Source organism: Strix uralensis, chromosome 18, assembly GCF_047716275.1.
Source record: "Strix uralensis isolate ZFMK-TIS-50842 chromosome 18, bStrUra1, whole genome shotgun sequence".
Taxonomy (NCBI): domain Eukaryota; kingdom Metazoa; phylum Chordata; class Aves; order Strigiformes; family Strigidae; genus Strix; species Strix uralensis.
Window position 1 is genome coordinate 6,697,238 of NC_133989.1, and position 72,089 is coordinate 6,769,326.

A 72,089-nucleotide genomic window follows, 5' to 3' on the forward strand; every position below is an offset into this window, starting at 1 on the left:
GTACCTCAAAACCAGGTTTTATTAGGTTTTTTGAGTGAAATTTGGCATCCCTGTTGTTTCTAAACAACAAATTAAGAGATTTATCTTAAGTAATTGATGCAATTGGTAACTTAACATACAGTCTAGTACAGAATGATTTACTCGTTTTCTCTGGCCATTTCCACATTACAAGAGCCTGGTCTCTATTTTACCTTTTTCTAGAGATATTCATTATTTTCTGATCTACATTAGATCTTCCTGAAAGTTCAAAATATTAGATCTAAAATAATGAGCCTCCCAAAGATTTTCTGTATTCAATTCAGTCCTGCCTGTGGTCACAGCAGAGGACTGGGAGCCAGGAATTCTTAAAATCTTAATCAGAGCTCTGCCAGTAATTTGCTGAATTACAATTAGTTCAAATCTTTCAAGTTGTGCTTAATTTTGAGTCCTAACAGTACTGAGCAGCCTTATGGAAGACACTAGGACTGAAACCGAGCCCCATAGGAACAAGCACAGATTTTGCCAGTGACCTGACTGGGATCAGGATTTCACCCACAGGTCTAGTTTGGAGGATGCTCTCCACCAGTTCCTGAAATGACTTCAGCAGCACTGAGATGTCCAGGATGCTGAGCAAAAAATTGTTGATCTTTTCACCATTTTTTAAAATAAAAATTAAATACAAAAGGAGAAGGTTTCACAGACTAATAGTCCTTTTGGTCCCAGGTTTCCACTTTAAATTAATCAATCTGCCGTTCAGTCTCACAGGGCACATCTTGATTCCTCTCCCTTTTAAAACTCCCACTAATTTCCTTCCCATTGCTGTTTCCCTATTTTTTCCCCCCTGCAAATACTCCTGACAGCCAATGGGCTGTTTCTGGGCTCGGACCACATGAAGAAACATCAGCTCCACGGAATATTTTCAGACAGAGGAATTGTGTTCCTCTCTCCAAAGACAGATCTGCGAGGACACGTTCACAAACCAGATACCGTGCCCACAGAGCACAGAGGAGACGCACCCTCCCTTCCCCAGCCCAGAGAACATACACAGCATCTAAATCTCACACCTTGAACTCAGGTTTAGGATTCATTTGGTGCCTCCAAGTAAGATGTTGATTTCAGATTGTCAACAAATCTAAAACCAGGGTCCCCTACAGACCTGTGCGTAACATCAAAACAGCGGACAAACACTTGAGAAGGATTATGCATAAATACACTGACAACTCCCCAGCTTTGCATTGTACAATTCCCTCTATTCCCAGTGTCTGAGGACGGGTGGCAAAGAGAATGCATTTAACAAGAAGAAAAAGACATTAAACATCAAACGTCCCTTTGCTTCTGACAATTAATTGAGAAGAAAACCTCATAATCAGTTGCAGATTTGTCTCTGTGTAGCTAGCGTGACTCCACTCAATTATCACACTGTAGTCCAGAGCAAGGAGTTTGGTTCTCATCTTTGTGTTACTTGAGGATGGGGAGGCAGCAGACAGAGCTGAAAGGTTAAAGGTGACAGGAGGAGGTCGCCAAGGGTGTCACCATCTCTGTGTTAGCCATAAATAATAGAAACCAGTGTGGTCTTTGGTGTATAGTCCAGCTTTAAACCCACCCTGTATCAGGGGCTGTCAGTGAGGTGCTGGGAATATGCGTACAGAAAGCTGCCCCACACCAAGGCAGGTCTGCACCCACACCGAACAGCACAGGGGCTGTTGGTAGGAGAAGGCATCTCAAGAACATTCCAGTAGGATGAAGATGTCCCCACCTTCCAGTTCCTAAGCGGTCTCAGTGCCAGTCAGTGTCTTTTGGTCTCTAATGGAGGAAAAAAGCCCTGTGTGAAAAATCACAGCCATTTATTGATGGTCTTTCAATTGCAGTGTCCTCTTCCATGTCAGGAAGTAACTGCCCCAGAACCCTGCCAGCCACACATTGCTCCTTCCCTACACAGCTGAGTTTGCAAAGACTTATTTCCAAGGTAACCTGGATGATTTTGGGTGGCATGGTTGGGGCAGTCATAACATCTTCAGAAAGATGTGCTCTCTGACAGGGACACAGGCTGGGGGACACTCTTCTCCCTCGAGCATAGCCGCAGTCACTCTCATGGGGCGTTTCACCATTACCCTCAGTTCAGTTGTGCCTTACACAGCACCACAGCGACACTAAGAAAACTATGAAATGTTGCTGAAGTTAAAGCTTGTTGATTCCCCCATGTTAACAGCAAAACTAATTCCTGCAGCTGCAGTCTCAGCCACTCCCCTGAGGATTTCACAGCACAGACTGACCAAGCACAGCCCTGCATCAGTCAGCCCTTATTGCTTTAACACCATGATACAAAATGGATAAAACAAATCAGCTGATCAGAAATACTTAGACCTAACCTACACTTGCCCCTAGAGGGAAATAAAAGTGTCAGTTCTCCTGACCTTCCTCCCACATGAATTTGTTCCTTTACGTTCCAGAATTAACTGTGCTGAAAAAGGGGTCCCTGGTGCACACAGAAATTAATGGCATTGGAAACGATTCAGGAGAGCTCTGGACCTGGGCCGAGGAGCAGTGGGAACCAGTGGCACTGAGCACTTCCAGTGCAGATTCTGAAAAGACTTGGCTGGATCCCAAGTGACAGAAGAAAGGCAGATGTACCCTACCCTCCCTGACACCTTGGCAGTTCCCTCAGTCTATAGGTTATGTTTGCTAGCACCTGAAAGCAAAAAAGCCTTAAAAGTAAGCATGCAAATGTGCTAATCTCTCAGGACACCACATACACAAAAGCAAGTGTTTATATGAATGATGCCACTCACTTCAGGCTGAATGTAATCATCAAAGGAGAAAAAGCACATTTTGTTTGGTCTTTTACTAGTCAAAAATGGCTGGTATTTAATAAGCCCTGGAGCCAGATCTCAGTAGGACAGGCTTTTTATGGGCCAGAGGCACCTACCATACCGTCCCTTTCCACATACAGCCACTGACCTATGTCCAGCTGATTTGAATTTACTTCCTAAATCTGATGCTTCACCCAGTTAGATCAAAAAAAAAGAGAGAAACATGGCATTTCTAGACCACAGTTCTTGGTGTCACTACACATTACTGATAATTTAGGAATGCTACAGAACATCTCAAGTTTAAAGTACTTTCATGGTTCCAATGGAGAGCTAAAACAGATGGAGTTTCAATGTGACCTTTCAACCTACCAGACACTGTTGACCCAGATTATAGTTCAACAAAGCTGCTCCTGGATTCATATTACATTTTAGGAGAAACAACAGGGTAACAGCGAGAATGGATATGCTGCTCAGAGGCAGCTCGGATGGCTCGCTCAGAGAGCCATGGGATGGGAACGGCACGTCAGTCCTACGCCCTGTGCAGATGTCTTTATTCCAGCGTAGGTGCTCAGTGCTTGAAGAGAGCATCTGCTATCTGCCATAAAATGCTGGAAAAGGAATTCAGGAATGGGAGAAGTAACAGCTGAGAGATTTCACTGGGAAATCAAGGAGAGGGTGAAAAATCAATAAAAAAGGAGAAGCGCTGCAGCTGAAAGCCCACTTTTTCCAAGTTCAGGCTTCACACTAGAAAGCTGGAGCTGAAGACTTTCTGGTGGTGTTCAAAAGAGGCCAGGTTTTACCACAGAGGTGGCTGCATTTCAGCAGCGCATGAAGAGATTGCTACAGCCTGCCTGGTTCAGCAGCAGCAGGGGCTGGTCAGCCCAAACAATGTGCCCACCCAGGCTCCATCGCAGTGATCTGGGCTCGTCTGTCTGAGCTGAGCCAGTTGGGAACTGGAGGGGGACCGTAAACCACCAAGCACTGTGGCATCCTATTGAAATTGCTGAAGTTCCTGTCAATGTGCTATTATTTTAGACATTACAGCACTAAAAATAGTGCTTGTATTTTTTTTAGCAAGCTTGTTGTTTTCAGGAGCTCTGAAAATATAAAGGGTTCCATAAGTGCTAAGAACAAGCTTGTGAAATAGTCTCACTGGAATACAAAACCACTTGAAAATACTGTTTGTTACATTTCCCTATGAACTCAACAATAGACTATGCAGACCATTTTGTTAAAACACTGGACTTATTTTACTTAAAATTTATTTTGCTATAAGAAACTGTAGGAAAACACCCCCATGATACCTAGCTAGCTTTTCTCTCTTCCAGACAGCAGCAAGAAAGCTGGATTCTCACAAAGTGTTTCCAAAATGCTATCACCATGCCATAATCTTCTTCAATCTCTTTGCCCCCCCCCCCCCAATAAAATGTGCATGATCCAAACCTTAATTATCTCTGCTTGTAACAACAAAACCAGAAAAACAACCCTTATGTCCTTCAAGTGGAGATCAGCTGCATGAGAAGGACCAGGCTCGTCTTAATCCTCAAAAGACTGACATCTGTCCTAATTGTGAAATCTGTACAGTGTTTTTCAAAGCAGCTTTCTGTAACTGCTGCCCACATCTATTGCTGTTTGTTGGAGCAGCGCTGCAGCCTTTGCCCCACGAGCCAACAGCAGCCAGAGTCACCCGTAGGGGCAGCTCCTCATCCCTCTGGTCCGGCACAAAGCCGTGGGGGCAGAAGTAAAACCTTAGGTGCCCAGTGGGGAATTTCCCAATACATCATCCCAGGAGTGCTTGATGCTGAACAAGTAGGAGCTTATCACCAGGTCACTGTTCTGTAACTGAAATAGCATGATGATGTGCTGGTAACTTGCCAACATTTTGTGTTGCAACATTTTACAGATTATACTGTATGATAAAGGCGCTGCATTTAATGAGCTTTGTCAACTCAGTTATCATTCTCACATCGCACAAAGCAAGTTTTGGGCTAGACTTAGCAGTTATGCAGCCCCTTTCATCCAAAAATTTCAAAGTGACTTGTCCACATTAATCAAGTTTCAAAGCTGCTTTGTGAATTATCTGTTTAGGATCCTTCAGAGCATTAGGAATGGCTGTAGCGATCCTGACTGCAGGTCTGGCTGAAGCAGTCCCTGGCAGCGGGCAGTAGTGGCTGCCCTGCCCGGTGGGGAGCGCGGGGGTGCAGCCAGCGCGGTGCAGTGCTTCCCCACAAGACACTCAGCCACCCGTGGCGTGTGCTGCAGGGACACTCACACCTACTAGTACTGCATGCAGTAGGTCTGGGGGGATTTTTCTTCACTGAATTTTGAACCCACCTAAACTTGCAGTGTTCACAATGTCTCCTAGCAAAGAGTTTTATAGATTAGAGTGCGTTAAGAAGAATCTCCTTTTCCTTAATCTGAATCTGCCATCAGCTCATTTCATTTTGATACCCCGCTGCTGCTTTCTTGGGAGAAACATTCCCTGCTCGCCTTCTCTATGCCACCCAGGCTTTGGAGACATCTATCCTTTTCTCATCCTTTCTTCTCAAAACAGAAAGAACAGACACACGCTGGTGTTTAAACACCTGATTGCTGTATAGGTGCCAAACTGCCACTGAGACCAAAGTTAAGAACCTAAAAAAATTTGCAGAACTGACTCAAAAGGGTCTGCCATCCAACACCCACAATGCTGCAATGCCCTTGTCCCAGCTCCCCCTTCCTGCATCGACCAACAGATACCTGCATAGAAATAAGATATTATATGTCAAAGTAATCAGCTATTCAGGTTGTGTGACATGAATTAATGAGCTTGACACAAACTGCTAGATGTGTTGCTTCTCCAGGTTTACACTGCTGTGTTGGTAGGGGACATGGAAGGATGAGGAAAGACAGAGATTAGCATTCAAAAATAAAAGAGGTTTATATTTAGATGACTATGAATATACACAGGTGCTCTTTGCTCATCTTCTCACACCACTTATTTTCTGGTTTTAATTACTTTAAAACCTCTAATTGTAAAAGATCATTATTTCTTTAATCAATCTTTTTCTTGCACCCCAAATGCAGGTTTAATGTTGTAGCAATGACTGCAAGTCCAAAGGAGACAGATTTTCTGTCCCCACCCATGAAGAACAGTTGATTCACTTAAAACTGTGCCAAGGCCATATGCAAATTACCCTAATAGGAGCAGCTGCTGGCCTGACAGCCCAGGGGATAAACACAAGTTACGTTCATGCTGCTGCCCCAACTCACATCCCCAGAATCGCATTCAAGTGAATGAAAATCACAGTCTCTATGAGCTTGCTGCAGCCATGGCAGGTAATTGTAAAGGAGCTGTATGCTCTGGGTGCAGCTCAGGCAGCAGGAGCAGAGCCTGCATAGGAAAGTGTGTAGGAAAATGGATCTGGGCTCTCCCACAGCAAACTGGCATTGTCCTCGGGCAGCTGTGCCAGTCTGCAGCACATTAGGGTTTGGCCCATATTTTCTGTTGAGAAAACAACCTTCCATCTGGATTTCATCCTCTTAAACCCCAGGAGTGTATGTTATTTGTATATATTCTGTAACTGACAGGATGTTTTATACAGTTTTAGGATAAGGACAAAGATGATACCTGCTAAAACAGTTCTGTATTAAACTGAAACGACAGACTTTCTGCTTTGCTCTTTTAAAGCTCATCTGACATAAATATCTGTATGCAGCTAAATCAGGGGAAGACTAAACCAGGGCTGGTGAAGAGTCGGAGAGCCTGGAGGGAGCTTAAGATCCACTTCACATTGTCCCCTCCAGCAGCCCAACCTCCCTGCTGCTGCCCCACAAAACGCCAGCACATGAGTCCAGCTTCTTGCTTTTAAACAGTGACTGAAACCCTCTTAATACTTCTGAGCTCCTTTGGTGGAAATCAAATATCCCTGCTTTGGTGGCAGGATGTCAGACAGGAAAGACTGGCTCCACTTTGTCCTTTAGAAAGTGTATAGTATCAAGATGGCCTTTATCATCCAAGGGATATCACTGCTCTGCCTCCTGCTCCTCTCCCATCCCCAGTCTTGAACTAGTTATCCATGCTTTTCATTACTTAAAGTCTGGGTTTCTGTAACGTGTTTTGCTGTGGTTTGTTTATCCTTCAATTTATTTATTTATTTTAAACAGAAACTGGAGCCAGATCAGCCTCCTGTGCCCTCTAATCTCTTGTTTGTTTAAATAGCCCATGAAGCAAGGACAGCCCAACAGAAGAACAGGTTTGAAAGCATCATGTTGTACCTGTTTCACATTCCCACAACACATCACACTGCTTCTCAAGGGAGCCTACACCTCAAGGAGACAGGATTGCCAATCGCCCCCGTGGTCTGCAGCTTCCCAGTTCAGGTCAACATTGTATGAAAACCACAGTGACCCAGTCTGCATCAAGCCTGGGGGAGCTCTGGAAAGAGTCTTCCCCTCTAGTAATTAAAAAATCCAAGTGAAAAGGAGATCTCCCTGTGATTTATAACACTTCAGTGCTATTTCAAGGAACAGTACTTCAAACCAGTGACTATGTGGCATACAGTTAAAGTGTAAGGGTAAAGTTGAATTTCTTGGAAAAGAAACAAACTCCTTTTCAGCTCTGGAGAACCCAAAACCAAAAGAGAAGCATTCTTCCTCCTCCTTTCTCCCTGGATCATGTAAATATTGGGGAAGAGTATTATCAGTGAGACACAGTGTGTAAAGTCATGATACGTACACCATTCAGAATGGACAATTTATTTTGGGTTAATCTGTCCTGTCCAAAACCCATCACTGTCTGACAGATGGATCCTGTTGCCTGTGTAATGGTTTGTGACCATACATCCAGCAGATCAAATATCCCCCTTTTGGAGCATGTGTCCAACTCTCTCGTGTCTTAAAGAGGTTAAGACTGCAGAAGGTTAACAACCCAAAAAGCTCCATTAAGAAATCTGAATATATCAGATGAAAATATGGTTTTCAAATAATTGTATTAATGATTCAGGGAGTGCCACTTGTCTGAAATCAGTAAATATGTTAGAGAGGAGTAGACTGATTGTCTGTAGACTACTTTTCACAGAAAGATAATTGACAGAGGAAAGAAAAATTGTTTTGAAGCTGTTCTACATCTGATCAGTGTTTAATCTGGAAAAAATGGTGAGAAAGAGGAGGGAGCATGGAGAAAGTAATTCTTACTCCCTGATATTCAGAGCTAGTTGCAGCCAGGACAACTGCTCAGATTTTCCGCTCCAGTGCTGCTGTCAGCCACCCTGTGTTTTGCAGCAGTGGAGCTGCACACAAACCTACGCCAGTGGGTGATCTGCTCCCGCAAGGGCCAGCTGCAGCGCTTCTCCGCATCCTTTCCATCACTGAAATACTACAAAGGGATTACAAATTCTGGCCCAAAGTCTCCATAGTTGAGGTTGAATTTAACATTCCACTTCGGATGCAATTTTTAATCCCCTCAAATGCTTGAGAGGAGAACAAACATTCGCATATGGCTTTTTTCTCCTTAAAGCTCCTGCCTTTGGCTGATTTCAGGACTCTTCTGACCACCACTACAGACTTCATCTGAGCCTCAGGGCTCCAAAGAGTTTTGCCCAATTTCAGACTTTGCAATAAATGTTTTGCCAGATTTACATTCAACTTCAGAAGATGCAAACCATTTCTACTCCCAATTTAATGAACAACCATCAGTCAAAAGACATTCTCCTCCCACCTCAAGAAATTACATTGTTTAAATGGAAGAAAACTGTTTTTAAGTACTAATGGAGTATGAAACATATATAATTTACAACAAGGGCACTGGGGAAAAACACTGCTGCTGTAAATTGTTTCAGCAAGACGATCAATGTCATCAAAATACCAGTCACAGCAACTTGAGTTGTTCTAGACAGTAATCAGGAAAAATAAAATGGCTCCACCTCCTAACCAGCAAAAAAATATATCTCCTGAAAGAAGTCCTTCAACTTTCAGTCCTTCTGGACTTTATGCAATATTTTGTGGCTTTTCCTAGCACTGTTTTTATGATGTTGACGATCAGATCTCCAAGTGACATCAATACTGGTGGGACAAAAAAAGAAACAAAATGAAATGGTTAGAGCATAGACGTTCTGGAAAATCAAAGCAAATTATAAATACAAAATGCACTGGAAAAAAACATAGTGGATCTTAATTAAGAGCCTGCCTTTATTATAGCAAAGACAAATCATTAACAGCTTGTGTTCAAACTTCTATCAATATTTCCTTTTCAAACAGTCAAGGAATGTAGCTAACAAAATACGCTGTGTGGCCACGCACAAGATAATCGCCAGCTTAACCGGGCTGAAGTGCGTAAATGTCTTCTAGCTCAATACTAACAAAAGTCCACCAAAAAATAGCCACATAATTCACCATCTTAACGTCAGCTCTTCCCTTAGCATGAATCAGAGGATCCTATAATTGCTCCCAAGTGGCAAAACCACAAGCATGGAAGTAAATGAACCATGATAAGAGTCTCTCATATTAAAAGCATCATAAAAGCCTGAACACAAAGCCTAGCAAGAAATGCCCTTCTCCACATGGCACAGCTTTGAGCAGGCTGCATTCACCCCCCGGGTGCTGCCTGTGCTCTTCTTCGCGTTGGAATTCAGCCGCTTCGTGACAATATTCCAGACATGGAATTAACACTTCTGAAAGCTTTTAGGGATCAAAGGTTGCCCCCTTCGCAAGTTTTTTCATACCGAGGACATGATGAAGTAGTCTGGCTCTCATTGGAAAAATAGTTCAGATGACACTCAAAGGGGTTGTGGTAAGAGGCAGCTGGGGAACTGGGACCAAGGTTGGCATCAGCCTTGCAGATCGATCTCCTCTGCCCTGCCCCTGGCAGGCTTTGCTCTTGCATCCATGCAGCCACTGCAGAATATGCCTCTGCCTTTCATCCCCAGGGTACAGGATCTGCTGCTAACACGTCTTGGGGATCTTGTAGATGGAGCCCAAAATGCAGGAAAAAATATTATTTGTTCTGGAGTTAACTCGGACTGCAAACATTACGTGGAGTAATGAGAAACTTGTAAACTAGCACATAGTCCTTCACCAGAAGTGAGCCAGAGAGTCCCAGCTCAGGGGCAACCAGCCTTCCCTGGGTGAACCGAAGGGCAGCATCCTCCCTGGGAGTGACAGAAAGTCAGCCTTTGAGCTGTGCAGACAGACAAGGATTTTTTTATAGGTGACACATCCAGAACTAGCAGTAGTTTCTCAGTTCCTGCGACAAAATGGGATTGTTGCTGTTCTGTCTCTACTAGTGATGGTGAAGATAGTTGTGCTACCACTAGCTCCAGCTGTCGGGAGTGTTGCATTTCCATTCTCTCTGCAGTGGGAATTACGTATTAAGCACAGTATCTGCAAGACCCTAAATGACATAGCCATCAAAGATGTGTTTTCAGTGATTTTTCAGGTGTTTCAAAGACCCTTTTGACAACATGTGTCTAATTTCTTTAGGCGCTATCAAAAATGCTGTCTTCCCTGGGGATGGCTGTCTAAACAGAAGTCTCAACATTCATGTCATAAATATCTCGAGACAAGCCTGTTGATTCAGTGAAATGTGTGGTTGGCTCCTATTGTAAATGCATTCACAGAAAACCTCACAGTGCGCTGCCACTTGGGATTACTTGTGAGCAAAATAAATGACAAACATTTTGGGTTTTTTTTAAATAACATTTTGATACATTACAAAGTGGCTTTTCTTTTAATTTTACACCACATCGTTTAAGATGACATGAAGCAACATAATTTGTTAAGACAAGATATATAAAAATAAATAAATAAAAAGGGATTAAAAGAAAAGTCAGTTCTGAAAGTTTGTTAGCTGGAAGAGGCTGTAATTTAAATCAGAAATGTCTGGATTAGATTATTCTGACAAGCTAAAAGGAGGCAAAATTTTGCTACACATTTACGAAGCTGAAAAGAAATGGAGGGAAAACAATGTCTTCAAACTGAGAACGTAGCTCTCAAAACCATCTACTTCTGGATTTGAATCCAGATCTGATAATGGCTTGGTAGCTCTGAGCAAGCCATGGACCTTTACAATTTCAGATTCACTGATGAGCCAGGCCGTGAACCAGCAGGACAACCATATCCCTCGGCAGGAGGTTCAAATCATTAACCATCAGAGGGCAGGGGACATGATGTTCATATTTAAGATGAACTTTCCACTGAATAAAATCTTAGACATTGGAAGGCAAACCTAGTTATTTGCCACTTCTAGGAAATGTGAAAATCTTCCAACTCCACTAATCTCTCCACCGTAACATGCAAAGCCACAGCAGCGATGGGGCAGATACACTTCATAGAAAGTACAAACCAGCATCTCTGAAGCCAACCAGCCAACCAGAAATCAAACTAACTCAAACAGAACTTTCAATTCTAGCAAAGAACAAAGTCAAACAATTCCAACCAGAGAAGGGGAGATCCAGTTTATCTGATAGCTCAGGGGGCAACTTATTTAACAGAGTGCCAAGTGCCATTTCCTCAGCTGAAGACTGCAGAGCAGAGGTTGCACCAGAGACCTCCACCCCTCAGCTCTACTGGCTGAGATCTGTTTGGCAGAGTTGTAGACTGGTATCTCAACCTTTTTTTCTGAAATTTTCCTGAATTTTACCATGATGGGTGGAAGTATCACTGGAACAGATATTTTACAAGCAAAACTATACCTTTCTAAGGGTCAGCATTTCCCATTGGAAACCTTTTTTAAAATAAAATTAATTATAATATGGAGTTTGTGGAGTACTTTGAAGAAAAACAGTATTTTTAAAACAATAGTCATCCAATAGAAATAATTACTATAATAAAACTTGAAGGATTATATGATTATATTTACATTATTGTATTACTTTATGTCTCAAAGGATCCTACAGAAATTATAAAAAGAAAGTACGAGAGAACTGCAATCATTTCTGGATCTTAGCAGCTCTGCTAACCCCTTCGGGCTAGGTGTCAGAGAGAAAAAAAAAAAAAAATTAACTTTCCAGAGCCCTAAAAGTTTAAAGACCCAGTCTGTCAGAATGACACCCTCCTTATATTTGTATAATCTGTGCTTACGGATAAATGGCAGCAGAATCCTGGCACTGGCATTTTAACTAGGTGAGCATCAATACAATCATGCCAAAAACCAGCCCTGTGCTGTGAACAATCACAAATCTAACCTCTTGGGCAGCACCTTCAGAAAATTCTATCCTAACTGTTCTCCTACTCAGAAGATAAAGTCCCTGGTTGCTTATTCTCAGACAAAAAGAAGTCTCACTTGTTGCGATTTTAATGTCATGTTCTTCAAAGTCTAGATATGTTGAACATGAGATTCAGCCTACTGCTTCATGCCCTTCAGCTCATGTAATGCCTCACTTTACAGCTTGCTTACAGATATATTTCAATTGGCAATATTCAAAATTTCGAAATGGAAAATAGCTTCTGGTATGTGAATATGGCCAAATTGCAGGACAATTTTATTCCCACCAGTTGTTGCCACGCAGTGTGAAATTACAGCTTGTATTACTCCATACCATGGCTTGCAGAAATTTGGACCAAAACTTTAAAAATATTAATGTGTATGCAAATTCAGTCTTGCACATAAATCAAGGATACACACTTAATAACCTGGTGCTTTGGCTTTATGAAATGATAGATCAAAGCAGAACAAATGAGAAGATGGAACCCAAATTAACACATTAACTGAAACAGAGCACTCTCAAATCCTGGAAACCACTCTCTGTCTGGGTGTCACATATCCAATTACATTCCTCGTAACTCAAATGACAGAACAGACTGAGAGAAGCTAGGATGCCTATTCCTACTCATCACCAGCTACTCATAGTAATTTTTTTCAGAGTACTAGTAATTATCCTTAAAGGAGGACAATTAAAATCCAGTGTAATTGGAAGTCTGGTTATGATTACGGATGAGTCAAACTGCTTTGGAAAATGAACACAGAACTGTTTGGAGCTCCATTGGTATTTTATTAATCATGTCATTAAAATGAATACATAAAGTGGGTGCAGCTATACAGTGGGATTTTCAAAAGCTCTCAGCACTAGCCACACTCTGCTCCTGGTGTAGGAATTTTATTCCTTGAATTTAATGGGAGCAGAGTTATGCCAGAACTGAGGATTTTTACAGCATCCAAACCTTATTGTTCGTAAGCAGCCAATTCTCTTGACGTTTCTTTAATTCTTTCTGATGATCCCATAATCCCGACACTATTTTCCTGTCCCAGTGGCAGCCCCAGGACTGGAGGTGCTGCAAGGCCTCGAGTCCAGGGGATACAGGGCAGGAGAGCTCTTCCTGTCTTCCTCCCTGCAGGGATGAGACCCGATAGCAGCTGAGGCTCTGCATCACAGGGGGAGGACTTGGCCTGAGCCTGGATGCTGAGTTTGCTGCTGGGGGTAGAGCACACGAGACTTGGCCTTACAGAATTCAAGAGTAATGTAGCAATTTGGAGCAGATGGTTAGCATCAGAGAGCTGTTTAAAGAAACAGTGTTGAGAGTAGAGAGCTGAAAAATAACATAACAGGAGATTTATTTGTGGTCTCTGGTTCAGGGCTGTCTAAGAAACATAAGCAGTGGTTGGTACTTGCAGTTCGTAACAAAGTGGAAACTTGAACCAAACAGATTTTGACTTTTTGCTTTGCAAAACCAAAGCCTAATCTGATAAGAGTAGGTCTAAACAAAGCATGAACACCTTACACCATTCCTCTGATGTGGCTCCATCAGGCACCAAAACTCCAAATCAGGTTCTTAAGAAAAAAGGGGAATGTACCTCAAAATGCAAAACTTCAGAGATAGACGCTTTCCAGTATTTTGCTTCTGAGTCAATTTTCTAACATTGGAAGCTTGGACTGAACCATACTGGAAAGATGGGCAATTACTCATCTAAATCCAAGGTAAAGAACAAGCAGTAGGAATACAGGCTTAGCTGTCTACTCTGACCACTGCTTTGACCAGCCTGGTAGAAACCTCTCTGGATGCATGAACAATCTGCTGTAGCTAAGCAAGCAATGCCAGTAGGCTAGGAAAGATACACTATTACCAAGACCTCCTAACAACATAGATAATTTGAAAACTATGACTTTAAAGTAAATTCCGTCACTTGTTTTTAAGCAGCAAAGTCTTCATTCTAAAACCCCACCTACTCAGATGTGAATTACACCAGTCAGACAAATGCTCTTAAAAAGCTATCAGAAGTTCTCAAACTCCAAAGAATACACTGAAAAGCTGAAAAGATAAGCTAAAATTTGAAAGGATTCCCTGAATAAGATGCTAAGATCTTAATTTTCATTTAAAAAAAAAAAAACAATTTATAATCCTCTTGAAAAGTGATCCCCTTGGAATGAATTGTCTTAATGCTTTACATCTGAAGGAAGCAAGGTAAGACAGTACTATACCACATTTTCTTCTATCTGAGGGAAGCTGGAAATAATCTGGAGAAAAGATTATTTCCAACTTTCCAGCTCTTTTTCTATAATTAACAGGATGTAAGACATAACAAACAGAGGCTGAAGAAAACCACAAACTCTCCATATGGGGTTCAGTTCCTGTTTACTAGTATCCTGTTTACAGCATAGGCTTTGATGGTCAGATAATCAGGCCTCTCATGTTCCCAGAATGACCACACTTATTCTGTACTTATTTAGGGCTGGGAAGACTTTTTAATAAAAAAATATGTCGAGGAAACAAAGCAGAGAGAGATTATAACAATATGCATCACTACGGAAATACCAGACTCATTGTTATAGAATACAAAATTACCAAATACCCTTTTGTGTGAAAATAGAAGGACGATGCGAATTGCCAGTTCAAAGAGAGGCGAGGAACAAAGCCCTTTCCCTCCTGCCGCTGCCCTCGTCCATGTCTGGGTCATGTAAGTCCTCAGGTGGAGGAAGGAGAAATACCCATTTCCCAGGGCATCCCTGCCTGCTGCCTGCAATTTTGTTGTTGGCCAAGGGCTTCCCTCGGGGCAGGAGGCAGGTGCTGCTTTTCAACCTGCCCTACTTGGCTCCAGGCTGGGATGGGGAAGGAGGACACGGGGGTTTAGCTGCTGCTTTGCTCATGCCTTTCCTTTTTAACCCAGAGGGCCAGTTCAGATCAAGTCCTGGTCTAGCACAGACTAGAGATAAACCTGAATAGCACTAGAATAAACAAACTCAAACCATTTTTATACTTGGCAGAACCAATTCCTGCCTTGTGCCCAATTCTGTTTTGGCTGAAATCTGCCCGAAGTGCATACAGGACACCCTGCTTCTGCTATTCCTGCATGTAGTGCTGCTTTCTGGGCAGCAATATCTTCCTAATTGTCAAGAATTTGATAGCAGTTTGTGGTGACAGTGCTGAGAAGTCTGAACTACACATTGCCAGGGACAAAACTGTGCTGTGCTGTCTGAGGAGGATGCAGTCCTGCCAGGCTGGAGCAGGAGCATGTGCAGCTCTAGTCTGGGAAGGGGGACTGCATCCTATGGCATGGGACATGTCACCCCCAGCCCCGTTTCCCTTCCCCATGAGGTCTGTGCCTGGCATGAGCACATACTTATGTCCAAATGAGACTTCTGAAATGACTTCCAAACTACCTTGGTGCATCCATCTGATGCACTGACTCTACAACATGATTCATATCATCTTCTTAGCTGAGCCTGGGAGACAAAAAAAGGATTCAAAATGGCAGTCTCTGGGGATAAGGAGCAATAACGTAATTCAGGGAGTTGGAGAATAGGTGAAGTATTCATTAAAAAATATTTTAATGACTAAAAGGTTGCTGCCTGTATCTCTGAGACAGTGAGGGCTTTCTACCTTGAGGCTACATCAAAATACCACCAGTGGAGTTTGCAGCAGGAATGTCAAAATCCCATGAGCTGCTTTTGGGGTTTTTTGTAGTCCCAAATAAAAAAAATTTGCAATACTCTTGTGATATTCTGTGCCCTCAGGCACAAAGTTTGTCTTTGGAGACAGTTCCTTTCCAGTTTTGACCTGAACTGGAACCACAGCTGTATGGAGAGTTCTGAACTTGGGAGAACCACAGAAACTTGGAGTCGGTACAGCAGTTTTGATATCTCTTGCTACGATGTCATCTTCTATTGCCTTCTTCACAAAAGACTATACACACTTTACAAACAGCATCTTCTCTTTTGCTTGTAATAGACAACTTCTAGAAACTTAATTCTATTTGGCACGGACCAATTTTTCATCATTGTGTTTTTGTTACGAATTTAACACCGCTGATTTCATTGTTAACTTTTTGCAACAAAGCGGGTCATGTACAAAGTGTACAGAATGTACAAAAGTGGAAATCCATTATATTTTTTTTGTTGAGGGGAGAGTTTAGGAATGGAGAGGCCTACTGTAGGAGAGCTTCCTATTTTCATTTCTTCTTTAGAACTCCTGTCATGAGAGCAGTGATTCAGAAAAATTACACCTAGCAATCAAGATTTTCTCATCACTTTGTATGTGCTAAGAAAAGTTGCAAGCGTTAAGTAAATAAAATTAGGAATGATTGCTAGATAGTCACTGAGATAACATATTGTATAACAGCTTTTATCTCTAAAAGAAATGAGGTTTTGTTATAAATAAACCTGCTGAAATTATGCATTGCAAATAAATAAGGTTTTGTTTATTTAGATTTTTTTCTGGTAATTTTTTCATAAATAGCTTTTCATTTTGCTTTTGAATCTGTTCAGTGTTTGAAATGGTCTACATCCAAAGCCATGTTGCTATACCAGATTTACTGATGTCATATATTTGCTTTATACATTGAATGTGTAAGGACAGCTCATCAGCAATTCAGTGGAGCTAAGCTATTTACATCATCTGACGGTCTAGCCCTTATATGGTTCTGTCTGTATCAGCTAAAATCAGGTGAATTTATGAATGCTTCCTGCCCATTAGTAACACTGTTCAGTTTTGGGTTTTTTTTCCCCAAAGATCATCACTCATATCTTATGAAAGAAGAGGAAAGTCCCCATGACTCACATAGAAACACCTTAATTAGTGTAGTTTGAAAGGCATGCTGGTCAGGATATGCTTCCTTGGGGACATGGTCTCCTGGGAAAAAGGCCAATGTCTAAAAATTTCTTGGAAAAGATGGAAAACAGATGGAAACTTTTTCAACACTATTGTTTTGGTATGTAAATTATTTCAGTACTCCTGAAGAGAATGAGATTAAAAACTTCAGAACACAGTTAATTAATAGCAATAATCTTAATATGGTTTGTACCATAAATATACCTGGCCTTTAACAGAAGAACAAAAGAGATATTTGGAGGGGTATCATGGGTGTGGAAGATTTCAATCTTGCTTAGCCTGAGGTTTATCTGAAGAACTCTCTGGCCAAGATCTCTTCTCACAGTCTCCTGATTCATACCAGTATAAATGAGGAGAGAATCCGGCCCAAAAATGTTATCAGGTTTAATATAATCATAATTACAAACAGCCCATTTCACACAGTAATTATACCATGGAGACGGAAGTTTAACTCCATCCTTGCTCCAAGGTGTTCTGCTTCTAGGTGATGCCTGTGGCAGGTTCATATTCATTCTTGGTTCTTTGTGGCAGCACCCAATATTCCTTACAACAAAGATGACTTTAAGTCATGTTATGGACTTCCCATTTGGAACAGAGTCCCTTCAGTAGGGACAAGGTATAATTTTTCAATAAGAGTTAATAAGGCTGGATTTGAACCCATAACTGGGAGGCATCAAGCTCCATAATCAAATAACACTCCCAAGAGCCTTTCAGCCTGCAGGAAAATCATTTAATTCCACGCAATTCCTTCCTAACCACGAGAAAATCTTAATGATGTGTTGGTCAAACACTGTCATCAGTTCAGCACAAGGTTTGTCTGATAGGTCAAATGCTCATGGATATAATTTCATAAACTTCTTGGCTCAAGGGTACTTGCTACCTTGCAGAAGCAGCTCAGTGCCATATTCATTAGTCAGTTGCTGCTCACAGCACCTTAATGAGGTCACTATTGTTCATCAAGGTAAAATGACTCACTTGTCACTTCTGCAAGACAACAAGAGATCTAACAATAGAGCTGAGTCCTGACTCCCTTGTCACAAGCAGATAAAGATACTTTCTGCACCACAAACACCCCACAGCTGAGAAACCTGTTATCAGTCATTAGGACAATGCTATGAGCTGTTGTGAAAATACAATTCATTTCGAGTATTTTATTCTGGAGGACTGGAAGTATGCTAAAGATCTCTCTTATTATTGTTAAAGGACAAACATTTTGACTTTGTTGAGCTGAAGTCTGTAGAATTCATCTTACAGGCTTAGTCATCTGCCCGCCACAGGCCATGAGCTGCTGCCTTTCAGCAGAAAGTGAGGATTCATCATTGTTTTATTATTACTGAACATCCTTTATGTTGATAATAAATCAGTTTAACAACATCTGTCACTGGAAGGCTCCAACAATCATGCTATTGCACAAATACATATACCACCCTCTCAGCAGCCTATTGCAATCCAAGTGTTTTGGGGAAACAACTGCCTCCCTTTCAGCTTAGCGTGCTATCTACAGCCTTGAACAATAAAATCCCCTTACCATGAGCTTTCAGGAAGTGCAAAAAGTCCTCGATGTTCATTCACTGAGAGGCCAAAAGGCCAGGTCTTCAGCTGAGAAAGTCATAATGGAGCCATGATTTTCTCAGTAAGACTGCTCTCCAAGAAAATCCTTCTCATGGCGCCTTGCTGAGAAGATTTTCCTATTCTTCAGTTATCAAAGAGCAATAAATATTAACTAGACTTGGTCAATACTTTTTAATGTGGTTTCTTTTTATTGCTGGAATATGCTGCTTTGCCCAAACAGATATAGTTAGGAAGGGTGGGACAGCTTCAGTAGATTTTTTTCATTTCAATTATTCTTCTAAAAACAATGGTTTTGAAATGGTCAAAGAAGCTTTCTTTGGCATTTTCAGAACTGAAAAAAATGTTCTTTATTTGCAGCAGCTTTTCATTTTCAAATATAAGTTGACTTATCACAACAAAAACATCTAAACACAAATACAAAGATGAGCGGCTTTCTGATGTGGTATGGGAAAAATATTTGAAATCTTTAAAGTTCTCAAGGTACAATTAACCCATTTTCTGGTGAATTCTAAGACTAGCTGTATGCTGTGTATACTTACAGATTAGTTGACAGGACTATGTTTTATAGAGTGTACCACCAGAATAAAATCTAATCTAGTAACTACGAGATATCTTGAAAGCAATTGCATAAAAGTGAAATTCCCTTGATTGAAGTCAGTGCCAAAACGTCCATTGAGTTGGAAAGAGTAGGTCTGGACATATCACACCTAGCATTTGCTCAGGAGCAGATCTTGCAGAAAGATCCATTGTGATGAATCTAATCTGATTCTACTCTTACTGTCATTTATGGCTCCTCCACTACAGCTGAGACAACTTGTCCCAGTCTTTGCCTCTGAAAAGCCCAAAGAGAAAAGCTCTAATTGGGCTAGGATGATTTCCAGAACATTGGAGTTAGAACTGGAAAATGGGCCCTTTTTGATTGAGAATGTGGCCAGGAATGGAAACTAGGAAAAAGCAAAAAAAAAGGCCCACATCTCTCTCCAAAGTGAGTGGTATTTATATCTAATATCCCAGTCTCTGTTCATCACTGGTGTATAAATGGCTCATTCAAAGAGTGCAAATATGTCTAGTAAAGTATTAACCCTAGTAGAAAGAGACATGGTCAATCTTAAACTCTCTTTGCTCAAATAACAGGTCTCTAACACATGCAATCCTGCTCCACTGGTAGAAGCTCTTAAACAATACATAATATCTCCTAGGTAACTGTAGTACTACATGAGAGCTGTTTTATTAGTTTCCTAATTAAATTTCACAAACTTCATAGCAGTGACAGATTCTTGGTTATCTCTGCTGAAGAAATTCAGATGGGATGCCAGAGGGAAAGGATGGGGCTGTTCGTCTTATTGCATGCCAAGATTTTGCGCTACCGGTTACACTCGTCAATCTCTATCTGAAGCAGTTAAGAGCTATAAAGAATTCATTAAAAGGGCTGAGATATATTAGAGGCACCTCAAGCTCATTAAGGATGCTGATGAAATGTGAAGCCCTTGAATCCACACGCCACCTAACAAGCGCTCAAGCAGAGCCTATTAAGTTTTGGAAGAGAGAGGAGACAATTTTTTTTAAAAAAGTGTTACAAAAGAAAAATCAACATAATATTTTTAATTTCTGTTATTGTTCCTAAAAATTATAATTTTCAGTTGTGTGTCTCCTTTTTACCCCCTTCTCCTTTCATGAATAGCAAAATGACATCAGGACTTGGTGTTTTATAGAGAGAGAAAGATAAGAAATATTAGAATCTGGTTTAAACTGTGGGAAAAGCAATAAAAAGAGAAAGAGGGAATGAGAGGACTCAAATAGCAACTGCTGTGGAAAAACCAACTTCAACAAACCCAACTTCCCCCTTGAGGTGAAATACTGGAATTACTAGAAATAGTGAAAACACTTTTATTTTTTCCCTCCATCCTCTGCAGGGAATTTCAACTGTCCAAGCATTTTCAGTTACACTGAAAGCTCAGAGGCTTTTGGACTGAATCTTACTTTTATTTTCAACTGAATTGTTTGAATTTTCCCTTTTCCCATGAAAAGCAATGCTTTCTGAAAAAAAAGCAGGCACTTTCTGCAAAATTATTTTTGTTGCTGAAAAAACATTTACCTCTCAAAATGTCAGATATAATTACCTGTCTGAAAGGAAAAGAAGGAGAGGAAGAGAGAGAAAAAAGGAAGGAAGGACTAAAAAAATACAAGAAATGTGGAAAATTTTCACTCCATTTGAGCTGTAAAGTATGATGCAGAGGAGATACCAGGTGTAGACTTGCCTTTAGTCCATCTCCAAACCTGAGCAGACTCAGCTCATCCCTCCTGCACATTAGTCAGCTCAGTCAATAAAGGCAGATCAAGCCTCAAATGGCTTTTTGAAGGAGGGGGGAAAAAAAAAAAAAAAGGAGCTTTATTCTACAAGTACTGGCTGAGTTTAACTCAATAATGACCTCCAATTCAGCTTGGTGCAAGATATTTTCTACTGGGTCTTATAAATGAAGTAGAGAAAACAACATCTAAGGCAAAGCTATGTATAGAGACTTATATGCCAAAGGCACAGGGAGTTTCTGTGGCCAAATAAAATTAATTTTGTGCAGAAGGCATGCCCCCCAGAGAGGGATTATAGCACAGGTAATAAGAGAAATTCCATAACGAGTATGCCTGTCAGAAAAGGCAAGAGTGACTCCACAGGACATTTGCTTTGGGAGCACTGTCACCCCAACAATGTGGGCAGCCGAGCCCGTGTGTGCACACCGGCAGATGGTACGTGCAGTCGCTGGAGATGAGAATGCAAATGACATATACTTCTCTGAGTACCAAATGTTTGTGTTTTCCGTATATCTCAGGGTACAAATATAGTTGAGAAAATTAAACTTCACATCTAGATGGAGCTTGAAATATGAAGTTCCCACAGATTAGAGGTGTTCTTGTTCAGACCGTTCTAGAGGTATACCCAAGGCCATACTGACATACACCATAAATTTATGCTGTAACAGGAGAAATTTCAACAGAAACCTTACCAAATGGGCCAAGAGAACATGAGAGTACATGATCTTCTTTTCTCAGCCCCCCCTCTTTTATGTTGAAATAAATGCCTATTCCTCTAGTTTTACATAAATTCTGCTTCTTTTCTCATAAAGATTTCATAGTGAATAGCAAACACAACTAAAATATCCAAACCAGTGTCAGCAGAACAAATCACCTCCCTGACCAAAACGTAGTACGTCAAGACCTAATTTAGGTGGTATTTCTTCAGACTATCAACAACAAACAGTGGAGTTGTTTGTGTGTTGCACACACAGATGCTGCTTCACTGTTTGAGAGAAGCCCCACACACGTAACCTACAGAGCAAAAGCAGGACTGACCCAGTGAAGATCAGCATCAAAAATGAACCCAGAAAACTTTCATAGACAAAGATAAATTCATACCATGAAGCAGAAAGTGTTCATGTCGGAGATGTCCCTCAGCAAGGCAAACACATGCCACTGCAATCACATGGCACAAGTAGACAGTACATGTACAGAAACACATGAAGAGGCAGCGCCAAATAAAACCATTACAAGTCTTTGCAATGCTAGTGAATAAGACTTACCTGAGTTAGATAAGGCAGCAAAGCCTTATTTTGAACTTAAAACCCACCTAAGAAAGGGATGGATTTGTACTGAGTGTTTTGATTATTGCTTTCAGGTGCAGAGATTTATGTCCTGTCCCCCTCCATGCTTTGAGGAGAACTCAGGTGACTTGCCCTGTTTCCCAGCCAGTGCAGAAACTCTCTTGCACCCAACACTTAAATGTTGTTTAAGGGGGAGATTGAGCTGGAGCCAATCAATACCCAACAGAGTAAATGGTGTGAATCACTCGAGAGCTGGTACACACAACCTGCTGTCCAACTGGTATCAGAAACAATACACGGCCCTATGGACACATACACACACAGGTGCAGATGCAGACAGGTCACCTGAAATTATGTTGCTGCTTTATATTGGCCTGACTCACAGGATCCAGCAGTCTGTGAAGTGCAGATGCTAATAAATTCCTGAAAGAAACTGTTCCTGGAGCAAGGATTTATGTAAGAATTCACTGCAAAGATACGTCCCTTTCTAAGCATCATGCAGAAAGTCAGTGACAAAAGTCAGCCCCAAGAATACTAATTTTCTAATTCTGTGCTTAAACTGCAGAAGAACCTTGAGTCCTCACACTGCAGAGTGGGTAGTTCAGACACATAGAAGTTTATCATTTTCTTATGCCTTTTTAAGTGTGTATGCCTTTCTTAGAAAGAGTGTGATAGAAAAGGCACTGGTTCATCTCTTCACGTCTCACTGCTGAAGAAAAACAGTGGCAGTACATTAAAGACTTAGCTGAGTTACACTGGGGACCCAGAAGCCCTTGAGCAATCGGGAAAACTGTTTGTGGTTTTGTGCCTTCAAGTAATATTAGCACCCAAAGTCTTATACAATTCTCTAAAAAGAAGTGGAACTTCTAACCTTCATACTCACTTATCTTTGAGGTTCAGACATTTATCCTCTAGGACCACCTGGGAAAAATTGCCTTTGAGTTACAGCTGTGCTTTACTCACAAAAATAGACATCTGCCTTTGTCCTGCATTTATGTTTAGCAATATTAGTAATCTAGGTGAAGACGTTGTTATGCCAGCATGGATTAGTTACACAATCACCTCTTGCGGAGGGTGTGGGAAGCTCATTACATCCCTACAAGAGAGAGCAAAAGATAAAGAGTAACTTTTTTAATACAGAAGACTCCCAAACAGTAATGAATGCAGTCAACTATGGAGCCCACCAAGCAAGCAGGTGAAAATATATTAATGAGAACATTTACTGTAACAAGTCTCTTTTTTCCCCTCGAGACATTTCTGCTCATTCAAAATGTGCAGCAATAAATCAAATTAGATCAAATACAACTGTCTGAAAGGAAGCCACACAATTATCAGTTTTGAATTTTCCCACCCCTCTCCCATAAAAAGCCAGTACAGTATTACAGAAGGTTAATATGTGCATCTAACCCATTATATCTGTCTTGAAACTGTATAAAATGACATCTGATAGCAGCTTGTATGGACAAGCTCTTATTAAACATAATTACCCAACAAGGTCTATCCTAAATCAGTTAATGATTGGCAACAGACAGAAATTTACTCGTATTCCCTGACTTTGCATATTATGGGAATAGTTTTTAATATTAAAAAGTTCATATCATTCCTACTTATGCTTTGATTTACTACTCATGAAGTGAATGCAAAATCTTATTACATTAATTGAGCATGTTGTCAGATTGTCACTTTTCTTCTTCTGAATTGCCTCCCGTCTCTTTCATTATCCCTGACAAGCCACATTTTCAGCCCAACATCCAGTTTTGCATGCCTGGTTTTCCCATATGCAGTGCTACAGAACTGGTTACTCTCCCCCGTTTCCACAAACTGCATGATCTTGTTGGGGTAGCTGGGACGCCGAATGAAGACATGTGCTCACTGTGAGCATATACAATTGTTTGTATTTCCTTCTACAGTGAGACAAAAATGCAAAATTAGAAAATTGTTAGAAGACATAAAGGGCAGCATTTCTGAGCCTGTGCATGATTATGCTATTACAGGCATTATAGATATCTACTGTATTGACTGTTTGGAGGAATTAGTAATTCTTCATATGTGGATTTCTCCTGTAGTGCCTCAGCTGTTCTTATTCAAAACAGTATAAAAATCTGTCTCAAAACTCTGTACAGCGATTCAATGGGTGGTTTTACATTCTCAGCGGATGCTTAGAACTACTCTTTCCAAACTGCAGAGCAGCCTTTCCCTATTCTAAGGAACATTGTGTGCATTTTACTATGAGCTTGCTCCTGCAACGTGGGAATCTGTGCAGAGCTGAGCAGCAACAGGCACTAGAAGACCCAATGAAGCATTTCACTTCATGGTCTCTTTGTCCCTTCCTCCTTAACACAGAAAGAATTCTCCAAGTAACTGAATTCCACTCTAATTTACCCAACAACATCTTAAGTTTCTTGAGCCCTCCTTGATTTCTACAAAACACCGTAAACTGCCTGGGAGTTAATGAAGGGGTTAATTAGTTAGGTAGTCCCCTTATACCCCCACTGTATTCATTTGTTTTAGCTGAAGTTACACCTAGTTTTAAACTGCCACTGTAGGAGAGTCCCAACTTGTTTTGCTATCAGTTGGCTTTGATAATTTGCCAAGGAGCTAATCCTGCCTGACATGCAACTCTCAAGATACACCTCACCTGTGCTTTATCAAAGCAGTTAACCTCCGCTTTAAAAGCCGTAAGTGTAATCCTGCCAATGGTTGTTGCAGCCGGCTGGAAAACACATTTTGTAAATGATTCTGCATGTGGTTTTTTTTCCTTCAGGAGTTTTGTCTCTCACATTACAGCTATGTTGTGTTTATGGAGTCACCTTCAGTCCTAGAAATTTGCCGTGTGGCAATGCAGGCTCCGAGTGGCTGTGGGACTTGGAAGGGAACAGTTCATTGCAAACACAAACACATTTGCTGACAGTGTAATTACTCCCTTCCCCAGAATTTTTCCTTGTTTTTTTAAATGCAGGACACCTACAGTCACAATAGCAATATATCATTTGCCTGTAGCACAGCTTTCTTTCCCCTGTAAAGTGTTAATGAAGTTCCTGTCCTTGTTTCTGCAGTAATTGTAAAAGCATGTTGGATAATATACTAGCCACACTTTATTAAAATACTGGCCACACTTTATTAAAACCTAACAATCTGATCCTGTGCTCCCTGCTATGGAGAGAGCTAACTCTAATTTCATTTGGAGTTCATTTCAGCATGCTCAGATCACACACTTGGTTTTAATTCTTCCAGAGCCTGATCTGAAGACAATGTGCCCAGTTGCAGCATATTCAGCTGTTTCATATTTGACTGTGGCCACATCCGCATGACTTTCTAACTCAAGGCCTGATCCTGAAAGGTGCTGAGCAAGCAGAGGGCTTGCTGCAAGCCTTTTGGTTCCCACTGATGTCCAAGGGGAAGCCAAGGCAGCTCTGTGCCACTCGGGACGGGTGGGTCAGGGAGGTCCAGGCGGACCCGCTCAGAGGCCGCCTTGCAGAGTGCCTTGGGATGTCAGGGACACCCGGAGCTTGCAAGGCCCTCGCCACAGCGTGACTCAGCATGGTGGCAATTTGAAGGGGACAATGGAGGGGGTAGTGGCAGCTAATTATTTGACAATTATTATTGTTGAATAATTCTTCCAAGAGACAAGGAGGGGGATGAGTCTCAAGCTCTGTCTTTTTCTTTTCTGATGATCTTAACATGTGAGTCTTGCACAGACAGAGGTGGGATGAGGTGGTGAAATCCAAGGGCCAGTTGGGGTTGGTTTTGCTCCCATTGCAACTGCCATGGTAGGAGAGTATTAGGAACAGATGTACATAACACTGTTCATCCAGAGGCCCTGAATGAGGTCAGTTCAGCGACCACCATTTTACCTGCAGGGACACTGAGGCACGCTATGCCCTCTCTGGTGTTACAGACCTGGGGGTAGCAGTTCCCTAAATGGCTGTTCTTAAGACTTTTTGTGTGTGAGTTTATACCCAGAATAACTACAAATCCAGTGTTCCCAGGATTGCTGTTATCCATATAATTTTCTCTCTGTGAAAAGTGTAACTTCTTCATTCTCTCTTATGTCTTTCTACCCATAAACTCATGACACATTGTGTGGAAGCATGTGTGTGTCTGTGTACAAGGAATATCTTGCTATTTATGAGAAGATATGCTGCAAAGCACATTGCTGTATTAGAATTATCATTGTTAGAGGTAACCAAGCCATCAAACTCTTAGGTGTTATGGCACAAAAAGGAGCCTTTTGTTTGAAATCTCAGTAGAAGAAAGCATTAGTGCAGGTTAAAGATGTAAAGCGCAGAATGAAATAGCATGAACTTGGACAGGAGAAGAAAAGGTCCATACAAAGTATGTGAGGCAGAACCTCTTGGCCTCTCATCCTGAGGTGTCACCTCTACAAATAATGCACAACATTTTCTTATGTCTTTTCTGATGACAACGCTCTTTGATTTTTCTGAAGGAAACATCATTGAAAAATGTGTGGCTCTTTCTGCGTGTGATCAAACCACTAAAAGAATGGCCACAGTGCACAGAATCACTCAAAAATGTCATGGCAGACAAGTGCCCAAATATTTCTTTGGCAGAAAGTGATTAGCTCAGCTGGATTTCCTGGTTAAATACAAGGTTAGATAAATACTTGAATAAACTTCTTTCACCAAGGACAGGATTAAGGAGAATGTCTTATTCTTGTGCTGACAAAGTTTTGCTGGTTGCAGACTGATTATATCTTTAATATAAGATGATTATTTTCCATTTTCAGTGATTCACAAGGGGAGAGATTCCCCCGCTGTTTGTACTGCTCGAGTCATCAGGAAGAGCAATTCCAGCTGCCTCTTGAGGCTGTTGGGAGGTGGTGGGTCAGGCTCAGGTGACCTCTGGTGCTGTTTTGGGGGGATGCCCACCTGGAGAGTGCAAAGATTGCCAGCAGCCCTCCCACTGGGCAGCCCTGTGTACTGCCAAACCTTTTCTGGCATTACACTGCCTCCTCCTTTTTACACCCCTGTTGCAGGGATGACCTGCTGTGGAGCGGGGAGCCAAAGTTCCCACCAGTGGTGCTCCACATTGTCCAGGCCACGAGCAAACTCACTATTAAAGTGACTTTCTTATTTTAGCTCCTCCCAAGGTAACCTTGTGGCCCACAGGCAACGCAAAAGGCTCTGGAGTCCACTGCAGAAGATCTTGCCTTCAGCTGACAGAGGACTTGAGCTGCATCATGTGTTAGGTGCAAAATATGGATAGCATCTAGTTTTAAATTAGGAGTCCTGCCATGGCTAAGAAAAGGGGAAAGTTTTTTGTTCTTGCTTAGTGGAATGAGAAAGATTCACCCAACACTTGTGTTTTCCTGCACACCCACTGCAAATACGAATGTAAGCACTTGTGTAAATACTTGTGCAGCAATTGTTTGGGGCCAGAGCTAACTTTGGCTTGCAAGAGAGGAAATGTTACTGTTGGGTAGGAATGAATTCTGGGTCTGTGTTTTGTGCTTAGATGTAACAGGGAGAGTCTGCTACAATTATAGTGGGGAGAGCCCAGAGGAAGTATTCCTCGGATTTGCATATAGTTCAGCTATATAACTAGGTGTAAAGAAGGTATAATGTCATTTACCTTTTTGTTCGCCTGGGAAAGTTTGTGTGGCTGATGACCGTTCCATAAAAGAGCTCAATGCTATTTATCGCTGCTTTCTAATTCCAACGGTCCAATCATTCATGCTGTGTAACACAGATCAGCTGACACTGATGGTCTGGGACATGAGACAGCTCCATGTTTCTATTTTATTCTTTTAATTAAAAGTTTAGGAAGCTACAGTCTGACCTTCAAATGAAAGGTACCATGAAACAAGAATGCTGGTAAGGCTGCAGGTCAGTTTAGATTTATTCATAGAAAATCCTAGACCGGCATATTGCCCTGGTTTGTAAGACTACAGTTAGGACGTGTTACAGCTTCAGCATGTAAGGAGTTATTCAGTATTCAAGGCCAGGAAATGGTACAGAATGCAGCCTAGAATCTGAGTGTGAAATAAAGCAAAAACACTGCCATAAAAATAGAAGGCGCAGTAGTCTTCCACATTGCATCTTTGGAAAAGATTAATTTGTTTGGCTGCTATTGTGAAAGCTCAGATACAGCACATGGCTCCAGAGCCAACTTCTGAACTCAGTGGAGCCACAAAAGGGCTGGGTGGTGAATAACTTTGAAGAGCGAAACATCAAACCAGCCTCAACTTGAATCTGAGAAACATCCTAAACCAAACCCAAACAGCGCTGCTGAGTGAATGATTCAGGGGATTGGTACGACCCTCCACATTTTATGTGGAGAAGCAGGAAGGCTGATAATAAAGCCCAGTGGAATACCTCTTTCCAGGCCAGAGCAGAATGACAAATAATAAACAAAGGAGACACATTGGTCCCTGGTTAGGCATAATTAAAATCATCCTCTTTGAAGCAGGTATGCATTACTGTCCCTATTTCCTGAATGAAAGTCTTCACTAAGATATTTAAGTTTCTGTCACACACTGTTATAATTGATTATATTTACCCATGGCATTTACTGCGTGGGAAACTCTCTTGATGGCCTCTGTTTTCATAGTTCCTCAGCAATTTCTGCACTGACAGTTGTGCTGCATGGCCTTTTCCTTGTGCATCAGTCATGCCAGCTAGCACACGTCACTGAGGGGGGACTCGGTAGATTAAAATCTTCCAGAAGGCAGAATCCTTGGAAAGTCCCTATTTCTATCTCCCATCCTGCTATGTGAGTAAATCTGTAACAACTAGACACACAGATATGATTCTGTTGTTTTCATTTAAAATGAGCTGTGTCCCCTACCCTGACCTCCCATTTAGAGTGCATGTCTGTATTTCCTTTATTTGGAAAGCAGGATGCATGGACATTTCGGTCAAGGTCTGGTGTGGAGCTGTGATCCAGCCATCCATGGTGTCCCAGTTAGACCAGAGAGAACAGGAACTCACCAACTTGTGCCTGGACATGACTTGTGCGGCTCCAGCAACTCTCCTGACCAGCTTTGGGCTGCCTGATAGCCAGTGGTCACCGTGCTGGGGTTGTGTATCCTGAGTTCAAAAAGCTCTTCTGCTCCACCTGAGTATCCCGATTCTGGCCAGAATCACTCACAGTCTGACAACATGCACAGGAGCTCACGGAAGGCACAAAGTGTCTTCCTCATGTAAAAAGATTCAGAAAAGTAAAGAACCTAGCAGTTGACTCCTTTACTTCACCATCTGTTCTCCCAAAGGTTTTAACCCTTGGACAACCTTTCTTCCAACACAGAAAGCCTTTACAAAGGCTAAAAGTGGGATCCAGATCTGCTGAATTCTGGGCCCATGCAGTAGCCAGCAGCCTGCAGTTCCCAGGTAAAGGAAAATGCCTGGCTGGTAGAATATTTACTTACATCTGGCACTACTGACATGGAATAACTTTTTTTCACAAAGTGCCTTGGGATGTTAGATTAAATGAAAAGTGTTGCAACAAAGCACAAATAGCATTCATAACAGTGCTAATAATAGCAGTACCTGAAGTCACTGCTCCCGCAAATAGAGACCAGCATGAGATAACTCCATGCATTTAAATCAGATCACCAGAATATTTTTGCCTTGAGCAAAAATGATATAATGAATATTTTATCATTATAAATGGTTGCAAGCATAGGTCATGCATAAGAGCATTCAAGAAGATGCGCGGCTTCTCCCCACTGTCAGGTACAACACATTGGGTTACTGTGTCACGTGGAGAAAGGCAGAGAAAACACAATCCTCCTCCCCTTTTTCTTAACTAGAAAAGGTCGAATCTAGTCCTCCTGATTATTATCATATTGTGAAGTTACCAAAGGTAATGAAATGGCAGACTTGGGAAGTAACCTTGTACGTTAGCCCTTTTTTTTTATTTTAATCCTAAATCAAAAAGAAGTCTGCCCTTGCTAATAATGAGGTTCAAGACCCATAAGATCACTACTTACACTCTTGCTACTCTTACTTTTCCCTCCAGCCCTTCTTTTTCTCTTGACCTCTCTGGTCTGTCTGCTCCTTAGTGAAGGGAGGTGATTATGGTGGGTACCTATACCGATTTCACTTGCAATGACATAGTACACACTCTTGTGTGTGAACACTCTATATTGTCCTCTGCAGCTCATTTAGAAACCAAAATTACAAGCTGCTGAATGAGGACAGAGCAGCAAACAGGATTTGATCTAAAGGACGGACCTGGAAAGAGCAAAGATGAGCTCTTTCTCATTCCTTTTCGTACTTCTCTTCGGGCTTTTCTTTCCATTGCTCATCTCTCTCCATTGCATTTCTGCCCTCTAACCCCACGACAACCCAAACTCTCAAAGAAGTCCTTAATCCTCTCCTGATCTGTGGCATACAATAATTAACTGGAAATAATATTTTTGCTGCTCTGTGTTGGCACAGTAACAGGGAAGCCTCCATCCCTGCCCTGCCAGGAGAGCAGCCACTAGCAGTACAGTCGCTTTGGAGATGTGCCAGATTTATGGATTAGCTGCTGCAAACCAGACAGTGGATGAAAAACTCTGCTGGAAAGTGGGGAAACCAGAAGAAATCTACCTTTTTAGCCAGCTTCAAGGTTCCTCTTTGCTTTTTGAGATCTCAAGAGATTCTCAGGCCAGAAGCACTTGGTATAATCCTTAGTCCAGCAACTGCCTCCCCACTCCAGGCAGGTAGTTAAGACAAGCAAGGCCATTACTCACCTCAGAGGACAGCCAAAAGAGGTTGCTTTGGTTATTTCACATATTTTATCACTTGAAAGTGGTGTGGTGGTGGAGCCAGATTGTTCACCACCACAAGAGATTGTTCAAGGGATCCCAGCTGAGAGGGGACGTGTGTGGGGTGATCATGCTCCCAGCCAGGCACAGGTATTACAGAAGCCCCATATTCCTGCAGAAACAGCTTGAGATGAAACCACACCATCTGAAAGGCTCAGTGACGCACTTCTTGGCCTTTTGGCTAAGATCAAGTGTGGAAGAGGCCGATTCACTCAGTTCAAAACCACTTTCTCAGGAAGGGGTGGGAAACTTTCACAGGAACCAAAGCTTCGACTTGACTTAAACAGTGCATTTGCTTAAAAATAGAAATGCAGTCTTTATGTTTGTATTCCCTTGTCAGAATCTTTTCCTTACTGCTACATACTGACTCATTAACAAATTAACATGTTTTGATTCCACTGTGAAAGTCTTGAGATAATTATTACAGCTATGGTCCTGGGGCTGAAGAACTGTGGTTCTAAAACGCTTTTATAGACTACAAATTGGATGCTTTTCATACAGGTTATCTAATTTTAATTACAATTTCCCCTCTGGCAATTCTTTCTTTCCTTTGAAGTTGCTGGAGTTTTGTCATCCTTGGGGAGTGAGCAGTTTCAGATTATCATCATGTCAGATTTTATGTCCATAGAAACACTTTTTCAACAGTTCTTTTACGTGAGACAAGCTTTCATCTGGGGGAGTTTTATTGGTCTGAAAAGTAAGACAAGCAACATACGTGTAAGTGATGTCCTACTTGTAATGTAAAAAAAAAAAAAAAATCACTCTAAACATATACATTAGCCGCTAAAATAAACAGCAATTACTGTCCCTACAGAGACAATTGCAGAATATAAAAATATGACATAATTTTCAATTTTTTTTTTTCAGTTAAGCGTTTGCCCTTTTCAACCAATATTTTATCTGCCTGAATCATGAACGGCTGGGAACAAGGAAAGAGGGCAGCAAAGGAGTACTGAAATAAGCAGATCATCTCGTAGAAGGCCCAGTCAAGATATGGCATATCTGCCCACCACTTCACTCACCCACTGAGGTTTGCACTTTCCAAGACCTGACAAGACACCCCTGAGCATCAGCATTAGTTTTGCCCACTGGGCTGGTGCTGGGTGCATTTCACATGACTAATGGCATAATACTTAGCGTTCTGCTTTCATCAGGAGTAGATATGTTCCCTCCCTCCACTGCATTAGATGCTTGCCGCCCATATATAACATGTAATCTCTTGCACGTTATTGCCAAGATGTTTGTTGATGTTTGTCAAAGCCAAGGAAAAGGATTTAGCACATAAGCATCTCCTTATGAAAGGCTGGTTTGTTTGTGTTTTAAGCCTCAGGCACTGTGTCCAAGGGACAAGATGTTAAATTCGAAGCATATCAACCACGTTTGTGTCAGTGATTTTTCTTGTCAGAAATGTTATTGAAGAAGCCATTTGGGTTTGCACAGCCAATAGCAGTGCTGACATTACAAGGTACTGCCTCACAAGTTCAATGGGCTGCCAACATGTTTACTCCTGTAATACTCTCACAGCTGAAGCTGCAATACAACAACCAGCAAATTAAGGATGCTTAAACCATTCTGAGTATTTAGTCCTTTAGCCACCATAGTTTTAAGACACTAAGAGATACAAGAGCAAATAGCTAATAAAAACAGATAAATGAACACAAAACTTGAGAGGTTTGCTAATGAACAAGAAAGCAACACGTATGGGGGAGTGGAAGACATATGCAGCTTTCTTCTCTCATCTTTGACATTCCTGAGCTAACAAACAAGAATCAGCCCAAGCAGAATCAAGAAGTGACTATGAGAAAAACATACTATATTATCACTGCTTACATGCAACTGTCATTATTACTGAAATAATTGTGTCTTCATGGGGATTTCTAATAATATAAGATTATATGAAAATTTCAGATTTTACTTCCCTTTCATCCCCCCACAAGTCCCTTTTTTCATACAAGAAATCTTGGATCCTGTTCACAGGAACTAAACCAGGCATTTTCAATTGATGAAGATCAGAGGAATTAGTCTGAGTTGATTGAAATCCCTTTTATATTTCCATAGTCTTCTAAAATCACTTGAATTCAGGCTGCAGCTTCAACTACCTAAGTTTTTCAGGCAGAAAAATTGTGCTTTTTGCCTGCATAAACAGGATCTATGTTTTCCTGAAATGCTACTCCATTGCACCCATTGTTCCCAGCTCTGTCCCCAACAGCCGTCAGGGAAACAATGCGGGTGTTACTGCAAAGGAGCCCTGGTTTCGGAGACCAGATGTGGCTGCAGAAGCAGCTCTTTGTCCTTACAAAAGTGTGTGGAGTCTCACAGCTCAGGAACCACCAGTTAAAGGAAAGTCACAGATTTTTTAAAGGGAGCGGGAGAAAGAAGTCTGAGCTGGCCACAGTGACTCTAAGCACATGGACACAGCTCCAATACTGGTCAGAGGATTGCTGGTCAAGCAACAGCAGGAAACAACCAGCACTGAGAGGAAACCAGATGCCCAGCCCGGCTGCTCACTTTGCCCGCTCCGAGACACTGCTGGCTTCAAGAGGCGTCTGTCGGCAGGGAACTCCCCGTGCGATCCGTGCTTCAGTTTTTATTACCCCAGCTATTAGGCAGCATTTAGCAACACAAATTTCGCATTTCTGACACATCAGGTCAGCAGATTCCCATTGTTCCGTGCAACTGCTAAAATGCTGTGAGCACACCGAGCATGCCACGCACACCCATAGTCACCCCAGCGCATGGTGCACAGCCTCCCGGCTCCATCCTTTGCCATGACAACCTCCGCACTGATGGGTTTGTTTTTTGCAGCACTGATTGGGATGGTGGATCCCCAGCCAGCTCCCACTGCAGAAAAGGAACCACCAGAACCTTGGCCAAATACAGAGTCTTTACTATGTTTGCATAGTGTTGCACCAGCTACTGATGTCCGAGAAAGGAAAAAAAAAAATAGAGTTTTCCTTCTAGTTCCCCATAAAGAGCCTCTGCAATCAAACTACCAAGCACTGCATGGCCCTCTGGCACTTGGGTTGGCCAATGGGTCTCAAATTAACAAGATCTCCTATCAACAAAAAAAAAGGTTAAAAAAAAAAAAAAAAGATGGAGGTGGCCTTTTTTGGTCCTTCTCATTCTGACACAATTTTAGGTAACTGCTGAAATCAAAAGAGCTATTCTGGATTTATTCCTGTAGCTCAATTTACAATTGGCTTGTGATTTTTAATTGGTAAAGGAGGTCATATGGAAAATTTGTCTTCACGACCACCAACAATTCAAGGGATTCTCTAATTTTCAGAAAGGCAAATTGGAAGAACAGGTCTTGGGGCTGGCAAACAGAGTCACTAGAAAAGCAGGGTCAGGTACTTCGGGCTAAATCAGCCTAAAAAGGTGTCAAATCTGTGAGAATTTGAGGTGCCCAACATGCCTCAGTTCTTTCAAATAAATGTTACTTCCCTTTCGCCAACCAGTTCAAGTGTCATAAGAGCTGGCTTCTCTCTAAAAACTGTCCGGGAGAAGGTCTGACAGTGCCTGATGTGTGCTTCCAAAGGGAGATTAGTGCTTTCAAACATCAAAGTAGAGCTTACTGTTAAACCATGCAAGGATATCAAACTTTTCATGACAAGGATTTAAATGACACAGGTTCTTTGCAGGTTTGACACACTGTCCCCCTTTTAACCCTTTCCTCTGACCAGGCTATTCCAACCAGGCAGAAATCTATCTGATTTTGATCTTGTTTTTCTGTGTCCCTCCCAGGGCAGATCTGCAGCCCTCTGGGGACACTCCTGGTCCTGGGGCTTCCAAAGGGAGTGCTGTGATAGACCCCAGCCCTCTGGAGCTAGTCCCATCATCTTGCTTCTCCCTGAAGTCAGGACATGATGGTTTTCTAAGGAATATCCTCAGCCCTCAGCACATGCTTCCTCACAGAGGCTCCCAACATATACACTGGTACTAAACATTCCTCATTATGAACCCCAATTAACTGTACACATGCCATGACCCACAGCTATGTCAAAATCACACAGCAGTAAAAAAGAACTCTGACCATCCTTCAACATCTACATTGAGACTAGTATTCTCCACTTTCTCTCCCTTGCGCACCTATCGCCACTGAAGTAAAGAGGGGGAAAAAAATCCTGTAAAGTCAATCTCCACTGTTTGTTCATTAAAATATGGTCAGCCTACATGAGAGTTTTATTTGGAACGAAAGGACTGTTAGAGAATTAGTCACAGCCTGGGAGGCAGGAGAGGGCATTGTTTTATGGAGACAAGAAAGGCTTTGGAAAGCAGATGATTTTAATTTACCTTCTTGCCTTTATTCAGCCACTTTCAAATAGATTTCTCTTCGTGTGGACTGCAATGTTTATAGCTGTAAGGAGGAGGAAGGTTCACTTTTAACTCCCAGAAAAGAACAAAGCTAAGAAATAAATCCTAGAGAATGCTGCTTCTTCCTCGATTAGCAAAGATTTCATCTCAGGTGACCATCTCCAGGAAACACCAACTAGCATTAAAGCTACACTGTGAAGCCATAAGTGAGGAGTTCTTTCACTTAGTGTAAAATGAAAATGTTTCAAATTTGAAATTATATTCTTATTTAGGTATTTAATTGAACTATACTATCAAAAAATACTCAAAGCATTTATGTAAGAAGATCTTTCAATTTACTTCCATTTTACAGGTTTATGTTCTGTTCTCAGATACATTATTTTGGGGGACATAGCTTGAATTTTTCAGGCTATTTGGAATGGGATTTTTTTTAATATACCCCTGAAATGTTTCAGGGTAGGGAAATCAGGTTTTGACTAGTCCTACTTAAAAAAGCACTTTTGAGACATCTTCAGGATAGAATTTATATCTTAAAATTGAACTCTGAAAGAGGCAGTGAGAAAGAAAAAGTCACCTATTTTATTCTTTTTCATTTATTAAAACAGTGGTACAAAACATTTCTGTGTTTACATATGTATGTATTTATTTAATGTACATTTCCCTTAGTTTCTTTTATTAGATTTTTTGATCCTGTCTAGCTTGAAAGACAATGGTAACTGAGAAACTCACTGAATGGTGACATCTCATAATCTCACTTCTTAAAAGAGGAAAGCTGAGCAAGCAGAAGGAAAGGTGTTTTACTCTGGGTTTTCAAAGCTTTGTTTTGGCAACCTCTTATACAACTCAGATGCCTGAAGAAATGTTTGAATAAGAGAGAACTTTTCTAAAATGCAATGGTTACAATTTAAGTTATTCTTTGCCTACCAAAACATTTTATGCAGAGATGTAAGACCTTCCCAGAGATAAATCCCACACCTTTCATTTTCATAAGTTTCAAAATAAATGAATTAAGTAAATCTTTCTGCTTTAAAAGCTCACAGAAGGAAGAAAAGGCAAAAGTGATTTGTGAGGTGTGTTCCCCTTAATACACATGTAAATAGATTTCTCTCTCCCGCACAACAAATACATCCCTCATGCAAACACATATTTGGATTGGCTCTGTTCTTCATCCCTTTCCAATCACAACAGCCACCACTCCTCCCAATAGTGATCAAAGACATGAACACAGCAACTATAACAATTGCTACCATAGAGAAACAATTTAACGAAAACATGTGAATATATTTTTAGAGTCTCATAATACAACTTCTCAACTGGAAATGAGGGAAAACAGCATCTCATGACCATGGGTTCGATCAAGCTCACCAAAAAATGCTCTGCAGAGCATAATTTGAGAACCATTGTGTCATACTTTAATCCACTAGAAACCAGCTAACCAAATGTAACAAATTAAGGCAAGTCAATTTAAAAGGGCAAAAATATCACTGCTTGTTAGTGTACTACTGATAGACTACTCAGTGATGAGCTAAATAAGCACATACACAATCACTTTAGTTTCCAGTAATGTCATTCAAATTAGATTTTTCAGGGGATGTTCTAAACCAGTGCTGAAATACTGGCTTGTGCTTCTTCTTTTGAAATGACTAAAGAAACAGATCCATGTAATTCACAATATTTTTTCTAAAAATTTACGGAAAAGACTGAGCAAACCATTTTTTTTGTCATTTGGAAATGAAGAGCAATTATACATTTTGTTGAGGTTTTGCCTTTACTATACCTGTGACCCACCTCAGTTATGTTTGAACCCTTCTTAATCAAATCTGACAGAAGGTCAGATAGTCATTTAAATTCCTTCATTTTTTGTGAAAATAGTTGGGTAGGTACAGGAGAGAGGTCCCTGCAAATGGCTGAACCCAACAACAGGAAAAGCTTCATCTGAAGCTTCCCCTTTTCAGATTTAATTCAAAATTAAATCAATCACGAAACATGAACCCAGGAAAAAAAAAAAGTTTTTTTCTTAGTTCTGGTGCTCATGCAACATCTTGTATTTTTCTGCGGTTTTCTCCAAGTCAGAGCAGCTGGTATTTCTGCCTCAGCTACAGAGCTAATTAGATGGCCCCAGTGCCTTCGTTAGGTGTTTGCAGGAGACATGGCCATGAAAGGCCAGAATGGAGAACTGCTCTGCAGCCCTTGCTGGCCAGAAATGGTCTAGCTTTTGAGGGGTGTGATAAGGATCCTCAAAAATGGACCTTAAATTAGTAAAAAAGCAGAAACTGGAAACTATGAACTTGATGCAAAAGTCAGCAGTGTCAATGTTAACTAGATCAGGTTTGTTCCTCCTATGAGCTACCAAAGGGCCAAATCCTGTGGTTGTTCTCACAAATGAGCTTCACTGGGCTCTCACAGTTGTAAACCTGGCAATTAGATTTGGTCTGGGAATTATCTGAAACCAGTATCATTGCTACTTCTGTGGTGTGATCCTGAACCCAAGCATTTCATATACACATCCAAAGAAAACATTGATGGAATTTTTACTCTACATCACTTCAGCCATTTAAAAATCACAAAGTCCTTCATTTAAAAGGATTTAAAATATGTATATGCATCATTGCAGACTGCTTTTTGGCCAATATTTAACAAGTAGTGGCTTGCCCTTTCCATACTGTATGCGCTTGGTGACCTCCGATCTGCACATGCCGAGGAAGGCCCTTCTGACATCAAAACATTACTCAAGAAAATTCCTTTCAACAGCAGGTACTTTACTGACCTAGATTAAGTTGCTTGAGACGTCAAAGCCCTGAAAAAAAAAGAAGCTAAAATTGGCCTAAATGACTTCAGGCATAAAATCTGACCAAAGGAATTATGTCAGATGCTATAAACAGAGAGGAAAGCATGTAGGAAATATGAGGGATCAAAGGGAAAATCAAGTTAGTGTGATTTTTTGTTTTCTCTCAACTAAAATAGATGCTTCTACATGTTCTGATGTGGAAGGAAGCAACGGCTGTTGGCCGCCACACAGCTGACTGCAGAATATTTTTAAGAATGTTTTAAAAACAAAAACCAAAATGTGTTGACTGGAACACTCCATGTGATTCTGGGCTTTATTTAAACTCCTGAGTCTCTCAATAACAGGAATTATAAATTTACTTAGGCTTTTCAGGGTTTTTGGAAGCAAGACTTTGCCCAGCAGACTCTCTGTGCAGAGAGGCACATGAGCAAGTCCCAGTGAGGTGCCAGGGAAGGGACTGACCTGCCCCCCAGCCCCAGCCCATGTGCTGTCGTGGAGGGGTTGGTGCTACACCTCCAAAATTCTCACTCGTGCACCCCTTGTCTTCATATCATGGGTACAATGGGCAGATGGATCAGTAAAGGGCAAATATCTGTCAAAAGAGAAACTGGTCCAATGTCTTGAACTTCCAGTCTCTGAGTTTTGAATTAAATCATAGAATTACAGAATGGTTGGGGTTGCAAGGGACTTTAAAGATCATCTAGTTCCAACTCCCCCTGCAATGAGCAGGGACACCTTCCTGCCCCTTCAAAGCCCCGTCCAACCTGGCCTTGAACACTTCCAGGGAGGGGGCAGCCACCACTTCTCTGGGCAACCTGTGCCAGTGTCTCACCACCCTCACAGTGAAGAATTTCTTCTTCACATCTAATTTAAATCTGCCCTCTTTCAGTTTAAAACCATTATCTCTTGTCCTATCACTGCTCTCCCTGATAAGAGTCCCTCCCCATCTTTCCTGCAGGCCCCCTTTAAGTACACAGCCATATAGTTTTTACAGAAAATCTTCCTTACTGCTATCTATGCTGGTTTTGACCATAAAAACCTCCATGTATTCAAGCACCAGAATAAATGCCCTGACTTTTATAGGCATTGAACAGCTGAAGTACATTAGCCTCTTGAAAGCAAACTGGAAATGCTCTCTGCCGGTTCACAGAAGCCTGTACTTCAGTGGGCAGATGTCGAATCCAATCCCTTCATTTATACAGGGAGGGACTTTCCTGTCCCGCAGATTCACATCCAAGCACTTGAGAAAGGTCACATTCGCTCCATCCTCACATGGTCGGAGGGCTGCAGCAGTGTGGACAGACTCCAGACAGCTTGATTTTGAGACAGCCAGGACAAACGTGAAATAGCATTTGCACTGGCACCTCTGCTAGGAATTTGGAGTCAAATCAAACATTGAAACAGGTGCAGATAACAAATTATATAACTTTTACAATGTGTAAAAATATATGACTTTCTGAAATGTATTGTGAAGTTCATTTTTGGGTGTATTTTGCCAGCAGATCCACTACAGTGCTAGTGCCTGCAGTTTCCCCAAATGGGCATTTTAACACATCTCTGCAAGATGAGTTTTGTAATTGGTTATTCATTATGAAAATGTTACACTGAGCTAAGAGTGCCCCACAGATGGATACTTAGAAACCCAGTTATTTTTGTAATGGACATAAATAATCCACTCGACAGTACTCTGGAAAACTCTCCCAGCTTGGTTAGCTGGCTCTCCAAGTTTTGCCACCACAGGATACAGAGACTGAACAGGAAAACAATGAAACTGTATATGTCTTAGAATAAAAGCAGCATCAGTCTTTCTGAAATACAAAACTCCAGAAATCTGTAGAGAGGAAAAGAGAAAAATCTAATTGCATATAAACTATCACGTGAAACCAAGGCTCCTTGAATTACTACAGGTTAAATCTGGAGCTTTGGAGACCCCTTTGTCAGTGGAGATCCCTCCATCCGTAAGGTTTAGTTGTAAAGTTTCTAGGTGGAAACGGGTAGCTATTAAAGCTCTGGTTGGTACCAAGCCTGTAAACACCTGCCAGGAGAGGTGAAATTGCTATGAACCAGCACAGCTCTGGCTGGCTGCAGAGGCAATGACAGGAGCACTAAGTAAAGATGTGGCTCCCTCCAGCTGCCTTGGCACTTGCCTCAGCTTACTTCACATTGCCACCTTTAGAAAGTTTACTGTACAAAGTAATTCTGGCCAACGTTCTGTGTCTGACTAACCATATGTGTAGATCTTTATATGCCCCGCTCTTTCAAGAAATCTCAAATGTGCAGACAAGCAGTATCGAACCATTTTTTAGGGATGGGCAATCTGTGGATGATGGATTTAAAGTTACCTGCACAGGTACAGTGACAGCAAGGCAGGGCTAATCAGAGCCATCTCTTGGACCACCAAAATAACCATTACAACACTGACGCACAAACCTCAGCCCAAGGAGCGACAGGATTTCTGCTTTTCAGTTTCCAGTTGCTGAGCTCATTTCTAACTCTTGCAGAGTCACAGTGCTGTTCCCATTAAAAACAAAACAAATGGATTCACTTAAATTGAAACATAAAATCCTTCCCTTGACATTGTTGCTTGTGCTGCCCTCTGACTGAATTATATCCCAGTCTCCTAACAGTCCTTAAGGAAGTGCTTAAAGCGGAGTCTGCGTAACACCCACTGTGAGGAAGAGGTCACCCAAACTCCTATCTCCTACTGCTCAATTTAGTTAAGAAGAAAAAGCCTGTACTCATATTCCAACACATGTTTCTGCTTTTAGATCTCTGGGAACTTTCTGTGTCATTTTTTTAATCTGTTCTCAGAGCAAATGTCAGTGCATTCAAAGTCCAGCAAGGTCCTTATCACTGAAAAGAAAGCCAGGACCTGTCCGTTGGGGAAGAGGACCGGCAGTGCTCGGGGTGGGTGGCGGTGCAGGGCTGCCCCAGAGCCACCATGCTGACTCCCGCTCTTGCAGGGCCAGGGTTAACCACATCTGAAGTGTTGCTGGCTTCGTTCCGAGCTTTACTAGCACAATAGAAATTTTAGAGAAAGGTAATAACTACCCTGGCAATGATGGGAGGACTGTGCCAAGTTGTTGCCTCTGTGAAGATGCAAAGGGATGACCTGCAGCCCTGGCACGTGCCACCAAACCAGCAGTGAAATCTCTACCCCAACCTTCACTGCAGGCTTTCCCCATCCTGAAGCACTGTTTAGCAGTGCTATAATCACACCTTCATTTGCTACATTAACACACTCAGCATCTAGACAAAACTTGCGTTGAGACCAGAAAGTTTTCCCCTACAGAGTTTCAATACTTAGATGTGCGAATGTGTGTGAAATCACTATTTATTTAGTTCTACCCTTACAGAAAATATGACAGAAAAGAAGAAATTGCTACCTGTTGATGCTGCAGACCCATACAGACTCAATTTTTCCTAGCACTTTTCTGTCTTTATTCACCTGCTGTCTGGGACCTGCCTCTGGGATAGGACAGTCTTTTGTTTGCATGTATTGCCCAGCCCTCTGAAAGTAGAGTTTCTAAATGCTATAATAAATAAATGATCCAGATTAATTTGGAGTCTAGATCATTTCACGAGCCAGAGCATCCCTGAGCTAGGCTGATTTGATGTTGCTGATGAATGATGTAGATGGGCAAGTTGCTTCAGACTCTGTTATAGTTTGCTGGCACTGAAGCAGCCTTGGAATAATTTAGGGCTGCCTAAAACCTCTAAACTCAGTTTCCATCCACTTCTGCCCCAAGCATGGACACAACACTTTTTTTAAATGGATACGCAAGCATCTGCAGCTGCTTCATTTGAAGCAATAGCAAGTCCTTTTTGTGTCACTGATATGGCATAAAGACATTATAAACAGGGATATAAAAATACTCTCTGGTATTCTGCATTTTAAAGCTTCCATTAAAATTAATGAAAATGGGATCTAAAAGTTCCAGAAGCAAATCAACACCAGAGTGCTTAGAAATGACACCTTAAAAAATTAAAATACTCAAAGCACAGAAGAAAATTTTTTTTTCAAAGGAGATTTAATGAACCCTGACAGTTATTTGTATAATGTTTGTTATGTGGCATCACTAAGATTTTTCTACTGGTGAAGGTTAGATGAAAGTGTTTTGACAGCTTTCACTAGAGGGATGATATTTAATATAGAACAGTTTGCAAAACAGTATTGGGACCTGGGAATACCTTTTTGGTTAGTCATGGTGACCTCCAGCCCTGTGAAGGAAAAAAAAAAACAAAAAACAAAAAACCCATCCTAAATTCTGTAATTTCTGTTTTTAGCAACTCATCTCACAAAGGAAAAATGACCTGAGATTTTTAAATACCCCTTTAAGGCGAAATGGTGTGCAAGCACTAACTTTCATGGCTTACATGAACTGAGGTCTTGAAACTGAAAAAGCCCAGAATGGAATCTGAGCAAGTTGGCTTTTCAGAGGAGAATAATTAGCAAAATCCAAAAAGTTCTGAAATTTGGATAGGCTCAAATCTGAAGTTTGCAGCCCACCTAGTCTCATCCTTACGCCTGCACAGCAAAACAATGCAGAACACAAGTAGTGTCCGCAGAAAAACCTGACACTGAGACTGGGGCTCTCCAAGCTCATTTGTTCTCCTCTCCTGGAGAGCCTCGCCCTCAATTCCCTAGATAAAGAAACCCTAATGGTAATTGCAATGAAAGAAAGCAAAGTGAACATAAGAAAAAGATATGGGAAAATAGGGCTACTGTTCTCTGGTCAAAAACTCATTCAGACAAGGTTCTCCACTTACAAAGATTAATACTACGACATTTATGCTGCTTTCTACCAAGTCTGTGATTTTGCCCTCACACTCAGAGGCAGTTTCTGTGGGTTTCTCAACAGTCTGAGTATTATTTTCCTTCTAGGAAGTCTGTCCCTATACAGCAAAAGAAAGGCCTAGCAACACAGACATTTTAGACATACAGCTCCTATTAATCCAAGTGGGAACTGTTTGTACACATTTTGTCACACAGGGAGCACAAGGGTGTGTTTGTGTTTATGTGTGTTTTGAGGAATCCCATGGAACATAGTGGCAGTTTCAAAACTGTTCTCTGGATTTTTTCAACCCAAAACATCTACTTCACAAAATTGATTTATAACAAAGTCAACATTTTTCACCCAAGTATGTAGCTAAACCTTTAAAAGAATTTTACATTTCCCAATGGAAAAAAAAAAAAAATCATATTTCCTGAAGAAAAATTGTGAAAGAAAATTCTTAGAAGAATTCATTGTTAGCTGAAAGTACAGATTTCTGCCAACAAGAAATTTCTATGATAACCTGCATGTGCTATCTCCAGTCTTCCATACACTTAACTTTTTGTGCTTTCCAAAAGCCAACTGACTTTCTGGTTTCACCTGGAATAGGCTAGAGTGCACAGCCTTTGCGTATAAAATGTTTCCACCTCAGCTCCTACTGCTGCGAACTTCCTGGGGACAGAAGCATAGGAGGGAGCTGAGCTCCTCATCTGGTCCTGATTGCCTGGCAGTGCACTGGCACCCAGCACTGCTCAGCAGCCTCTCTGTGCTCTCCCCAAATTTCATTTTTCACACACTCCAACAACATTAAAGGCGACAAGACATAAGAAAAACAAAGTAAGAATAACAATAGCAATCAAACTTGTGAGAGATCAGGAGGCGACAGTTTCAAAAATATTAATAACTCCAGGCTTGTTTTATTATAGTTAAACTGTATCTTACAGAATCTGGAAGAAGGGATTTGTTGGAAGAAGTAAAGGACTAACAACATTTAGAAAAAATATATATTTGTCATTGGGAGCTACTCTTCAACTTCAAAGCATCTTTAGTCTCTTAAAAGGATTTACATCTGAGCTGAAGGGAATTTAGGTAATGGGCAGCTCTGAGAGATGTAGCCTCTAGCACAGTTTTCACATATCACACAGCTAAAGAAACAATTCCTATTGAGTTTCACATGATTTATCATCTCTGCAATATTCAGGCTTCTCACTGCCTCTTTAACATTCACTACACACTTTGTGAAACTATCTAGAAAATTATATAATTGACAAACAGTCCCGCCGGTCCTGCCTGGAAATCACACTATGCCTGTAGCCTCTTCCAAATCAAAACACAAATGAAGTAATTCCCAGTTCCCCATGGAGTTACATCAATAATTTTGGTGCCATTTTCCAAGCACAGGAGCACAGACATAGGTACATAGGAACTGGAGTAAATCACACAGAGATTCTAGGACCAAGTCTATGTTCCAAGGAGGAAGGAAACAAGTGAAAGAACTCTTTGTTTAAAGTAGAAATCCATGTGTTTTCCTAAACGGGATGCCTGAGTCAGAGCCCAGATTTCTACCATCTAAAGTACATTTTAACAACAGCTAAACTACTCAGCATAAGGCTAAGATATGAGAGGGGATCTCAGACCAAAACCTGGAGTCAAAGTTATCCATACACTGGAGATCTGTATCATGCCGTGGCTTCCCAACTTCACATCCAGACTCCTCATCTTGGCTTGCAGCATATAAATTTTCAACCAGAGTTAAGCTCCTCAAAAGTACTACAAAATCAAGTGGCACTATGTGCCAAAAGCAAAAATCTGCTTTTAAAAATATCATCATATGGGTATTTTACTTTTGAATGGAGAATATTGTCCAAACAGGGAAGGAGGGCCCCCGTTTCATTTTAGGCTAGTGGCCAGATGCTGACCTGGTGTAAATTCAGGATGTCTTCACTACTTCAAAGATCTTACTCAAGATTTACAATCCTGAATATAAAAGTAGAATCAACGTGATTTGTGGCTAATCATTTCACCTCTGAGTGCTTTTGTGATATGATTGTCGTTCTTGTGCCTCACAGAGTTTATGTATCAGATAAAGGGTGCTATAAAAATACATTTTAGAAGATTTACTGCTGTGATACATAATTTTCTGCCAATTCTTTCTTCTCAGCTGACAGAACTTTCCTTTCAATCTAAGCAAAAGATCACCATGAGAGAAGTGTCCTTCCTTGAAAATGTTCACTATTTTAGTTAAAACCTGAAGTTATGTTATAATGTTAGTTTTATCCCAATCTTGAAGCCATTTTACCAGTTTTCCTGCTGGAGCACAAGAGGCTCTTTTAGCACCCATCAGCTGCTCTGGAAGAGTGCCTGTGTGCTCATGCTCCATGGTAAAATCTGGGGAATATGGGGTGGTTTTATCTCCCACCTCTAGTGTTGCCCACCTTTGACACAGGAATATCCTAACTTAGTTTGGCTTTCTTTAGTATCTCATGTGCTCAGGTACAAAGGTTTTTAATGCTTTACAAGCTCAAATGAAGGCTCATTATGCAAACAAGGTGAGAATAAAATAAAAAGTAAAGTCACATTTTTTCCTATTTTTCACAACTACTGATTCCTTGCCATACAATCTTCCCATCCTGACTCACTTCAGCGCTTTTCAGTGGTTCTGGGGAGGGGTAGAAACAGACTTTCCAGGGAATTTAAAATTTGATGAATTCTTAATAACTGAACCAAACTGTAGCAGGAGTTATCAGTCCCCTGATTTCTCCTGAAGGAATACCAAAAGGCAGCTTTTTCCCAGCTACTGATTTCACTAGCGCACAGAATTTTTTTGTGTGAGGCACTCTGGAAAAAAGTGAGCTTTAATGTGACTTAAATGCTTAAGTGTTTGAATATTGTGGATTCATTCTTGTGGTTTAATACCAGATTAAAAATAAATGTGCTCTTTGTGGTGTTCCTTGTGTGTGACAAAGACTGGTTTGAGTCTTTCTCGACTCTTTTGTTTCTTGTTGCTTGTAGATAGCACTTAGGAAAACACATTCCCAGTGGCCCCATAGACTAAAATATCCTTTTGAAACGGAGAATTCCCTCCTCCTTTTTACCCTGGGGCAAATCTAAGTGATAATGTGAAATACCTGCACAGAAACTGGCATCTTTGCTCTCACTAAACTGCGTGTTGCACCTGAGGGCAAAACAGAGGTGTGTGCGTAATGCAGAGCACTTTGGCACAGATTTGAGGTTTCAGACTCTCTGCATCATGTGATGATAGCTATTGATTCATGCAAAGGGATAATTAACCCTCTAAACTCCAGAATAACACCTCCCTGAGCACCGTGACACTAATCCCCAGGTTAGGAACAGAACGAAGGGGATGGAGGGGGTGGACAGAGAGCCTCCTGGGCTCATCTCCTGGCCACCAGCAGTCTGGAAAGTGGGAGAGGGCCTCTTTTGCACACTCTTGGAGATAGTGCTTAACTCAGTTGGGAGAGAGCCTAAAACACCGTTGAATTTGCCTCTGGACCTTGTCCTACATCTAGGTGGGCTCTGTCGGTGTCAGGGTGCAAGCAGGCTCTGCGCTGAACCAGCGGTGGCTGAGGAATGGGTAGCCTTTGGGAGGCATTGCTGTGGGGGCAAAACTGCTGGTGTGAATGGGGCTATTCTGAGAAAAAAGTGTGTTTTGCAGTTTTTTCCCAGGCCTGTGCGATTCACTGCACCAGAAGGGGAAATGGCCTGTGTGGGCTGGGCATTTCTGCCAGTCCTCCTACCCCCTTACTGCAGAGGCTCCTGACACAGATTTGGTTTAGCTCGAAAAGAAAAAAAAAAAATCTACCTAGATTGAAGATTGAGAAAGGATAATAATGAGAGTCGTGGGCAAAACCTACACTGTAAACCAGTGCTTCTGCTCCAGTTCCCTTACTGCAACTCTGGAAGCACCTGATGGAGATAATCTTTGGGAGCTATGCAAGACTACTGCAATAGGAGAATGATTTCTAAGGGCTTTTAGCCTCCTTTTACTACAAGTGCCAGAATGTGCCTCACTGGCTAGAATGAAAATGGATCCAGCAGTTAATTCAGAGATGAGGCTGCATGTGTTACAGGGCATCCTTTTGCACAGAAATCACTTCCTTTTTTTAAGGGACACTGATGTGCTAGGATTTCCAAGACCTTCCAGCAACCATCTGAACGTGATCTGAATGAGAAAGACTATTTGAAGTAAGAATTAAACGTCTGTGAAAGATAAGATCTCAGTCCAAAAGTAACTGAAGCTAGTTAAAGTCTGTTAACTCCGATGGGCCTTGAATCACCTCCTTGTGAAAAGAGCTCTGAAGCCAGGGATCCCATGAAAATACCAAACCCAACAGGAGGAGAAGGGGATTTCAGAAGCAGTTGGCTTCCTTGAGACATTTCTCCATTTTCCCCAGTGGCCTAATTCAAAGAGACATTAAGAACAGTGCAATATCATGGCAAGTGAAAGACAGGCTTAATTTCACATGTCAGTGAAGGGGTTGAGAGCAACATTAGAGAAAAGCTGGCTAGAGTGGGAAGGCCAACCAGGCTGACACGGCAGAAAGGCAGAACTTCAGTTTGGCTTCAACTTAAAATCGTTCCCTCTCCTGCTTGCTTTCACACTATTTGTTTCTCGATTAACCCTGACTGCAGAGAGCAATTTGGAGCAGAATTTCTCTTTCCCTTGATTTCACCCACAGGACTTAGGAAATGTAGATGTCAGTTCTGGATGTCTATGCTAAAATTGGGGGGTGTGAACATCGCCCACAATGATGTAGTGTTTTCTGTGAATAGAACGCTAAGACACATTTCCTTTTCTTTTGCAACATAAGACCGCTTCAAATGCTTCTTAGAGTCTTCATAACCCAAGTCAACTGGCCTTTTCTTTCTTTTCTTTAAGAAAGAAGTGATAATTATGACAATATGCAGTATTGTGTCTCTGTGACTTTCATATCCAACTTCAGTGTTTCTAATGTAGCTTCAGATTCATTCTTTCCCCCCACCCACCCAAGAAGCAAAGGCAAAGATAATTTAGAAATCTTTAAGACTGTTTACATTTGGAATGTTCATGGGAAAACAGCTTTGAAATGAAAATACATTTTAACAAGAATGTTATTGTTTAGTTCTGTTCTGCTAAACATGACTTAAATACACTCAGAGTTTGTGTCTTTATTTATGGATTTGATTGGCAATTTAGGAAACCACCACTGGTTATTTGAAGAGGGTGTTTATTTAGTGTTACAGTTTTGGGTCAGTTCCCCTCAAAAGAAACTTCAAACATATAGAATGGCAAACTTGACAAATCACGTCAACACTTGGAATTGGACACTGCTTTCCATTAACTCTTAGGTAAACTAAATACATCTGCCAGAGACATTTTTTTGTTAAGTGGTTATCAACATTTGTGCTCTACCAAGTAATTTTGGTTGCCATCCTTTCTGTCATTCTCAGTTTTAAAAAACGTAAAATTAAGTTAGAAAAAAGATGGAAGAAATGCACTAATTTGGAGGACAGAAGATGTAAGGTTTGAAAAGGTATTTGCACATGTAAATCCAAGGCAGTGAGATAGAGGGGGGGTAACTCTCTCCTGAATTTGAGTTCAGAGGGATTAAAGGACAGTTTCACCTAGTTTGTTGTAATCATCCAGAATCTGGCATACACACCACTTGCATACTTCTGCAAAATCTGCTGGCTGACTCGATTTAGCTTTCAAAATCTGCCCTTAACCCAGCTGCCTGGCCACACCCTGCTGTTGCATCACCACTGACTCCTCTGCTTGTGCTAGAAAATAAAATGATGGCTGCGTTTTGCAGTCAAGAGTATTTTGTGCTACGAGAATGTTCCCAAATGCCTCTCTGGGAACAGAGGGAAGAAAACAGTATTTCTGAATCCTGAATATGGGTTTCACTCCCATGGTGCAAAAAAGATGCTGAGCCGCTTGAACCCTGAAACAGACTTTTTGCACACACGCTGGCAGAATACCCAAGAGACCTGGGCAACCCAGAGTAAAGCAAGACTACTGAGGACTCCAGGAGCTTTAAGGACTAAGCAGTAGCTGAAATTGAAGTATAATTTTGATTATATACACACACCCCTAGACAGTCAATGAAGTGTAGCAAGTCATTCAGCCCACCAAGTGCAAATGTTTGTCTTAGGCAAGCTGAATAGCTCCCTACACTGCACTGAGAACATCCCTGGCGACTGTAGTAGAGCTTAAAGCCCATCTGCAGGTACCAACACCAAATGTGTTTTCTAGGTTTGGTTCCCAGATACTACAGTAGTAGGAAAAGGCTGGCTGGCAAATCTCTCAAAACTGATAGAAAGTATCTAAGTTTACTAAGTCAAAGGAAGACACTCCATTAACGTAAGTAGGCTCTGAACCAAGTTTTAAGTGATTTGACAGAACACCACTGATCTTCAAAGCAGACATGCTTGTTGAGCTCAAAAGCTACAAACAAAGCATTGTATTATACAATTTATTTAACAATCGCAATTCCTCTTCCCCCACACTTAACCTTGGGAGAACTTCTGAGAGCTTTGAACGTTTTGTTGGAGACCTTACTAATCCAAGTGTCCAACTTCTGGGTCACACCATCTCAAAGTTAATCCCAGTTTATCTGGGAATCTCAGCTGGAGGTTTCCCAAGAGTCTCTCTGAGATCTCTGTGGTTTTCAAGCTCCATCTGACGCAGACAATCTTTCAAACTACTTTTTACAGCATTTAGGTACTTTCCACATCTGGCCCTGAAACTGGGAGTGTGTGAGGCTCAGACCCAGTAAAACATAAACTGAACTTTTACGAACCCCATAAACAAAGAATAAAATAAAACATTAAATCTCTGTTGGTTTGGAGATTGGCCGGGTTCTTTTATTTATTTATTCATTCATTCATTACCCTTGCATTAAAAAAACAAAATTTATTTTAAGTCCAGTAACTTCCTGAGAAATATGGAAAACCAAACCACTGCTTTGGTTTTGAACCTGACATTTAATTCCTAATATCCAGGTCACACCATTACAGACATTATCAACATTGCTTAGTTAAGCCATATTCCTGTATTTCAAAAAGCTGTTTTTTCTCTGCCTTTGGCAGGGTTCCTATAAATGATTAGAATTATAATGCAGGCAAATTCTCTGTTGGAACTGAGTACCATGGAAAAAACAATGGATTTTTAGGTTCTCACAGAGGTCTCTAGACAACTGCAAATATCTATAATATTTGTAAATGGTACACCCATACTACGACAAGCTGTACATACGGCTTCTACTTCAGCTCACCTATTAGTAAATATATATATAAAAAACTGTCCATATGCAAATATTTTAAGCCTTTCTACAGTCAAATCTTTGAAAGTGCAGCAGGTACTGTACTTGTTCCTCCTAAAAATCTGTCTCTGCCAATACAACTGTCGTCTCCAGATCCTGAGGTTTCATACAGCTCTGTCAGTACCCTTTGGTTCCCGAAGATACTCAGCCACGAATCTCCCAGTGCTGCCAGCTGCTAAGAACCAATACACGTAGCCAAAGCTCCTGAATTTCCAAAGGTACAAGTTTGGTGTTGACCTCTCTGCTATGATGGGTTTTGGATCAGGCCTCCCACAAAGGTTTTGTCCTTTTTCCTAAACTCTCTGTCCCTCACCTTACTGTTAACCTTCTAATTCTGACCTTTACTCATACAGTTTCTTCTGATATATAGTTCTCATTCATTGACGTTGTTTGTTTTTGCACAGAAACCCATTCTACCTCTCTACAAATAATTAGTTTTTCCTTCTCTGTCTGTACAAAGTGGAACGTAAAACTGCAAGGCAACAGCTTTGCACTTCCCAAACTTTCTTCCCATGGACAGGCCCAAAAGAGCTCTCAATCCAAACAGCAGTTTGTCATTCACTCTCGGTACATGGACATTTAAAATGGACTTGCAGGAAACAGGGAGCTTGATGCCCTGGTAAACATCCCCAGCTGCCTGTTGAAGTTTAGCTGGAAGTCTCCAGCACTTTCTAAGGATGAAATATAATTTCAAATCTAGTGCTTTTCACAAGGATGTAAAGATACCTATTATGCAAATTTTTAAAAGTCCCAAAAGGAATTGCCTGAAGTACTTGGAGAAGCTGATGAAGTGTAATAACCATGGAGGTTTTCCCTTGCTCCCCAGTGGCTGGCTGAGCTCCTTACAGCGCTGGGGATTTCAGCGAGGAGCAGGATTGCACTAGAAATCACCTGCTCTATCGCTGGGAACAGAGGCTTGGTGTGCCCAAAAGGAGAAAGCAGTCCCAAGAGTGCTACAGCACGCCTGTGCCCGCAGAGCTCTCTATTGCTCAGTTTTGTAGCCAAGGCCTTAGGGATCCATCTGAAAATCTTCCTTGATATTTAAAGCAGCAGCAAACTAGCCCTGAAATGTCGGTATGACTAGCTCTAATACATCAGAAACATTTCTCATAGACAGGTTATAAAGAGCAGGAACATTTTGCAAACAAACTAATGTTAGAGCATGCAAAGAGTGTTTCAGTATAAAAACTGGGGGACACCAAACTCTGTCGCCACTAAATTCCATTTTGATTCAAAATGACATCTCCTAAAGAAAGATCACAACTGACCATAACAAACACAAGACAGGAAAATAAATAATGCTATTTCTAGGAGGGAATTTATAGTCCTGAAGTCATTTAAGAACAGAAGGGAGGTCAGGAAGAAGGATCACATTATAAAATGAAAGCTATTCTGACCTAATGAATAGCAAGGAGACATTTTGGCCACCTCCTAGGGAGCACTGATTATGGCCACTCAGCAACCTCTCTAGGTGGTGGTTAAAACATCTTGTTTCTATTCATTAGTTCAGTGGTGTATTCATTCCACAACAGACGGGTTTACGAACCTCTCCCTCCTCCCCTGCAGCACCCCGGGTTTGCAAATATGTCATCCACAAACAAAAAAATCTGGAATTGCACATCAACACCCCTAAATCTTCATTTTTGCCTTTTTTCCCCCCTCCCCTGTGATAGTCTGTATTTATACAGAGCATCTGCTCTTCAGAAATTGCAGTGAGGCCACTGTGTCTCAGAGGAGTGAGGCGATGCTGGAAAAGGTGGGTTAGAGACCGTTCCTCCAATTGCAGGAGAGAAGGAACGTGAGAGAAGAGCAGAGACACTCAGCGTGCTTCTGATTTGCCCTGCTGTAATGCATCGGCCAGGGCCTGCACGCAGGTGGCTAGCAAGGATTCTAAAACCAAATCAGCCTTTTGTAGGGTCAATGTGTGTGCTGGGGGTGGCTGAGAGGCACTGCAGCACTGAATGATGTATTCCTTGGAATGAGATACTTTTCTGTATCTGTTAAAGCTATTCTATGCGCATAGTAGACTTTGTCACGTGATATAAACGACATCCTGACCCACTTGTCTGACATCCCTTCCTGTCTCGATGTCCTAACACATCTCACAAATTCATCCAGTGCATCCTAACAGCGCCCTGGGTGTTGCTCCTGCTCCCATCACTTCTCTTGGAAGTAAACCCCCCTGCCTTGATGGCTATAAATCTTCACTTCCAGCTCAGAAGTGTCATGGCTAATTCCTGCTCAGTAGCTCTTGCACCAACATTTGTCATTTAGCTTAAATATGTTCCTTCCCCCTTTTATCTTCCCCATCCAAACCGAGAGAGCACAAAGCCATGTCCCTTTTGCATTCATATTGCTAAAACAAACACACCAAGCTTCCTAGTTCCATCCTGCAAGTAAAGGTTCTCTCATCCTACAAGTAGCCCTGATCCTGTGGGAATTAATCTTCCTTAAATCCAGGACATCAGAAAGGTACACAGCACTCACAACTGACGTGAATAGGTGACAACCTCCACCTCTCCATCATGCAAACCCCAGGACCCAGGGCTCTGCCTCTGCTCCTCAGCTTGCTGCCACCGGCTACAGGATTTCCCTGGGAAGAATGCAGACAGGCGCCAGGCAGCAGGGCACTGCTGAAAATTTCCCCATCCCCTCAGCTGCATCTTTAGAGATGTTAAACATGGCCTTTGAAAATCTGCCCTGCACAGAATTATCTCCAATTTCACAGAGATTCTGGGAACAGGATCGTTTCACCTTGTTCTCGTCAAACTGGCGCGTGTGCTGCGCAGCATAATAGCTAGTGTGGTAGATTTAGTGCAAACACAGGCAGATGTAGTTTTTCTGATAAGAAGAAAAGTGTGTTTTAAACAGCATGTATAACACCTCAAGTTCATAGCTTAAGTGGATGCAAAGAAGCAAGTATGTTATAAAGTCCACATGCCTGAGACATATCACCATTTAAAAAACATTTTTCCCTGACTGAAACTGAAACCAGAAGATTTCTCGCAAGCCAGCGGGAAGAAAAAAATCAGCCTCTGGGAGACCATTGCAACCATATTTCCACAAGGTCAAGAGCCATTTCTGTCTGCAGTACCACCTGCCTGTCATGATAAATAATTTTTGTTCTGATTTGTGAAGTTTGCTGCCACAGGAATGAGCCCATTTGCTCCTTAATATATGTAAGATGTGCAGCATGAACAGAATTTGCAACAAACAGACATGGTCCGATAACTTATACATCTGTCGTCAATATTTCATTCCCTAGAGGCGTCAGCTTTTCAAGTGCAAGGTTACCAACAGTACTGATCCCTGACCAATACGTTACCTTAAGGTCTAAGCACTAAAGAAATCTTAATACTTACACCGAGGACTTCACTCCAGCAGTGAGACCATGTCTGTCCCTGAGAAAAATGCAATCAATGCTCTTGATTTTAAAACAGATGTTCCAAAAACAAAAAATCTTGGTGTCTCACACATAGATTCCTCATATCAATATTACTTGACTTCATGAATAATATGTGCCAGAATACTTTTGGAAATAAAATATTTCTAGGTATGAGGCTATACAGTCATGAGAGGAGCCAGGCTGCACGCTTGTGTGTTTGGCTGTGTGCACTCAACAGCGGGCATCAGTGCAGCCCTGAGGAAGGTACATCCAGACGTCTCTAACAAGAGATTTCAGTGAGTCCATGCTGCCAGCTCAGACCTCTCCCCTGATGCTGGTCAGTGCTAAAATTGTCAGTAGAGACACTGCTAGGCCAGGGCTGAACGTCTGTGAAAATGTCAATATTAATGTGCAAAATCATTGTGTGTAAAACTATATTAAAAAAAAAAACAACACACCACACCAAAAATTATTTTATACCATTTTATACCATTAAAAAAAGTATGTGGGCAGCATTAAGAAGTTATATAGTTACTCTTATGGCTGTATAGGTGTTTTGTGAGTGAGTTTTAAGACATATTATCACACTGCTATAGAGAAGAAATAAATGCCACAGCTGCTCTTTGCCTTACAGCACCTATTCTGCACATGGAAATCTGGTGGTTGACTCACTGGATGCCACAATGCCTAAAAAGACACCAGTATCACAAATCCCTGAGACTCACCCAAGATTATGTACAAAGGTCCATCATCCCATCTTAAGCAATGTTACTTACCACAAGGATGTTGGAGAAAGAAGGTTTGGAAAACCTAAGCAGAAATATCCCAAGTATTGCATCTGCTTGTGCAACCTGGCAAAATCTTCCAAGTGCAAATCCTCTTAACAACAGTCTCAGACTACTTTTGAGGTTTGTGAACTGTGTTTTGTACCGTTCCCTGAAGATCAGCAATACATTTAAACAGGTGAAGCAATCCTAGTTGTCCTGAGCCACCAAAATACATGGCTCAGCATGTTGTCAGTTTTTGAACTGTAGCTTTCCCTAGAGTGGGTTTAGGCGTGGCAGTGTCAGACTTGTCCCCGATCTAGCAGGGCGCTCCTGGCCTGCTGTGCCCTGGTGCCCAGCCCTGGGGTCCCCTCAGGTAGACAGATGAGCACACGCTTGGGTGAGACACTGCAGCAGGTGCAGGATAAAGCTTACTAAACCGCTCCCATTCACCGATACCCTGATTCTCTCCATCCTAAAGGCTTTCCTATCATTCCTACTGGAAACTGGAAGCACAATTTTCACTGAGGTAGCATGTTCAAGTCTGTGCATTAATAGGATTTGCATGATTTGACCAAACCAATAACACATGTAGCAATTTCCTATTTGAGCCAACCTTTGTCCCAGCCAGATCCCGTAGTGTCCGTGCTTCCTTGCAGATAGCACAAGCCACCCCATTTGAACACATCACCACTCACTCAGGTTCTCCTCTTCCTTTCCCTCCCCCAGACATTCTTTGACATGATTAGTGGCTAAATCAGATTCTTTAATTGAAAGAAATATAACTGAACTTTCTTCTGTTGGGAATGTGCCAGAGGCCACATCATAAGCAATGTCAAAGAATATTGGAAATAATATAGACCTCTGACATTTGTGTTTAGCGATTCAGCATGCCCCAGGTGGTTTGTTTGGGATTGGAATTTGTCACTGCTGTGAGGAGATAGTCTTTGGTGGTTGAGGCTTAAGGATTGCTGCAAAGAGATATAATAAGATATGTTTAAACAAGTCACTGGAATGCTATGCTTTAATCTCCTACAATGTTTTGCACAGCGATGTCCAGAAGGATTTCTTTATGAGAGACATCCAAGCATTGTCTTACTCTCTCTGAGATGGCAGCAACTGAAAAAATACCCATTATTTAGAGCACCTTGCAGCTCAGGTAGGAAATATTGAAATGTAACCACCTCATTTAGTATTCAGGCCATTTCTTTGTCTTTCCAGCCCATCTTTTAAATATCAGAACAATTGGCAGTTATTCACTGAACCTTCTTCCACAACTGTACAAAATCCAAATTTTTATGGGATCCCACAAGTGGGCCTCACGTTACACTTTTCAGATAAAATTTGCATCTTCCAGCTTATTTGTCTTCTCAAAGAATCACTGGGCTGGAATGACTCTTCAGAGGTCACCTAATCCATCCCCGTGCCCTGAGGATTATCATGCACAGTACAGTCTTCCTGTACCATCTGAACCCTGCAGTGTGTATTTCAAATTGAACTGTTTGACGTTTAGACCAACCTTGTTTCATCTTCACTTACATTTACTTCTCTAATGTTTTCAAATTTCTCAGAAACATCCAATTCACATTCTCCAGAGTTTGAAAACAGCTCATCCCTGACACTGCCATGTACGTCCACGGAGAGAATACCCCACTGCCCAGAGACCCTGCGCGGGCAAGAACCACCACATGCACCCAACGCTACAGGATTTGTAGGTCACTGCAGATTTAAACCATGGTGTTTGTTACACGTAGGACTACTGTAAAGTCAAGCACTTAAATTTTAAAATTTTAAGTTCCTTCCACATTGCATGAAAATCACTTCACAAATCCATATTTTGGAAAGAAAAAGTATTTCCCAAGAGTCATGGTCCTGAGAGCAACAGTTTGCTATTCTTGTACTTCTGTCTTTTGGGGCCTCTACTGTCAACTTCAAAAGAGTCATTGTTAATTGTTAAAAGTGATTTCCAACTATGTTTGATTTATTGCTGTATGTTGAATTGATTTATCGAGTTACTGCTCTCCCTTTGCATCTCAGGTGCTTGCTGACAGGCAGGGAGCTGCCCTGCGTTTGCACTTGCCACTCCCCTGGAGAAGTGGAGCTGCTCCATGGATACAAAGAGGCTTTTTCTGCACAGCAGCTCAGGACCACCAACCACCCGGTGGAGAAAACCCTCCAACACCTCCTTATTCCCTTCAACAGGTTAAAGAAGTATCTTTCACAAATAAATCTTTAAAATGGAAATGCAAATACTTATGGTGGAAGACACACAGATGCATACCCTCACCCAATGCACACACACAAAGAACTCAAAAAAAAAAAGGGATTAAATATTTTGAAATTTTTGCTAAAGTTTTGTATTATTCACTTTTTTAGCTGCATATTCATTTGTAAAACAGAGCAACAGGTGAAAGCACGTCCCAGGCACAAGGTTTGTAGCTCCCCTTACAACAGGCAGGTCTCGCTGCCAGCAAGGCAGCGCTGTTTGTTTACAGCATCCTCGAGTTATCTCTACGTGAGCACCCAGCATCGTGTCCCCAGCTGTACGGAGCACGTGTCTACTTGCAACTTTGTTGGGAGGTCACCTCCCACAGCACCCAGTTTTTGTCAATCCTTAGGACTGTCGCTGGATAAAGATTTCACATTCTAATCATTTGGGGTTGTAGCTTGTTACAGCTGGAATTGTTCTGCCTTGTGAATGCACTCTGGGCTAATTTGGTAGCAGCCACTCAAGCTGCCCTAAAATCCTGTTAGAAATCCTTGGAAAGCTGTATTTTGGGGAGTCTTTTATGACCACTTTGGTAACTTTGTATTTACATTATCTGCTCTTGTATAAATCTATATATTTCTCTTGGGTGGTTTTTTTTTTTTTTTGCCCCACAGTCAAACCACTTGTGACTGAAGCACAAAATAGAGCTATTACCATTTTTCTTGCAGGCAACATCCCATAAAGTTTTAAAGACAGATTTAAACAGTTACAGATTTAAACACCGCAGATTACTCATGTAGTTGACACCCTTCACTTTCTACCAAACAAATATTTATTAAAGTACAAACAGGGGCAGAAAAGAGCACATATTTTTTCTGTCCTGATCAGATGGAGAGAGGATGGAGTAGAAATGAGCTGCTCTAGGAAAACATCTGCAGAGAAAAATTTCTTGCACAAGAAGAGATTCTGCAACAGAGAGATTGTGGGGAGAAGGTAGGAGACCACATTGAAAAACCAATGCAGGATGGAGAGCAGATCTCAGAAAAGGGGGTCACCCCTTTTTACATCCACTGCACTAATGGAATTATGCAAGAGGTGGCTTTGACGCAGGGCTGGTTTGAGGAGCAATGGCAAATCCACACAGGGACCATTCTCATCAAGAAAGACCCTGGAATAACTGGGGAGTTCATGATACTGGATAAGGACATATTTGAAATTAGGAGTGAGGAATGAAGAACTAAACATAACCTGCCTGGTTACAGATCAAAACCTTGGTAGGGGCATGCTGTGAATGCCCAAGCCTGGAGCACTGGATTTGGGGGCTCCCCAGCACAGCAAGCTGGCATAGTCAGGAACAGGGCCCTAGAAATAGTTCATGTTTTGCAGTGCCACTGTATCCCAGCCTCCCTCTGTTAGCTTTAGACTCCTTTGTTGTCTTGTCTTATTACCCCCTAATTCTGGAAATATCTAAAGATGAATGTCTGCAATCGCAAGCAATAAATGCAAATAAAAGCATACAGCAGCCCAGAGCCCTAGCTGGTTTTGATTGTGGTCTCGCCCTTCCGAAGACGACTACACATGCCAAGACGCCAGTCCCTTAAAACCACAATGTCCCCAGGACCCCAGACCTCGATCTCTGCCCTTGTCCGCTGTTATACTCCTCATACAGCAAACACGGCCTTATGGTGTGAGCCTCGCAGCACCGAGCGCGGAGGACAGCTGGGTGACAAGGATAGCTGTGGACAGGGGCAGTGGCTGTGCCCAAGGGACGTCTCCATTTAAAAGATAAAAATCTACAGCTTATGCTTGAGATCACCACAGTGGCATCTGGTAACATGCAGAGCCATGTTGCCGTTTGTTGGGTTGTTGGGGTTTTTTAGCCCACATACCTCGTTTCAATGATTAACAAACGTGGGTTGGACACAAATACATCCAGGTGTGGACAGCTGATAATGGCAGCATGTGCCAGTTCATAAAATAACAGCTGGGCTGGATCTTCTGCCAAAATTCAGATTATTTTTAAGAAAAGGAAAGCATTTTACAATTCTCCTTCAGCCCAGATTGAAATACCCCCAAAACCATATAGAGCTGTTGAAATGTTTGTCCCGACTCTTCTGTTTAAATGGAAAATTGGTTGTGGACTTGGAAGGAGAAGTGACAGCGTGGCAGTGAAAGCTGTCCCAGGGCAGGCCAGGGCTGACCACAGTCAGATGGAGGAAGTGTCCCACAGCGCAGCCCCGACACCACTGCCAGCTCCATTTGCTGGTCCCAGTAAGGAGCTTGGTGCCTGAAGAACCTCCAGTAAGCACTCAGGCCATGGCTTTTCTCCTCCAGTATGGCACCCATCGAAGTAGCTTCAGGCTGTGTTTGGATACCTTTAGAGATAAATTTACAGAGAGTACTCACAGTGATTCTCCTCCCGTTTTGTGCAAAAAGGAGGCTCCATCATGGATAAAGAGTCTTTACAGAAGTCTACGTGGGCAGCAAGTGGATTTGTTCATCCCTTAATGTGACCACAAAGCTGGAATTAGACTTGCAGCAAGCTCGTGAGAAACAAACTCAACTGTATTTATCTCTACATCCCTGTCAGGCTGCATTTCATTAGAACACCTCAAAAAGGTGGCAAATCCCTGTCAGGTTTCAGTCTCAGGTGGTGTTTAGGGAAACAGCAGGCTGGACACCCTGTTCTGGCCCCTCTAGCCTGGTTTCCCTTTCTTTTGCTCTTCATGTAACAAAACCAGGATGGGTTAGGAGCATGTTCGTTTTGCACATATCCACACCATAACACACAGATCAGTAACACAGATTTGGGTGCAGGGTAGAGCTGGTCAAAGTAAAGAAGCTCCTGTGCTATCTCTCATAGTGGTTCTTCCATAGTTTAGGAACTAAATTATTTAGGCATAAATGCTGCTGTGGATGCCTATAAAAGGCTGAATGTCGGAAAACCCTGCTTGATCGAATCATGTCTGTTGAACAGCCAAATGCTCTACTGTGAAGAGGAAGAGTCAGAGCTGGCCTTACCATAAGTAAATACGTGAAAGGCACCAGCAATGCAGCTTTAATTGTGCCCTGCCTCAGCCCTAGAGGAGATGCAACCTTTTAAAATAACCAGATGAAAGCCAAGCCTCAGCTTCACTCACACGCACCATACCTGCAAGTTCTGAGCACTGACAATACTAGAAGTGTGCCTCTCTGCAGCTCTAAATAGACAGCAGAGAAGCACCTGGCATTTGACTTTGCTTCTACCTTGGGAAAAGGAGATTTTGTTTGCCACAACACTACCTTTTGTTTCAAAATCACCTGACAAACAGGATTGCTGCTGTATGCTATCAAAATGGGATGCAAAAGCAAGATCTTCAAAGCACAACTTAAGTAACTTTAGTCTTAAAAGAAGAGTAGAGGGAAACCAATTTAAGCATTTTGCTATGCATGAAGTGCTTAGTTTCTGAAATACAGTGCTTGCCATTAATATGGCCTATTAGAAGCCATAGCTCTTAGCTCTCCACACATCCCTCGAAGGGCACACTCTTCTCACATTGCTGGTACTAACTTTTTGGAAAATGACATTTGTTGCTCTGAATGCTTTGTGAAACTATTGTAGCTGGAGGGGCAAGAGGAATTTTTTCCTTTGTTTGTAATCCTTCCACAAGCCTAAATAAGCATTGTCTATAGCACTGTCTGTATTGCCATGTCTTGTTCCCACCCACTTACATGGCATAAGATCCTTCAGTTCAGAGTAGTATCTCCAGCAGCCAAGAAACTTTAAACTTCATGTAAAATGAGAGCCACAAATCACAGTCTAAATTCAAACTAATCTCAGCGAGTATGTGCTCCAGACCTACTTTCTATGTAGACAATAGATAGTCTTTTCTGAATTATAGCAGTGGGGCCTGATTCTGCAAGGTGCTGAAAGACACAAAAGGCAGAGGGGGCTGAAGACTCTCAGGGGTCTCAGCAATTCGTGCTACTCAGTCCCGTCTCAGCAGAAAGAGGATAGTAATGGACAAATTTAACTTTGCCCTTAGGAGTTTTATCTCGCCTCCTCCACTCCCTGACCCCCTAAAAGGCATCTCACCGGGCTGGCTATTTCTCCAGATCTTGTTTTAATTATTTAAGTTGAGCTAGAAGAGTTTTTGTCATTCCTTTTTGTGGAACACTCTGTACTTGGGGGGCCTCAGCTGGATATCCTGGGTTATGCAACCAATGGTTAAAGCTATTGTTTTCAGAAAGAAATTGCATGAATCTCATTAAATGCACTCTGATCAGGGGAGGCGGGACACGTCTTTAAAACTGCATTTGGATCCAATCCTATTGTCCTAGATAGGGCTGCCTGCCCTCATTTCTGATTTAGTCTTAAAGAAACTATTGTTTAGCCTTAATTAATTTCATATTGGGTTGTATTATCACATTGAAACGGGCATTCGCTTGGAGATGCCTTCTGATGGTCAAGAATTGCTTTAAACCAGAAGAGGGCAGCAATTTCCCTGACAAGACTGAAAATGCGGCACAATGGTTTATTTAAAACAGGTTTGACAAGGTATAAACAATCCAAAGGGCACTAGACTCGCTGCAGTGCAAGCTAGAAATGGAAAAACACGCATGCAAGAAAAAGGTTTGTCATTCATTACCCGGCTATTCAAACCACAGGTGTATAAATACTTTGGACTTTATTGGCCTCTTCACTTAGATAGTGTTGAGCATTTGTTATCAGCCTTAGACACTTTATAGCCACTACGATGGACTACAGCCTACATTCATAAAGGAAGAGAACCAGTATGTCACTTTTCTTTCTCTCTAACCCCCACGATTTATGTACATAAGCAGAATTGGTACTGGAAGTTCTTGTTCTTCAACACATCAAAGTGGACCAAAAACTAGCCTTCAGTCAGGAGCCATCCTACAAGCCAAACTAATTCCTGATGCAATTTAATTTCATTTTGCCTGCTGTGAAACTCTTGCAGAAAGGCCTGGTGATGACAAAAGATTCTGCCCTTGCTCCTAATCTCTCTGCCTCTGCCTTGGTAATATTCACTCTCTTCCTTCACAGACACAAGCCATTAACTAGCGCTACTCTGAACAGATTGTTTAATGGCTTAATACAGAAAAGAAGCAGGATATTCCCAAAATCTCCTTGGAGTCATATTGCTTTCCCATTGCTAAGTAAGGAAAGATAACCGAGTTACCCACACTCTGTGCGATGGGTAACACACACCTGGTAACAGCAGGTCAGGGCTCACAGAGTGGCAGCCTGAACTGCTGAGACGTTTTATAGAAAATCTTGGTGGAAACCATGTTACTGATTGCCTTTGGCTGTGCAGAGCCGAGACCAACAGCCTGGGGGTCCCATCCAGGCTCCTCCATCCTCAGATCCCTCCCCAAAGGCACTGCGGGAAGGAGGCAATGCCTCAGCTCCTTCCAAGGACATCTCATGAAGGAAATGAAAATAAGGAAATAGGTGTTAGGTGTGTGATGGTCACAACTCACTGTAAGGTTGTAACAGCTACAAGGTGGGTGATGATGAATTGGTTTTTCTCCCAAAGAGATGTTTTCCTGATTTTCTCTTATTTCATTTCTTTATGCCTAATTTTCCCCTCCGAGGAGCTGTTCAAGGACTCCACTTTCTGCAAAGAGCAGACAGCAAGTCCTCCTCTATCCAAGAAAAAAACGAAACCAAGCCCGGGGATACTTGAACTAACAAAGAAACATGCTGGAGTTGTCTTTGGAGAAAAGAGGGATTTGGGGAATCCTGGCAGCTCTTCCTCGCCATACAGTTCTCCTTCCAAAAAGCAAATGAAAGCAACTGCCAGAGCTGAACAGGGTAAGCGCTGCTAACCCAACATTTCCAGGGAGACCAAGAAATCTTCAGGGTTTTTTTACTAAAATGTGAGGCAGTTACAGTTCAGCATACAGGTGAGTGGCTTGTTCACTGCTCCCTCTGCCTATCTCTGCTTAAATAGAGGAGGCAGATCCTCCTCTGGTGTAAACTGCTGATAAAATCAATCCCCTGATTCCAGTGACAATTTTTAATGCATTTTTGTTAAAATACTTTAAAGGTTTGGACACTGATTTTCGTTGTGCAAACACAGACACCAGAAAAAAGAGTGATAAATCCAAATAGTTCCAGGAAAAAAAATCAAAATTCCTAGGTGTTATGGAAAGAATTTAATACATCTTATACAGGAATTCTCTATACCTGCTAGAGAATGACCAGCCCAACCATTTTTAATAGATGTTCTTTCATGGGGTTTAGCAAATAGTTTGAGAAACTGTCTTGGCATATATTGCATCTCAAGTCTAACTATTTAGTATTTGTTATTTGCAATATACTCTAAACATGCTAATTGCTCATTAGAAACTGAATTTTAAAACAAGAATCCAGAAAAAAATAAAATCTGGAAGAAAAATTTTGAGTACAGAATCTGAAATGTATGTTTTTCTAACATTTATAAACACTCCTCTAAATAATTGAAAATCCTTGTAACCTGCAAATTGTGGAATTACAAACACATACAAATTGGTATTGCTATTCACAATACTATTCAACATTATTTTTATTTTTTAAATGCCACCTCTAATAATCTTTCTCCCATCATAACATTGCCCTGTCATCACTTTCATTCCCTTCCTCCAGGCAAATATTGATGTAGGAAATGCAGGGAAAATTTTGTTCTGAAAAACAGCTGGGCAATTTTTAAGTGTTTTTTTTTAATATAATCTTTTATTTTCTGATCATTTGTTCTACCTTTGGCCTTTGTGATATCCTTTTCTATATTTTTACTTCAGAGGAGTTTTTAAAAAATTAAAGTTTAAAAAAAAATTCTTAAGTGTATGTATCACAGGTTACCATTGCATCTGAGGTTCTTTCCTTGCAAATTTCTAATGAAAATAGGTGACCAAATTTCTATTATTTTTTCCCACTTTTCAACCCTGAGAACAGCTGAAATGTTGCACATTTTAACATCACATCAAGATTCAGCATTTGATACTACACAGGAGGGGAAAAAAAAGAGGGGGGGGAACACAATTACTTCCTTCACATTTTTGATCATCTACAAGAGTAAAAAGTAACTTTCAGATAGATGCCTAACATGAACGCTGGTTTACAGGATATTGGGTCACTGTAATCTGCTGATTCTGATAGCAAGTCTATCTGTGAAAGTCTTCAAAGAAAAGCAAGTTAACATTTCACCTCGGGAACAATAGGGGAAGAGCCATCTCTAGGTGAGACAATCGGTTCAATGACTCGTTTCTAAAGTTTGCTTATTTGGAGCTTTTATGATCTTTGTAACAATAACCCAAGTAGCACAAGAGTGATGTTTATCAGCTGAAATCAGCTGCAAAGGCAGCAGTAAAGAAGAGAGAAAAAGAGAAGACGAAGTGCCTTGAATGGGTTGTTCACATCTGACCCGCGCCTTCCCAGAGCCCTTGCCGAGAACGGCTGATTTCTAGAATCTCTTCTGAAGTCACGTCTGTGATCAGAGCCACCCATAGCCATTTCCAGAATCACTGCTATCTAAAACATAAAGGAACAATAAACCCATAAAAAGTATTTTTCCAGAAGCTCACATAACGGCATTATGGATTGAGAAAAATTGTATATGTTTTAGTTATTACTACGGATGAACAAATTAGTGGTTACACAAAAAAAAAAAATAAAAAATTAATCCCTATCCTCAGTTTTCTTCTGAACTGGAAGTCAACCAGCAGGTTTGTAAGAAGCTTGGTTAGACGAAATTTTTCGGATGGTGCTGGGACGAGCCTCCCAGCTGCCTGCGGGGCGTTTGCCCGCGGGTGCGGTGGGACCCGCGGGGTGCCGGGGGGCACCCCTGGCCCCAGCTACACCACCACCCCCACCCCCCCCCGGCATCCCGCTGCTGCTCAGAGCCACATCACCTGCCTGGGGCAGAGCAAGGGACAGCGCTCCCTTTGAACACATCAGACGGTACCTTTTAATTAGCTGCAGCAGTCACTTTGGGTTTTCTTAAACAAATTAGGTAGGGGAAGAGGGATGACACTGCATTGTTTTCCCTTGGGGGAAGAGAGGCGAAGGAGGCTGCCAGGTAGCGGAGAGGGGAGGGCCGGCTGCCCGGGGGCCACGGGCTGAACAAGCCACCCTGTCCCCGGGGTGTAAATCAGGAGGAAAGCTGGGGCAGGCAGCAGCGGGAACTGCCCTCCCCGGGCACTGACTGACCCCGCTGGAGTTCAGGCCACTGGATTTTTCAGCTGGTGAAATCCCAGCGCTGCGCGGCCGCTGAATCCCGCGGCACCTGGGTCCGCACCGGAGGGAGGAGGAATCAAACCTTCCAGCCGCTCGGCTGGGTGCGAGGCGGTCGGGTTCTAGAAATGGTTTAGCTTCAGCATACAGCCTGGGTGACAGGAGGAAGGACTTTCTTCCCCACAGCACCTAGGGTTCAGCCCATGAGCCCCTTTCAGATTGTTTTTGCGCTTATCAAATTTACAAGCACTTCTGGCTGCACAATTTGTTTGCAGAGACTGGCCTATTTCAGAAACAACACTCACTTAGACACCATAGCAATAGGCAGCCAAATATCTTTACAAATTTCATAGGTATGAGAGAGGAGAGCAGAAAAAAAACCCCAACCCTCCAGCACCAAGCAGCACAAAATCCAGGCTGTGCAGTCACTGTGGAGCTTTTCTCCTCCCTCTCTCCCTGCCTGAAAAGAAGGAGAGAGAGCATACATGGTGACATGAAACACTTCAGAGAAAAGCAAACAAATATTGGCTTCTCTGGAGAATCAGAAACATAATGATACTATAATGCTAGCAGTTTATTTTTCACTGCCTCAGGCTGCTTGGCAGAACGTCACAGTAAAATCATCTAGGCATGAGAGATTAACCGATGTCTATTTTGCTATAAGGCTCCACACTCTCCTATTGAAGGACTTTTACACCTGCCGAGGAATGCTGCTTCCCAACTGCTGTCGAGCTGCGGCACCAGGAGGGAACCCCACGGCCTTCGATCAAGTCAGAGCAGGCGGCTTGCTCAGCCAGCTCCTGGCTCGCGGGCTGGGCTGCAGACACCAGCCGCGCACCGAGCCCTGGCTGTAAAGATCTTCATCTAAACCATCAGACCAGCAAACCGAAACTCATGGTGGAGCGGTGTGCAAGGTGCAAGAGCTTAAATCGCACAAGGCTTACTGCATCCCTGGGCTTGAGGGAATTTTGTGTTGTGGTACCGATCCTGGGCTTGGCTGAAGAGAGTGAAAATTCCCCCTCTGAGCTGGCGTTTCTCTTCATGTATTTCAGAGCAATTAAACGTGTCAGTTTGGGTGTTGAATGTCTTTTGAAACAGGTGGATCTGCTGTCAGCATAGTCACATGTCTTTACACAGCCTGAAAGAACTGCTTAAATACGGTACTTTAGTCCCCAAGTATAAACAGACAGCAGCAGTATCCCCTATAAATGATTCTTTGCCTCTGATTGGTTTCCTTATCAGGCAAGCAAATGTGAATTTAGTATTGGTGAAATGCATTAACACTGGGAAGAACAAGGGAGACAAACGATATCAATAGATCTGTCAATCAGAGTTCCTGTCCCATCCCCCAAGGCTTTTACTTTAAAAGCAGTAAGATAGCCTTCATCTGAAGCTCACTCCGTGCTTATTTTAAGGCCAAGAAGTGGAATTTTATTAGCCTATACCAAGAACTGTTTCTGTAAACTTTTTCCCAAAAGAACATTAAAACCATTTGCATCATTTTAACTCGCTGGCTGCAGAATAGCTCTTTAAAATCTACACTAATTTTTTTTTTTTTTTTAAAAAGAGGAAAACTCACTACAAAATTTACTCACCCCTGTCAAATGAGCACTTGCACCCATTTTGGTGGCATCACTGCTTCTGCCACATTCGGAGATTTCAGTTTCTAAGATCACTAAAGCACCCTGGCATGGCAGCACAAAGCCCACAGCTGGCAGAGCCACATATTTAAATATTCACATGGAAATCTGGAAGAAATCATGCCCCATTTAAACAAGAAAGACACTATTTATATCAGCCATTATTTAACAACAGAAAAAGCACTTGTACAAAGTGGGGGAAAAGCATGTCTCTCAAAATCCCCAAGACTCAGGTCCCACTAGCTTTAGAGGGAAGTGGAAGGATCTGTCCTGTTGCAACTGGTGTTCAGGACCCAGCAGGAATCAGTGACACAACTGAGCCAAACATTATCTGAGAAGCACATTAAGAGTAATATTTTTGGACCAGATTTTTCACAGGGTTTTAAATATTTTTGTTCTTGATGGGAGCTTCTGGGTGCATTAAATATCTGTAACAAACATGCTTCTCAGCAATACTAATTGGCGCTAATCCCCACCATGCAGTCCCACATAGCACGTGGTCTGTGTCGCTCGGTGTGGGAGCTGCTGTGCCACCCCGCAGCCCTCCTGCTGCAGCTGCAGCTGCCCCCAGCCCTACGCAGGCTGGAAACCATCCCAAGTACAGCTTAGGCACCTGGAATTAATATTACAACACATCCTCACGCAAACTAGGTTTGCACGCAGAAATCGAGTGGAGAAGCTATGATTTTGCTCAGATATGAAGTTGGAAACACAATTTTGTCCAGGCCATCTGACTACCAGTGCTGCCTGCTCCTTCAAGCCTCTCATGTATTACATACTCTTCTTATATCTTGCCGCCTTCTCGACTTCAGATGCCTCTGGGGCATGAACTGTGCTTTGCTCTTGCTTCACACAGCACCTAACACAGTGGTATAAATAACCGAAATGAATGAATCAGTGCCACAAACAGTCCTTGTCTGCAGGAATCTGCTGAATCAGCAATGCTTCCCAGGGGAGGTGCATGTTGTACAGGCTCCAAAAACCGTGGAAAGGCCGAATGTGAGGATGCCCTTACAGATACTGCCACGCAGATGTTTCAAGCTACATTACACAAGAACTGGTCTTGGGAAGCAATATCTTCCTGCCCCAGTGGATTTTCAGGGCTGTGGGCAACCTACCACCAACCTGCCTTCAGAGCATGGTCTGTGCAGACCCTCAAAAGCCCACTGGGTTAGCACAGGCAGCTGCCCTCGGGCACACGTGGCAGAGATGGGCTGGCACCAACCCAGCTGGTTTTGTCTTACCAGCCTGAGGCTGTACCCATTTGCAGCTGGGAGAGGCCTTCAGCTGAGATGTAGGGCAAGGTTTGAATTTACTCCTCCAGCCCCCAGCAAAGAGCTCTGTGTGTCCGCTCTGCCACATCTCCTGCCAGAGGCGAGCAAGTGCACAGACAGGACCGATGTGCACAGCTCCCATTAAAGGCAATGGGAACTGAGAGCCCAGCTATCCTTGGTGCCTTGGGAAATCTTCACTGGGTATTCTCATACCTTGGGTTCCAGGCCAGTTGGAGAAAAAAAGAAAGATTAAAAGAAAATAAATGGAAATAACCAATTCCACCGAAACTAGCCCAAGTTTTTCTTAATATCTCCTTTCCTAGCTGTTCTTTATTTTACCCCATACACAGACAAACCTCTTCTCAAAGCCCGGCAGACGGTGCCGTGAAAGCTTATTCTGTGGGGATCCCAGGGCTGCCCTCCCGCAGCAGGTGCATGCAGGGCCAGGGGAACTGCTGCTGAGCTCCAGCCTGCTCTGGGGATCCAGGGAAGCTGAGGATCAGGCCTTGGAGAGCTTTATTTCTACCAGAAGAGAATGTTTTAACACAGGTTGTCCTGGGAGACTAACAGCATTTCTAATGTATGCAAAAAAAAGAAGAAAAAAAAAAAAAGAGAAAAAAAGCCTAGACACAGAACAGCTCAACGACAAGCTTATTTGTCTCTCCCTGAAATGTAAGCGTTCTTTAGGACAGGATCCTTAAGCCGTAGCTTGTAAAAAGCTGTTTGTTTTGTACTGACCTTCTCCTTTTATGTAACATGATAGGCATGCTTCAGCGAGTACTGAATGCAGCTAAACATATGTCGTCAGCTGTGCATTGCTGCCCCTTCTATTAAAATGGATTTTGGTAGCATATGTGGGAATAGGCTTGCCACAGACACTCAAGGGAAATGAAGGAATACAGGGCAATTAGCAAGAGCAATCCCCAGACCTCTCCGCTAAGCCTCCGTAGGAAGTACAAAGACTTATCTCATGGGCATGGAAACAATTAAGGTCAACAAGTAATCGTGGAAAAGGAAACTTTAAAAACAAGAACATGGTAAATGACCTAGTAAACACCCCTTTTGCCCCCCTTACAGACTTAGGACGCATTTCATCTGGGGTTCATATGCACAATCTAGCTGGCTTTTGCCTCCCCAGCCCCCCTCACATAATGACTTCCCTTTGCAATTTCCTGGAGGAAGTTGCTGGAGTGATCTTTTAGTGATAAAAATAAGCCATAGTGATTCTTAATTTTCAGTCAAAGAATTCTCCTAATCTCCTAATTAAGGAGCGAATGGCAGCAGTGTCCCTTAGAAAGCATCAATGGGACAAGCAGCCTTTGCAGAAGAATGCAGTTATTCTGGAAGAGAGAAGTATCTTATGGATCAACTGGCCAGATGGGTAATATTCTGCCTCTGATTTCTTCTCAAAGGTACATGCAGAGCACTATTTTTGATAAGAGAGTGTCTTCACAATTATTTTCTTTTTTACAGGTCATTAGAGAGTGGGCATTGCTGCATCCTTTCTCACAACTTCAGAAGCATTAATTGAATACTGAAGTGTCAGCCATAATTGGTAATCCATGCTCTGTCACTCATTTTCTCACTTCCCTCTCTAGTGGGCAGGAAAGAATTTCTGAGGGTTATGATGACACCAGTGAGTTCTCCAGGGTTTTGTGTATTTGTTTTCATCAGTCATACTTAACATATGGTATTTACATGTCCTCTTCACGAACACTTGATAGCTGACCTGGAACACAGCACTCCAGTGACTGCTGCCAGCTTGTAACTCCTGACTTACATATGTAACAAGCAGTATCATGTAAATTTAAAACATGGTTCTTCACCCAGTCAATAAAGCTGCAATTTGATGTGGGAGCCCCCCCAGCACGGACAGAAAAGGGAAAAGGGAGGTTGCTGGTTTGCGAAGACCATCAGTTGCCCCAAAAATGAGGCATGTCTAGTGACACACAAAACCTGTTTGAGTTCAAGTACGTGTGATAACACCAGATCCTGTCTGTATAGTTAGCCAGACACAGATCTTTCAGTTTATTGCCTGTATTTATATACTGGCCAGACCAACAGGGTGGTCTGTGTCTAGTTACATATTTTGTAGCTGAAGACCAAATACAATCCATAATGGAGTTTAGACCCAGTGTCCCTATGTGACAACAAGTGATGCTTATTTGCTTCTTTCTTTCAACATCTTCACAACTGACCACAACACTTAATACAGCAGTGAGGAAAATACAGATAAGATCATAGCAAACAAGTGTCCTAGTTTTGCAATGCGAGACAAAAAAAACTTTAACCCCAGATTTGAAGGACTTGACTACTGTTAGTGCATCACCTACATGAAAGGATGCAGTTAAGAAAAGGTAGGAAACTGGCTTTGTGCAAGTATCTTCTGCTTCTTTGTTTGCCTGCTTACCACATCATAATCTCATCCTAAAAACACGTCCATTCAATGTCACAAATATCTCTGAAGTCCTTGTCACTTCTTTCTACTGCAGGGTACTCACAAGATGCTTTTAGAGAAAGTACTCAAGCAGTACATAACTGGAGGCTAAATCTGGCACACAGTGACTGTAACAAACTATGACATCTGTCACAGCTCTTCTTGGATAAACCTATAATGATTGCTCTGACCAGAGAAGACGACATCTGAAGTCAGTAACTGAATAAAGCTAATGATACTTCATAAACAACACAGTTCAAATATAACGATGCATTTCTCTGAAGAAAGATGCTGAGAGGGGTCTGACTGGCAGATATTTACCCCCCATCCATTTTCCTGTCCATAAACATCCTTGTGAAGTGCTGCAGGCAGGGAGCTCTCATTTTACACATCCCAAACTGCAGCAGAGACCACTGTACCTAGCAGAGGGAATACATGTGTCAAACATGTCAATAGAGATGATATAATTTCATCTATGTATTTTTGGCATTAGTCTGTATCTATTAAATGATGGCACATGGGTATCATCTGGTTGCATATGCAGTTCCACTTTTACCTCAGCAGCAATAATTCTCGTTATTGTAAATTTGTAAGTTCTTTGGGGCAAGGAATGTGCCTTCCTCCCCACCAGTATTAGTTGTATTTTTGTGATGTTGCGGATTACAGCAGAGGAGGTCAGGTGTGCCAGGTGTGTAGCTCCACAGATGGGTCAAGCAATGCACCAGTGAGCTAACAGCCTGAACAGGCAAGACAGAGAACAGAAATATCATCCTGTACTCATAGCTGATGTGCAGAGAGGTGACACATTTTGCCCAGGGTCACAGAGAGGGCTGCGTCACAATGCAAACCCAGATCTTCCTAGTCCCAGTCCAGTATCTCTGTTAGAAATGGTTTCTTAACCACTGTGCTGAATATACATGCAGTATTTTATATGTGGCTTTGACTAATACTGCTGTATCAGATGCGTCTGCAGCTGTTTAAGGAGCAAATGTTTGTACCATAAATTATTTTTTTTTTCTGAAGATGTGACTGTTAATAACAGTTCCTACGCGTTTCTAGCAACCATTCCCCATTAGCCACAGCAGAACCTCAAAACTGGCCGATGATTGACAATTGTTATACAGGGCAGTATCCCCGTGTCAGCTTATTCACAACACCTGTCATCACTTCTTGTCAGTAATCTTGATCTAGTTATGATTTAATTTATGCCTTGTATGTCATAAGCCAGCACTTAATTTTTTTCAAAGCAATCAAATGAACTCTTTTGTTGATCAGCCTCATTTCTTTGACAGATGCTGGAAGTAGACTATTCTGTGAGCAGCTCTTACCATTATGGCAAATAAGTAGCGTACCAGCACCACTGCTAGCAGCTTTCTACTCCAGGACTCTCGATATAATAGGAGCAACAATAGAAAATTCCCCACAGTAAGGAAAGGAAGTCTGGCAGCATACACAATTCACACTAACATTAAGCTAATGACAGAGAATTTGTGACAACACAAGATTGGATTTTGAACTGTCGCTGAGTGTGCCAAGCTCTGCTTTAATTTAAGCAGATTCCTAATGCAAACTCTGTTCATGTGCTTTGGGCAAGATTCTCACAACACATTGTCTTCCTGCAGTGACAGTCACTAATACGCACTAACGTGTGCCCTGAAACACAGGTACAGAGCCTGGCTCCTCATTGTCAGCATCAAGACAAGGGAAGCATGCTTCCCAAAGGAAAAGGTCATTGCAAAATTAGAAGATGGGACATAGTAATAAAAAAGTAATTTTGCTGGAAGTTAATATTGGCTGCTCTTCCATCTGCAAGGCATCGCTGCCACAAGGCATATCTCAAGGCCTAGAACACTTCCAAATTTTAGGCATTTCAATGAACAGGGCCACTTGGGGAGTAAAGGACGTTCATGTAACTTAGTTTTACTTGTTGGTATCAACTAATGACAACAAGAGACATATTTTAATAGTATTCTCCCATTATTATTGAGTACTACAGCAATATCAGGAGATTCTAACCAAGCAGAAAAATGCACTGTCCAAGGTTTCCAAGGAGTGAAAACTCCCAGTCAATGAAACAAGGAAAATATACATTTTAAAGAAAAAAGAGAAAAAGCAAAGATTTTAAGAAGCCATCTGAATTGTTCCATTATCATACAGGAAAATACCAGCAGTGCAGCCTTCAGGAATCTCGCCTGGATTGCCACGATCTTTCAGAGA